Source organism: Lutra lutra, chromosome 5 (genome assembly GCF_902655055.1).
Source record: "Lutra lutra chromosome 5, mLutLut1.2, whole genome shotgun sequence".
Lineage (NCBI taxonomy): Eukaryota > Metazoa > Chordata > Mammalia > Carnivora > Mustelidae > Lutra > Lutra lutra.
In genome coordinates, this window is record NC_062282.1 from 64,807,573 (window position 1) to 64,878,680 (window position 71,108).

Here is a 71,108-nt window from a genome sequence, read left to right on the forward strand (position 1 = left end):
CAAAGACAGACCTTCCCTGAACACCCGCTCTGAGTTATCACCCCCATCCTCTCCTTGCTCCATCTGTGCTCCGTCCTCTTAACCAGCTTTCTTCACTCCACTTTTCACTTCCTGAAACCCCATATGTTTTGGTTCAATGTCATCTCCCCCATGGGAACGTTAGCTCCACAAAGGGAGGGACTCAAACTTGTTGGTGCCTGTCTACTGCGGGCACAGAGTAGGTGCTCAGTAAATGTGTGTGTGTGGGGGGGTGAATGAAAGGATTGGATCTAAAGAGCAAGCAGGAGATGGAATTCTTCTCAGAAGACGGAACAACGAGTACTTAATCAGAGCAAAAAGAAATGTGAAGTATTAATTTCTCCCTCGTTTCTGCCCTATTATGTTAAGATTAATTTGACTAATGAACCAGTTCCTTAAAACTCATAATGGAGTGAGTCAGCTCTCTCAGAATAATCCACATTGTGTTTAGCCTCCAGGACCTATTTAAAGACATAATTGGCTTCCAAGTGATATTTAGTGTTGTTTTATTTTTAAACAAAGAGCCAATTCATGATGTGTTTTTCAGATGCATTGTGTGTGAGACATGCTGGGCTTTCACTCCCAAACAGGAATGCTTTTAGGATTATGTCTGCATATTTGAGGAACGGAAGTCTAAGGCCTGTCCACCTGCTGACCTCAGTCCAGCCCCACCACCAGGCGGACAGCTGGTCAACTCTGCAGTTAGGGCTTCGATCCCGAGGCAAACCCCCTTGTGTCTCAAGAACGGACGGGCTCCTTGGAATCAACTGGAAGATGATTTTGTAGTTTCTTTGGTGTTTGGTCCACCCTGTTACAGTGGCAGTTTCCATCCCTGGCCGCACATTGAAGCTTTAAAAATCCAGATTTCATGTCCCACCTTTGAGGATTCTGATCTAACTTGTCTGGGGAATAGAGGGGGGAAAAATGGGAATTTTCAAAAGCTCCCAGGTGCTCTTAAGCCGATACTAGTGTTGAGTCATTGTTTTAAAAGATCCTTCATAGGACTTGAAATCTCGCTGCCGCCTGTCCTCTGCCTGGATAAGTACCCTTGTTTTCCCTTTTGTTCACTTGCTACTTGGGCCTCTCTGCTTTGCCGGCCCTTCCTGGTCCCTGACCTCTGATCCTGACCCCATTCTCTCCCTAACCTCTTCGGTGAAGGATCTCATGAGGATGCTCCCTCCAGCTTTGACATCAGCCCCCGGTCCCAGGCAGAATTCCTGCATGTCACCCAGCTACACAGCCGCCATGTGGGTGGGAGAGGGTTACCCCTGCCCATTCTTCACTCACCCCTGCCCATTCTTCACTCACCCCTGCCCTTTGCGATCTACCAGCAGGCCGATCCCACACACCACATTCCCCGCATGAGCCACAGCTCTCCCATCCACACCCAACTGGTTAGGCCTTTATCCTATGACACATACTATGTCTTCTGCAAAGAATGTCCTTTCAACCCTCTTCAGCTCCCTTTCTCTTACTTGTCCTTTGAGCCCTGGTTCATCTATCACCTTGGCCAGGAGCCATTTCCTGACACGCACGTAGAACGGACTTGTTGTTTCTCCCCCTGGACTCCGTGTCTGCTGCTTGGACCACCTGGCCCCAGCCTGTGTCATGCTTGCTGCCTCAATGGACCCTGAGCCTTGCCTCATCGGCAAGACCGTGTCTGACTCACCTCGGTGCCCAGAGTGCCCTCCTGAGCCCTAACCCAACACAGTAGCATCGGAGAGCCTGGGAGTGAGCCACTAAGTAAAAGGGGCATCAGGGAGCACGGGGAGGTCTGGCTTGGCTTACAGGTGAGTCTGTGTTGGAACCACAAGCAGTAATCTATCAGTTTAATTTTTAACCTTCTAAAGGTTAGAATTATCACGATGCAGACCTAATGCAATACAGCTTTGTGTGCAAGGAGCAAATTAGTGAACAGGGGCTTGATGCAGCCCACAGATGTCTTTGGATGATCTTACCTGGTGTTTAAAATCATAACTTAGTTGTCAACATTCAAAAATTAGGAAATTCTTCAGATTTTATAGATTGTGGGCGCCTCAGAAAAGGAGGCTCCACAGAGCCCCTATTCCCAGGGCAACAATCTGCTGGGCGGGGCGGACTCCGCCCCATCTGGTGGGTGTGCCCTGCTTGCTTGGCTCAGCTCTGTGCACCGGGCTGCTCTTCTGACCATGACCCAGCTAACCCTGGAGGGCCTTGGAGCTTGAGTCCCTGGTCTCCATCAGCCTGGTGTATGGCTATCAGCGTGCCTTCCACCATGCGCCTGAAATTAACAGCACCTAACCTAGAGTCACAGAAGCCGTGCAGCATAGGTAGATGAGTTCACAGCTCTGAGCCCCTTCTCTGCCTTCTGGCAGCTCACCGATGAGAAGAGGAGACAGACGATGATCACAAAAAGATACGCGATGAAATAAGCACTTTAACAATATTAACACCAAAGCATGATTTATTTCCATTCACACCAATGGAAAGTACAATAAAACACCTGGCAAACTGAAGGGCAGCTTCCTGGAGGAGATGTCTTTCGAGCTGGCCTTTGAAGGATGGGTATCGGTTTGTCCAAGAATCCAGACTCTCTGGGAGAAAGGCATTCCAGGCAAAGTGTGTGTGGAAACAGGAGGAAGAAAACAGCCTGGCACATTCTGGAAAGAGTGAACCGGTAGATGTATCTGCTGCAGGTGTAAGGCAGGAAGTGAAACTTATTCAAGTTTGAGGTCAGTATCAAAAAGCCTTGAATGCCATACCAAGGAGGTTGGCCTTTATCTGGAGGGCAAAAACAGGCTTCCAGTTGCAGAGTAACAAGAGCTTCATATCTTGGAAAAATCACTCTGGAGGCAGAGTTCATGGGTCAAAGCACATCCACCAAACATTGAGAACGAAATGCGGAAAAAAAAAAAAAATCAAAATCTGCCTTCATATATGCCTTTGTATATGAATGTTCTTGGCAGCTTTATTCATAACCCTAAACTAGAAACCTTGTAAATTCTAAAAACAGAGTTCTACACAGTGAGAAAAAACAAACTACAACTAAATCCAACAACACAGATAAATCTCTAAAACACACCCAGTGAGGGACGCCTGGGTGGCTCAGTCCCTTAAGCATCTGCCTTCAGCTCAGGTCATGATCCTGACGTCCTGGGATCGAGTCCCGCATGAGGGGAAAAAAAAAATCCCAGCTTCTCCCTCTGCCTGCCGCTCCCCCTGCTTGTGCTCTCTCCCTCTCTGTCAAATAAATAAATCAAATCTTTAAAAAAAAAAAAAATAGTGAGTAAAAGAAGCCAGACACACACACACACAAGCATATTCTGTACAGTTCCATTTAGATGACGTTTCAGAACAGACAACCCTAATTAGAAACAAGTGACAGAAATCAGAAGTTGAAAGATGAAAGAGGCAAAGTTCAGATGACATCATTTCAGGCCCTGGCTCAGCCAACCTGGGTTCCTGGGCCTCCAGTTATGGGAACCAACAAAGCCACCTGCATACACTCTTTTTTTTTTTTTTTTAATCACAAAGCTCTTTCCAGTTAGATTTCTATTCCTGATTGACTTGGGGTGGGGTTCATAGAATGGGTGACATCTGAGTCGTGTGCTACTAAATTTGAAAAAGCTGGAAAAGGAGACAGAGGGAAGAAGTGGAAAAGAATTGAGGTTGTGAGAATGAAAAGTAAGTGTCCACATGTGTTCCTACCATTGTTTCATTGTTCAAATAAACAGCCTTTGGAAACTCAGATAGTATGGAAGCTAAGATGGTGTTTTCCAGCTTTGTTGATGAGGGGACAGAGTGCTGGGGAATTCATGCTAGGCTTGCAAAGGCAAAGGTTGCAAAATGCTTGTGTTTTAATGTGGACTTTGAACCGTTTGGGGCACGGTGAAAAGAAAACAATGCTTAAGTCAGCAAAGAAGGGGATGCATTTCTGAGCATACTAAAAGTTCAGTGAGTTGAAGAAAGATCTTGAAATCAGAAGAGAGTGGGTAATAATATCAGGATAGTGTTACATTTGGAGTGGGAGTGTAGGGTTAAGGTTAGGTTTAGGGAAATAGGACAAAACAGAGAAGGAGGGGCCATAGGCCATGGGGACGAGTTTTATTGTCAGTAAAACACACAAAACAGATTTTCTTGTCAGCAAAATCGGGAGATAGTGAGGATTTAAAAATAAGAGACAGCACGATCTGATTCACTTTTTCAAAAGACCAGGAAATGGATTATTAGAGGCAAGAGTGGAAGTGGAGATGGAAAATGGGGCAAAGAGGACTGTGATGTTCAGTTTTCTGTGTCAACCAGGCTAGCCTACAGACCCAGCTGCTCGATAAAACACCAGCCTGGGTACCGCGGCGAGGATACTTTGTAGATGTGGCTCACACCTACGATCCACTGACTTTACAGAGAGAAAACTAGCCTTCCTAAGTGAGGGTCTGCCGCATCCAGTCAACCGGAAGGGCTTGCGAGCAAAACCTTATTTTCCCAGAGAAGTTCAACCTCTCAAGACCGTAGCATCAATTCCTGTCTGGGCTTCCAGCCTGCTGTCCTGTCCCACAAATGTCACACTTGCCAGCCCCACCCCACCCACATCACGTGAGCTAATTTCTTATCAGAAATTTCTCCATACAGGGCGTCTGGGTGGCTCAGTTGTTAAGTGTTTGCCTTTGTGGAGTAGCAGAAGGTCTGCCCCAACAGACAGCCCCTGATCTACATTCTCCAGCTCAGTAACCCCCATAGGGGCAGGGGAGGGGCACGAGACCACCTATAAATTCAGGACAGGGTTCTGTTTGGTCCAGCTTGGGTCTTGTACTCAGGACCATGGTGGGCGTGAGAAGATAAATGATTGACAATCTGACCAGGATCAAATGAAGTGAGATGAGGGAGCTCCACCAAAATAAGTGGGGGTGCTGGGAAGGCAAAGAAACGCACATGATGACAGAATTTGCATTACAGGATATCCTCCATTCTCCCTCTGCCTGTATATCTACACATATTTGCGATGTCACTTTACAGCTCCTCCCATCCAGAGATAAAATCTATTTTCCCCTGGATTGGGGCTGGGCTTGTAATTTGGTTTGACCAGTGTGGGATGAAGTGAAAGTGAAGGTGTTTCAGTCCCAAGGCTTGGCCCTAAGAAGCCTTGAGTTTCCTTCCTCTATCTCTCTCTCCCTCCTTCTCCCCCTCCTCTGCACTGTTGTTGTCGGCCCACTTGTCCCAGCTGAGGGTCCAGACACGTGAGAGAGCCCTGCTAAGACCCACAAAGCCACCGACAGCCCACAGCTGACCAGACACATGAGTAAGCCTTGCTGAGCCCAGCTCCCATCAATACAACTGCCAGTCAACATAGCCCCAGGAACAAAAATAAATGTTCCTTGTTGTGTGTACTCCTGAGGTTTTGTGGTTCTGCTATAACATTACTGTAGCAACAGATAACTGATACACTCTGTCTCTGTTCTCTGTCTCTTGCACAGCATTCTGTAGGCGGGCTAGGCAGTCCCCTTCCGAGCCCTCACAGCCCTTAGTCAAACAGCCCACATTATACTGTTGCAATTTTTATACTGAATTATAATCATTTCTTGTAATTATTTGTTTCCACGTCTATCTCTTTGCCAACAAACTCTGTGAAGGAAGGACTTTTTTTTTTTTTTAATCTTTTTGAACCAAACATTTGGCACAGGTTATGATAAAGAACAGAAACCGGTTTAACATTCATAGGAATTCTGAGGATAAGGAATGCCACCAAAAATCTATTTGTGAAACCTCTGCTGAGTGCCCAATCACTAGCCTGTTGGAGTATCTTTACTTATGTGTGGGGGCCATTTGTTTTTCCTTCTCTGTAAACTGTAAATTCATGATTTTGTCTTTCCATTGGGTTATTTCTTCTTACTAGTTTGCAAACGATTTTTGGTAATATTTTCTGGGTAGGTATTCTTTACCATATTCGCACATTGAAAATATTTCCTCCCGGTCCATGAACTTTTCACTTCTCTTGTGCTTTCATTGGCGAACTATCAAACTCAATTTCTGAGTTTTCCTGAGGTTTAACTTTTCAATCTTTTTTTTATATTTTGTACTTTTTGTGCTTATTTAAGAATGTCTCCTTGGGGCACCTCAGTGGCTCAGTGGGTTAAAGCCTCTGCCTTAGGCTCAGGTCATGATCCCAGTGTTCTGGGATGGAGCCAGGCATCAGGCTCTCTGCTCAGCAGGGAGCCTGCTTTCCCCCCCCCCACCCCGCCCCGCCTGCCTCTCTGCCTACTTGTGATCTCTGTCTGTCAAATAAATAAATAAAGTCTTAAAAAAAAAAAAAAAGAATGTCTCCTTATCCCAGGGTCATAAACATACCATCCTATATTGTCTGCTAAAAACTTGGGAGTTTTGTTTCTCATACTCTAGTCTTTAATGCATCTGGAGCTGAGTTTCGTGTATGGTATAAGGTAGAGATTCAATTGCCCCAGTATTATTGAGTGAGTATTTATCCTTGCCCCCTCACTTGGGATGCCAGCTCAGAGCACATTTCTGCAGGAGCAGGGTCTGTGTCAGGTACCTCTCTCTGGCTGTCCTAAGCTATTTGTTGATCCCTCACAAATGCACTACCTCCTCATATTTTTAGGATGAGTCACTCCACCTTACTTTTTCTTTTTTTTTTTAAGATTTTTATTTATTTATTTGACAGAGAGAGAGAGATCACAGGTAGGCAGAGAGGCAGGCGGGGGTGATGGGGGAGCAGGCTCCCTGGATGAGGCAGGGCGATCCCAGGACCCTGAGACCATGACCTAGCCCAAGGCAGAGGCTTAACTCACTGAGCCACCCAGGCACCCCTCCACCTTACTTTTTCTTCAAAATTGTTTTGGTTCTTTCTCGCTATTTTTCCATATACATTTTATAGTTATCAAGTTGTAGGGACACACTCTTACACACTGGATTTGTCAGAATTTTGTTTGGAATTGCATTGTATTTCTAGGTTATTTGAGGAAGAATTTACGACTTCAAAAAATAGAATCTTCTCCATGAACATGATGTGATTCACCATATTTTAGATTTCATCTGCCCCCAAGATATACCCAAGAACCCAATAATTCTCACCACCTCAGCTGTATCAGCCGGGTCCAAGACAACTGGGTAGCCTCTCTCCTGGCCTCTTTCTGCCTCATGACCTTTCCATACTGTACCCAGAGCCATTCTTTCCTTTCCTTTCCTTTTTTCTTTCTTTCTTCCTTCCTCTCTTTCTTCCTTTCTTTCTTATTTATTTTGTGATTTTATTTATTTGACGGGAAGAGAGACAGTGAGAGAGGGAACACAAGCAGGGGGAGTTCCCACTAAGCAGGGAGCCCAATGCGGGGCTTGATCCCAGAACCATAATCCCGCGATCATGACCGGAGCTGAAGGAGACACCCAGAGCCATTCTTTCAAAGACGTAAGTCAGTTCGTGGCCCTTTTCGCGCCTAAAATTGCCTTGTGGCACCAGGGGTGCCACACTCCACAATTTGGGAAACACGGGTTTAAATGAGCAAATGGGTGGCTGCGGACTTTCTGCAAGATCCTGGCAATAAAGAAATGATCGACTAGGGCGCAGTGCCCTCGGGGAAACCCAAACGGAAAGCAATGGCGCTGGCCTGAGCAGAGAGAGCCTCACAAGGCTGCGAGGAGAAGTTGGGAGCTGACCGCGGAGACAGAGAGCGGGGAGGAGCCAGCAGCGAAAGCGCGGGCACAGGGGAGAGCGCGGGGCTCCACGCGGCCGCGCTCCCTGCGCACGGGGACGCGCTCCGAGGGCGCGCACCAGGCGGCGGCGGCGCGCAGGGCCGCTCTGGCTGGAGAAGCGCTTCCGGTGGCGGCGCAGGCGGCGCTTTTCGGGTGCTGCAAGCAGCGGGGGCGGCGGGGAGCGGTGAGTACCTGGCGGCGGCTCAGGCAGGGCTGGGTGGCGAGTGCGCGAGGAGCCCCGCGGAGGGGCGAGGGCCGGGGAGGGGGCGCGCGATCGCGGGCCTGCAGCGCGGAGAGCACCCCCCTACTTCCCCGGGCGGGAGGTCGGGAGCCCCTGCGCCATGCAGGCGATTCCGGGGCCGGGGGGTGGGGGTGGTTCCTCCACCTTAGGGACCCCTGCCCTCCCGCTGCCTGGTACCTTCCCCGCCTGCAGCAGCATGACCTGCCCCTGAGGTCCCCCTGAGCGACGTGATGGAGTGCGTCTCGCCCCGGACGGGAAGGGGCTCACCCATCCACGCGGCACGCGCCCTGCCACTCTGTGCCCGGCGGACGCGTGACGAAACTCCCCGCGGTGAGGCCACCCAAAATGGCTGCCGCGGGGACAGGCCACCGCGCTACGGCTCGAGGGGTTGCCTGGTGACCGGGTGTTACCGACCCCCGTGCCCCCACATTCCTAGCCCTTGGCTTCTCCTCCTGGCGCACAGCTGGGCTCCGGGGTCAGAGAGGAGACCACCTGGCCTCTGCCCTGGAACCCGCAATCTTTCAGGAAAGAGGTGAGAGAGTGGTCCTGGACCGGCCTTGCATCTCTCCATGCTCTCTTGATCTTTCCCACGTGTCACAGGTCTCTAACCTTCCCAGAATGACAACCATGGCATCCACTAAGTGTATGTAGGTGACTTAGGTCCATTGACTTTTACATTCTTCCAATCCTGTGAGGTTGTGGGTTTTGCTTTTATAATCTCAATACAAAAGCTGGTGGTACTCAGAGAGGTTGAGTAACATGCACAAGGTCACACAGTTGGCTGCCTGTAACGCAAGGCCAAGTCTCAGCTTAAATGTTATTTGCTCAAAGATGCTTTTCCTTGACTGTGTTGTCTAAAACTGAGCCCTCAGGCAGGCGTTTTTTGTTAGGCTACCCCTGTGTTCTTTTCTTAAATAGCAACTGTCATCAGTTGAAATTAACTGTGTTTCCTTGCTGGTTTTTTTTCTCATCTTGTGACCAGGGCCTATTTTTGTCTTGCTCACCTATCCCTCCCTGTATCCAGTAGACCCTCAATGAATATTTGTTGAGTACCTGAATGAAAATGCCTACTTCTGAGTGACTTCAGAGCTCAGGCGCTAAACCACTTCATGGACAACTGCCTTCTGAACACCCACTGCATTTTGTTCGTACTTTTCTCAAACTCATAATCCCTTCTTTTGCCTTACCCTCTAGAGTTTGACTTGGGCACCTCTTGATTTTCTCTTCTATTGTCCATCCCCAGTTTCCAGGCATTGTAATAGGTGGGAACCGGGTATGTAAGTAAATAAGGAGGCTTTGCGGCTCTTATGGTGCTGGACCCAGACTTGACATGCAAGATGTATAAGAAGAGAAGGGGAGGATGAGTGGAGGCTCTACCAAGAAGTTCTGGGACCTAAGTAGGTCCTTTCTCCCTTTAGGACTGCAGGTATCTAGCTTGCAAAACAACAATTTGGAAGGAAAGATCTATCTGTTCCTCTCTAGTCTAGGCCTGTGTATCGTCGCTCCAGGTATGCATTTACGGTGTTTTAAGCCCATGGGCCTTCAGGACAAGAGGCCATATCTGTGGTTGTAGTTGTCAGAGAGGAACCCGTATAGCAAAGGCTGGCTGAACTTCAGGGTCAGTCAGATGTAGAATGCTCCTCTTAATACTCTGTAGAAGTTTTATGAATTCTCATGTGGATGGGTAGAGAGGGGTGCCACCTGGGAGGAAGCATCCATCCCCCACTCCTTCTTTACTTCCTGGGGAGAAAGCTTAGAGGCTATCCAGAGCAGCAGTGACCCTAAGAGCCTGTCCATCATCCAAACTTTTTGCTGTCCAGTACCTTAGAATAAAATATGGCATCTATACCCGTCCTACTGTGCAAGCAATGGTCAGATGTATTTAATTGGAGTATAGTCATGGGTGGAACCCACCTTTTATATGAGGTTAAAGGTAAGAAATCAGTATCAATAAGTCAGAGAAAGGCTGACTTAGCTACCATGTGAAAAGTTGTTAAGTTAGAATAAGTATCAGACCTATGCGTAAATATACAAAGTTCAAAGTTGCCAAGTTTTAGTTAGCTATTACTTTGTCCCATGTTTTCAGAGACATTATATGTAACCTGATTTGACTCTTTCAAGTGGGTAGTAAAATAAATACTCAACTGAATGCATCCAAAATATTACAGTTTAGTAGTATTTTAACATTTTTAGAGGCTGATGCCACCATCTCAAGTAAAAACCAATAGAATTTTTTTAAAAATGGTTGAGAACTTCACCCATCCTAACTAAGTGATTAAGAAACCCACGCCCAAAGTTGATCTTAAGGCCTGGAATACGGCTGATGATTGCACTGTCCCTGGGATGTTCTCAAGTTAATCCAAGAGTGGATCTGCATTGTGGGGTGGGAGACAGGGTGAGGAGGAAGCCGGCAGGGAGACAGGTAGAAGGCAATAATTCTCCATGTTTTCTTGATTCTAGAAAAGCCCTCGGGAGTAGAGGAGAGTGTGCAACAGAAAGCCACTGATGAATGGAAATTCACTTTGAAGGAGTCTTGTTCTTTACCCAGGATTCAGCCTTCTGGTCTATAATTTGATCTCCTGTGTGGCCACACCCATGAGAAAGGAATGGTGTGTGTGGACTACCAGCCCAAAGCCAAACAAATTAGTAAATGGGCTTTTTAGGCTCCTCTGGTTAGGGTGATTACCCTTGGCAGCCACATCACCCCTGGCCTCCCACGGGTCAGAAGCATGACAGAAAGACAGACAAGCAGCACTTCTGGGCTCTGCTATCTTGGGGGTGATGCTTGATTTTTCTGAGCAGCTCGACAAATAAGCCGCATTTTCTTAGAGGACTGAAATAAGGATTTCACATCTCATAATGCCTTAAAAGCCTGGTGTCTGGCACATAACGGGCGCTCAGTCCTGTCCCCCAGACAGTGACTTTGGCAGGCTGTTTTGCACCTGCCCAGCCCCAAGTAAGCAGACCAGGGTGACCCAGCTTTCTTACCTCTTTCAAGCCTTTTTTAGAGTTGTGTTAGTCACCAGCAAGTTTCCAGTTTAATAATGTAATTTCCATTGTTAATTTTTAGCCAGGTTTAAAGGTCTTTGTTAGTAAGTTCCTGATGAAAAACGCATTCTCTGCTAACTTGTTAACTGCAGAAATTTGGAAGAAAATTTTTTTGCCAATTTAAGTATTTTCTTGGCATGTAGCTGAAGGTCGGAAAATAAAGTTTATCTTAGAGAAAAGTGATTTTTGTTGGACATTTCTGATATCTTCTTCAGGCACCCAAGCTCCAGTCCTTTGCTCCCACAACCCCATCACCACCACCCCCACCAGCAGCGAATGCATGTATGGGCAGGACTTCAGCCAGTAAGGACAGAGCTCCCACTCCTGGGAGACTGGTTTGTTAGACATGTGCCCTGCCTTTGTTTAGCATTTGACAGTTAATAAAGGTTTAAAAGCCGTCTGGTACACCTCAGCTTACTAATCCTACCAACTCTGTGAGCCGACTCTTTCCTCCATCTTGTAGATAAAAATACTGAGGCTCAGAGATAGGAAATGACTCAGCCGGTGACATGGCTCGAAAGGAAGTGACAGATCAGGACTCCAGTCCACACTGCACTTGGTCCAGTCCAGTTCTGATTCCAAAGGTTGTCCGGGTAAGGTGCTCAGAGGACCAGGCCACAGGGCAGGGAGCTAGCCTCAGCAGGAACCTGCCAGAAAGAACAGGCCAAGCCACCAGCCAGGAAGTCATCTAAATGTCCTCACTAGTCCTGCAAGAGGCTCAGGGTCTTCCCTCAACCGGTAGGGCATTGGGTCATTTTTTGTGTATTATTTTTATGTTCTTTCCAGCATAATTTCCCCAAATTTACTTAATCAGAGGATACCGCCAGTGTACTTCTTAAAAATCTGACTCCTAAGCCTCACCACAGCTCTACTGAATCAGACTCTCCAGGGCAATACTTCCCTGGCCACAACTGCTTCCCCAGCGAGCCAGGTTCTGGAGCCAGACAACTTGGGTTCACACACTGGCACCCTTCTTCACTTGAGCAAGTTCGCTACCCACCCCTGGAAACTGAACTGTTGTGCGGGTTGGATGAGATGATAATACAAGGAAAGCTCTAGTATGGTTATTAAATTAGTGGGTTATTATGAAGTAGTATCCTGATTTTGTTGGTAAAGATCCAGGAACTTGGAGCAGTGGGCTCATGCGTGCGAGGCTACGGCTTCATCGCTGGAGCTAGGATGTGAGCTCAGGCTTGCTATCTCCACAGACACAGTCGCCTGACCAGTACACACTGCTTCCCGCCTTCCCTCCGCCCAGGGATCCCCAGTTACAGTCCAGCTTGGAGCCAGGAACGCAAGCTCAGCTCACGAGCTCGTTCAGTGAACTTATCTGGAAACGAAACTGATCACTATTGCCTTGCTGGTGCAGACTTCACCAGCCATGAGGCTTATGTGTGGTGGGAGTGGGGCCTGGGCCTAGGAGCGAGCGGGTGGTCCTCACCCTTGCAGAGCTGTGTGCTGTGTGCTGACGGTGTGACGTCTAACCGACCAGGGAGGCAGAAATGCCCTCCCAGAACTGTTCATGAAGATGGTGATGTAGTTTAAATAATGCCTTGGGGAAAGATGGAGTTCATTAACATTGCCAGCTGGCCTATAATAGGTCATGCCTTATAAGTGGAAAGTATTTGTCATGGCACTCATTTGGGCTTTAAAAGTTTATTAACTAGGGGCGCCTGGGTGGCTCAGTGGGTTAAAGCCTCTGCCTTCAGCTCTGGTCACGGTCTCAGGGTCCTGGGATCGAGCCCCACGTCGGGCTCTCTGCTGGGCGGGGAGCCTGCTTCCTCCTCTCTCTCTGCCTGCCTCTCTGCCTACTTGTGAGCTGTCTGTCAAATAAATAAAATCCTTTAAAAAAAAAAAAAAGTTTATTAACATGGAGTACATGGTGGTGCAGTTGGTTGAGAGGCCAACCGTGGTTTCAACTCAGGTCATGATCTCCGGCTTCTGATAACTAAGTGATGTCAGTCAACCACAGAAAACTTTTTAAAAGCTCACTGTTTTTTTTTTTTCTCCTACAAAGAATATTTTAATACCTTTAAAATACAATTTTTTCTTTAAAATTACTCATGGAAAAGATTCTTAAGTCCGGATTAACAGCTCAACTGGTGAAACTTCAGGAGGCTCCTTACAGCTATATAAGTATACAAGGAGGTCCCCTTCAACAGCCATCTCCCTGTCAGGTCTCTGTTCTGGACTCTTTTAACAGCCTCTGTCTCCCTCAGCTCCCTTATTCCACCCATTCAGGTCGTGAAAGCTGAATCTGTTGAACGTCAGACACGTGCCAAGATGATGCGGTGTAAACCATCACATTTGGCTGTTGACCGTCTGCAGTTATCAAACCCGCTGGTAACTGGCTCGTAAGTTCCTGCTGGGCAAGTTCTTCACTGAGTGCCCCCACCCCCGTGGCTGTGACGTTCTGCCCCTCCTGTCTCTCTCCATGGCCTCTCCGAATTCCTGAAGACCGTTCCGCATTTGCACACAACTGTCGAAGCCTCAGGTAGACACACAAAGGGAGCAGCCTCCCCACTGGTGTCTTCTGATTCTCGACGTGGCATCTTTCACTTGCTTCTGGTGTGATAAAGCCAGTCAACTCACACATTCTTGAGCACATTCCTTGGTGTCCTGTGCAGTCTGTCCCCTTAAGGTATGACATTTTCCCTTACCCATGCTACTGCTGCAATCCAAAGGGATCTATGTTCTTCTCTGAGACTTTTTGTTTGTTTGTTTGAAGGGGGGGTGGGGAAGAGACCATGAGCGACGGGAGGGGCAGAGGGAGTGGGAGAGAGAGAATCTTAAGCAGACTCCACGCCCAGCACGGAGCCCAACACAGGGGCTCCATCTCACCACCCTGAGATCATGACCTGAGCCGAAATTAACCGACTGAGCCACCCAGGCACCCCTCTCTGAAACCTTCTTTTGAGCCATACTAGTTCTTGCTCATTCCTGCTGTCCCCTATATCATCATAAAGTCATTATCAACATAATGACTTCATCCAGTGTTCTCTGCAGAAATTCCTAGTTGCTGAGTACCTGTTATAAAGCGCCAGAACCATGTGCTCAGCTGAGTTTGAGAACAGCTCCCCATGAAGGTGTCTGATCTTTGACCCGGTTCACCCTGGGTGGGGCGGGTGAAGGAGCAAAGCCCAGGAACCGTGAACCTCCAGATGGCGGTGCCCAGCTGAAGCAGACTGCAAGGAAACCAAACTGGTTCCTTTCTGTCCCACCCCTGGGGACTTGGCTTCCTCCCCACAGAGGTGCCCACGGTGGCTTTAGCATCCCCAACCCTCTGACCCAAACAGCTGCCCCCAGTATGCGGGGACAGTGCTGCCCACCAGCCAGTGGGTGCCCAGGACACGGTGGTTTGACCAAGCAGTGACGCCCTTGGCCCAGCCAGCGGATGGAAAGGGGGCATGTCCATGGGACCCCCTGCCACGTGGTGGCAGTCCCAATGCAGACACATTCCCCCTGGAGGTGGTTGTAGCATCAGAGGCCCAGGTACAAAATGCAGCACTTCTGGGGAGCTGATGAGGGGGTCCTCAGTGCCCCCTCCCCCAGCACCCTGACTCAATGCACCAAGAGCTATTGCTTGGCCCTCAGAGCGTCCAGGCCTGGGGCGGGGGGGCCAGGGGGTAGACGACTGCCCCAGGGCCATGGGGGGACCACTCCTGGCCCCACAGTTTAATGTGGAATAGAACATAGATTTTTTAAAAGGAAAAAAAAAATGAAAGTAGGACTCTTGATTACAGAAACTGATTGATTTATTTAGAGTTGAGAAAGTGAATTGTGCTTGGAGGTTCATGCATGAAAAGGTTTGTCTAATTGAAACATGGGAGTTGCAGTTAATAATTAAAATTTTACCTGGATTGAGATCAGCTGTCCTTATAAGAATGTTAATATGGAATCCCCTGATTACGCTTTTTTATGTTTTTTGCAGTTCGTAGGGGCAGAGACAGGTTATTAAGGCTAGCGAGCATTCTTATGCTAGTATTTAGTGCTATTTGAAATCTTTTCTAAGTAGGGAAAATAGTGCTGTATTAGTTTCCTATTGCTGCTATAACAAATAACCACAAAGTTAGTGGTTGTAAAATAGCATATCATCTTACAGTTCTGGAGGCCGGAAGTCGAAAATGAGTCTGTGTGACTTCTGAAGGCTCTTTGCCTTTTCCAGCTTCGAGAGTCTGCCCACATTCCTTGCCTTACCACCCCACATCACCCCAATTTCTGCTTGTCTCACTGCTGTTCCTCCGACTCTGCCTCTCCTGCCCTCCTCTTTCTCTGGCAGGGCTCTTGTGATCACATCAGGCCCATCTGAATAAGCCAGGCTAGTTTCCCAGTCTCAAGATCTGTAGCTTAATCACACCAGCAAAGTCCCTTTACCACAGAAGATAACATATTCACAGTGTGTGGGGCTAGGATGCGCACATCTTGGGGAAGGGGCATACAAGGCCCATCGCCATAAGCTTTCAGTGTCGGGGTTTGGGTGGGCATGGCCTGGAGTCCAAAGTTCAGCCTCCTTCCTCTCTTGCTGGGTAGGTAAGGGTTCCTTGGGAGCAAAATCTCAGATTCTGACCTACCTCTGCCATGAAATGTGGATAGTGTTCATAGGGCCCACTGTCGTTGAGAGCTGGGATGGAATGTTCTGCCACAGGCACGTAGTAAAGGCTTGCACTCTCAGACAAGCATGTAGCCCAGTTCCTCGCCTGTAACACAAACTCCAAACATTCCCCACTTCTCCCTTTTTCCTTTGCCTGTTAAAGACTTCGTGAGACCTTCACAGCCCTCTTGCTCACGTGCTCCCAAGTCGCCCCAGGCTCCCGGTCGTGCAGAACTTCACAGAGTCAGCACAGTGTCAGTAGGAACGTTTTCCTTTAGAGGAATAAGGAGGGCCTTAAAGAGACTGGTTCTGTGCAGGTATTGATTGGTACACTTGGAGGGGAACATAGCTAACCGAGAGTGGTAGAGGAGGAGGAGGGAGCTGGCACACCCGTGCCCAGGAGTGCAGCCCCGCTCTGGACCTGCGGCTCTTCTAATGCCACTGGCACCACTCACACAACCTGGGCAGGTTATCTCCCTCTCCCTGCACTCCTCCTCCCAGGCCTCTGTTTTCTCATCTATATGGTACAGATAAAAACCGTGGGTCTTTTTAAAGATCCTATCCAGCTCTTGTGCAATTAGGATGTTTGATTTTATAAAGTAACCAGGTTTTAAACCCAGGTCATATTTGTGGCAACTTGACCTAAATGTTGCTTTCTATTTCAGAAATTGGAGATGGTCTGTTATGGTTTGTTAGATGATGTATGTTAGGCATAAAGGACAAATAGTGATGGGGAGGGTTGTACTTGCAGGGGAGAAAGAGTACTGAGCCCTCGGTTTTATGAGAGCCGTCTGTATCAGATACCCACCAGGGAACGCAGCAATGGTTCGGGCCTGAGGGACGGCATAGGCAGCACAGAGAAAGGAAGGCAGCCGGGAAGGAAGCCGCCCCAGCTGCATGTACGGCCACAGCCTGGTGCCCAGACTGCTGGAGGGCCCGGCCAGAGCGCCGGCACAGTCCCACGCCCGGCCTCACGCTGGGCCTGCGGAATCCGCATCTCGAGGTGGGAGATAGTAATTGTCTTCGCAGGGATGAACAGTTCCCCAGGGAGGACGTTTGGTGTGTGTGTGCAGTCTCTCTCTGCTTGCTGCGCTCATGGCTCAGAATTCTTAGAACTTGCAAAGACGACCATCTCTGCAGTGTCCCCCTCCCGTAGACTGGCCCCTCGGGGTTGTATGCTCCTCTCCTCACCATCCCACCAGGGGGTGTCGCTCCCTACTGAGGTGTTCTTCTTTGGGCCAGTTGGATAGAGGAGACTATCTTGCAGGACACCGTGCTCTCCTTGCTTTTTCTCCTGCTGGTCACTCGTCGTCAGCCTCCTTTGCTGCTCTCCTGGATGTGAATTGGAGTTTTTGTTTTGCTTTATTGCATGTTTTATAAGTAACACATGTGATATAGTCTAATACAAAGTTTAGACATTTCTCATACGATGGCACAGCTCTCTCTAGTCCATTATATTTCTTGCATCCCTGGGCTTCCTGCCCATGATGGGGATGTGTCCTAATTTGAAATTTAGATGTTTCTGTCACCACAGCTCAGTCAGCCAGAGCCCAGCAGGGACAAACCTGTAGGCAGAGTCACGCTCACTGGCTTCCAGCTTCGAGGGAGACCACACACCAGAGGAACAGAGTGTGTCTCACCAACAAGGGAGGAGCTAGAGCTTTTGGAGTATCTTGGAGAGCGGTGGACTTTCAGCGATGCTTAGTGAAGTCCTATTCTGATTGGCTCAGACCAGGGCTGGGTGTTAAGGTCTAGGCTGACGTGGCCCCACCGCTCTATTTCCTTGGAAAGTACAAAGTTAAGAGAAACGTGGAATTCCGCGTCCAGAAACTCCCTCATCTGAGACTCCACACCTACTCAGGAAATCCAGACTCCTTTTCGTTGTCCAGAGTGGGATGTTTCATTCTTTCTGTTTCCATTTCAAGTAGCAAAGTTCCTCACAGTGTGGGATTATAGAAGAAACGATGTCTCAGTGAGATCAGAAAGCCTTAGTCATTCAAAGAAGGGCAGTGTTAGGACACTTCATCGCTGTGACCTTGGGAGAAGTACGGCTTCCCATTAACCTTGCACCTGACTTTGTGCTTATCGTTCCAGCCGGCTTTGCAAGTAGCAGGGCCGGTTTTTACTTTCTCCGTCTCACTGACCAGCTGTCTCATAGGCACTGCCTTCCTCCCACCCGTTGTCCTAACATGCTCGATTTTGACCCAGTGGGCTAGGATACGTGTTAGTTTGAGATTTTGATGAAGTATAAATGACCAAAGTGCTTAGCATCTGCACTTGGCATCGTAAGGTACCTAAGAACTTGAGAAGCGCTAAAAAATAACTTAGTGGAAAATGACCAGGGAAAGAAAGCTGCTGTTTGAACTGATATTAGAAACGTAGGGAAGGGAAGCAGGAATAACAAAAGAAAAGCAGTGGTTTGAAGCCTTCAGAGGGACTCGGTCCTTCAGTCTCCTTAATGTCACACCGAGAGATCTGGTCTAAGGAGATCACCAGCTTTGAGGGAAAAGATCATAGACAAGGATACATTATTTATCATGGTGAAAAACTGAAAATAATTTAGACATTAAAGGTATTGTTATATACCTAAAGTGAATATTTAGTGCCATGGGAAATGATCATGAACATGAAGTAAGTGCCAAAGGAAAAAAAAAAAGAAAAATCAGGAAATTAAAATACAAAATATGATATCAACTTTATTTTTTTATTTAGATGCTATGTATAAAAAATGTCTGCAAAGAATCACAAAACATAAAGGACGGTTATCTCAGTGTGGCTAACTTATCAAAGATTCTGTTTCTTTATTCTATATTTTCTACAATAAACTTATATTATTCAGAGCATTACCATAAGCATGCGTTACAATAATACAGTGCAGTTCTAAAAATAAGTGTATCACTCAGAGAAAGAAATTAGTTACTTTTGGGAAAATAGTGATGGTTCTTAGCTGTAAAATAGATATTATATGAGGGAGATGATAGGCTACAGTGTTACTCGTATTCATGGGCGTGTCGGAATGTGTTTTTCCCACCTTGTCCCTGTTAGATTGAGGGAAATAACTTTGCATTTTTGATGGGTGGTTTATATGCTGAACAGGCTGACTGAATCTGAGTCTTTTTCTAATTGTAGAATTTTTAGCATGTAACCCTTTTTTGCATAATTAGTCACTTCTACCAGTAGAAGTAACAAATTTAGGGACCAGAATGTAGTAGTAGCTTGGCATTGGTTGTTATGCCCAGAAAAGGGATTTCAAACTTTAAACCCTGTTACTACTGATGTTATTTTTAACTTTTTCTATTTCTGCTTTTTCTAGAGTATTTCTAGGCTCCCAAAAGTTAAAAAATGATTAAATACTATGTATCTATCAGGAGAAGTATGTGGGAAATTATTGAAATTTGGTTACGATCCATTGGGATATATGGACAAAGGAAGTTTTGGATTTAGATTGTCTTTCTGCCACTTATAGCAAAGTTATTTTTATAAAGAGGAATGTACATAAGTCTTTATCTGGAAATTAATGTGACTATAGAGTTTCTAAAATGTGTAGCAACACTGTTAAGTCTTCAGTAGACTTGTCTTTTTGACCCTCTAGAGTCTAGGACGATGTCTGGAGAACTTCCTCCGAACATTAACATCAAGGAACCTCGATGGGATCAAAGCACCTTTGTTGGACGAGCCAATCATTTCTTCACTGTGACAGATCCCAGGAATATCCTGTTAACCAACGAACAACTAGAGAATGCAAGAAAAATAGTGCATGATTACAGGTAACCTTCATGATTATGCTTTTTTGATTAATACGGTAATAGGTCATCATGTTAGCCTGTTGTCTTTTAAACCTTCACTTAGTGATTTTACAACTTTTCTTTTTTTGCAATAGAATCATCTTTACCCTCCCCCCCCGCAAAAAAGAGGAAATAGAAAGACATGTTTTATCCCTGGAGGCTGAGCCTTAGTGCAGATATCCAGGGTTCACAGTGACCTGAAAATAAGACAGCCATCCCTCCAACACCTAGGTACTGATCCGTGAGGTCCCCTTTCCCAGCACTCTGCCTCCTACTCTCTAGTTCATCCCTGTATCTATAGCCCACCCCCTGCGTGTGCATCTTTCTGTCCCCAGATGGAGAGAGCACCATACAAAAAGCAGGTGGTCAGGGGCGCCTGGGTGGCTCGGTGGGTTAAGCCTCTGCCTTTGGCCCAGGTCAGGATCCCAGGGTCCTGGGATCGAGCCCCGCGTCTGGCTCTCTATTCAGCGGGGAGCCTGCTTCCCTTCCTCTCTCTCTGCCTGCCTCTCTGCCTACTTGTGATTTCTGTCTGTCAAATAAATGAATAAAATCTTTAAAAAAAAAAAAAAAAGGTGGTCAAAATTAGAGTAGGTTGGTTTCTTCTGAAATTAAGCCTCAGTGAACGAACCTTGCCGGAAGGGACTCAGACGGAAAGATGCTGTAGCAGGTTTGTAGGTTTGGGCTGCGGTTCATGGATTCAAAGAGCCAGCCGTGATGTCAGAGAAGAGCGGTGCTCTAACAAGGCAGCGGTCACAACTGTCTCCATAAAAGACCACATGAGAAATATGTTAGGCTTTGTGGGCCACAGAGGGTTTCTGCCCCATAGTTTTCTCAGTTTTTTATTTTTGTTTGGGGCATTTTTTTAAATTTTATATTTTTAAAAATACAATCTTTTAAAAAATTAAAAGCCACTCTTAGCAGATGAGGCAGATAGGCCACAGACAGTAATTTACAGATTCCTGCTCTAGGGGGAGTCAGCCAGAAGCTGAGATCTGGAGCAGTGGGCACTACGCCACCCAAACATGCCGTGAGCGGCACCCACAGGCAGGTATTTGATGGTCACGTGGATGGTCAGGGAAGGAAGCAGGGCAGTCTGCAAAGTTCGTCATCAGACACTGAGGCTGGCCAGATCTTAGCCTGTACCAGCGCATCAAGAGAACAGAGCCGAGCTGCAGAACATCTTGGAACCTTATGCCAAAGTACCAAAGAACAGACAGAGGAAGAGCAGAAGCACACGTCAGGAATTCGGGAAGGGAGGTGTTCTGTGAATCTGGAACAAAAGCCATAAAGCAGAGAGGTGCAGAAGAAAAGACAGAGGAGTTGAAAAGAAGATGTAAAAGTGTTGCAAAGGAGCTAACACTGTGAGAGCAAAACAGGGGCAGTGGGAGGCACGAATTACAGTGCTGGCTCGCTGGGTGAAAAAGGAGCAACAAAGACGTGGAGAATAAACCCGAGACACTCCTCCAGTGGGGGAGAGCAGAGGTTGGCATGCTTTCCCCGCAGAGGGCCAGGGGGCGCTGTTCTCAGCTTTGCAGGCCATACATTGTCTCGTGCGTATCCTTGTTGTTTGTGCTGGTTTTTACAACCCCCTAAAGGTGTAAAAACCATTTTTAGCACACAAGCCATTCAGAAACAGTCCATGGGCTATATAGTTTGTCAGTTCCCGATAACAGATGGGAAGGTGGAAGCAGATTAGGGTTTCCAAGAAAGCGGGGAAAGCCTCCAAAGGAGCCTGCTTTTGGGGAGATGAAAATATTCCATACCATGACTCTGGAGGTGGCTGCACCACTCTACCTTTTCCAGAACTCACCAAGTCATGCACTTAAAATGGGTGACTTTTACTGCAATTAAATTATACCTCGGTGAAGCCGATTTAATTTTTTGAAAAAGGAGATGCTTCCCAATTAATTTGCAGCACTGATACTGTAAATGACAGAAGTACACTGAAAGAGTACAGTGACCCATCTTGCAAATTAATAATGTAAAAATCCAGAATAAAATACAAGCACATCAAATCCAGCCTTTCATGAAAGTATGAACAAGTAGGATTTATTCCAGGAATAAAAAGTTGTTTAATTTTAGGACATCTATCAGTGGAATTTCTCCCATTGAAGCAAGAAAGTCACATCTTGATAGATGCCTGAAAGAAGGTCAAATTATCCACGTGCAGCCGGCATCACACCAAATAATGAAAGAGTAGAGCTGAACGTCCCAGACAGTTCAGCAGAAAAGCAATCCTATGGAATATTTCACCCCAACACCAGAGAGGGAGAGAGAGAAAGAAAGAAAGGCAGAAAGACAGAGAAAGATAGAAAGGAAGGGAGGGAGGGAGGAAAGGAGGGGAGAAGGAAAGAGGAGAGAAAGTGGCTTCCATAGTCAAATTTGGAAAAGTTTACAGCCCATTTTCTTTTTTTTTTTCTTAAGATTTTATTTTTTGGGGCGCCTGGGTGGCTCAGTGGGTTAAAGCCTCTGCCTTCAGCTCAGGTCATGATCTCAGGGTCCTGGGATCGAGCCCCGCATCGGGCTCTGTGCTCAGCGGGGAGCCTGCTTCCTCTCTCTCTCTGCCTGCCTCTCTGCCTACTTGTGATCTGTCTGTCAAATAAATAAATAAAATCTTTTAAAAAAAAAAAAGATTTTATTTTTACATAATCTCCATAGCCAACATGGGGCTTGAACTTAAAACTCAGATCAAGAGTTGCGTGCCTCACTGACTGAACCAGCCAGGCACCCCGATAGCCCATTCTTAAGGATGTCACACCCCAATGACTGCAAAAAATTCCAAGAAGTATTAGAATAAATAAAGCCATTAGTCTGTTTTCCCAGACTTGAACATAACACCTTATAATACTCCCCTAAAAGTCTTGCTCTATGAGGCGTTCTCTTTAAAGTCAGGAGCAAGTCAGGGATACCTTTATCTTCACTATTGTATAACATTGTTCTGGAGCTCTAACCAATTCGAAAGACCTAAAAAGAAGTAAAAAGGGTGCCTGACTGATTTATCAGTGGTGCATGGGATCCTGAATTTGAGCCGCATGTTGAGTGTAGACATTGCTTAAATAAATAAACTTTTAAAAAACGAAGACAGGGACGCCTGGGTGGCTCAGTTGGTTGAACAGCTGCCTTTGGCTCAGGTCATGATCCCAACGTCCTGGGATTAAGTCCCACGTCGGGCTCCTTGCTTGGCGGGGAGCCTGCTTCTCCCTCTGCCTCTGCCTACCACTCTGTCCACCTGTGCTCGCTCTCTCTCCCTCTCTCTCTGACAAATAAATAAAAAAAAAAAATCTTTAAAAAAACGAAGACAGATGAAAGATGTACAAATCATAAAAACATGAGATAATTTCTTTTGTCTTTTTTTTTTTTTTTTTTGCAAATGATGATTTTCTCACCAATCAACTAAAAAAACCCAATGGAACAAATAAGAGAATACAACAAGTAGGCTGCACAAAAAGTCATCAGTTTCCTATACATCAGCAATAATTTATTAGATAATATTATGTTAATAGCATCCATAAGGCCAAAAATGTACATATACCTATATATAAAATATCTGGGATTACATTTGCCCAGAAGTGTGGAGCAGTTCCAGGCCCACTTGGGGGTGGTCATTAAAAGAAGCTTTTGAGGGGCGCCTGGGTGGCTCAGTGGGTTAAGCCGCTGCCTTCGGCTCAGGTCATGATCCCAGGTCCTGGGATCGAGCCCCGCATCGGGCTCTCTGCTCAGCGGGGAGCCTGCTTCCTCCTCTCTCTCTCTGCCTGCCTCTCTGCTTACTTGTGATTTCTCTCTGTCAAATAAATAAATAAAATCTTTAAAAAAAAAAAAAAGAAGCTTTTGATAACTGGAGAAACATGTAGTAAGTCTGGATGAAAAGTCTTAATACAGTACAGGTGTCACTTCTCTCCAAATCAGTACAGTTTCAGTCCAAATGCAACTGTGCTCACCTATAAAACTGACAGAATAATTCTAAGCATTGTCTGAAAAAAGAATGAGCATAACTTAGGTTAGTTTTTGTTTGTTTTTGTTTTATGACAGAGAGAGACCGAGCACTAGCAGGCAGAGGGAGAGGGAGAAGCAGGCTCCCTGCTGAGTAAGGAGCCTGACAATGGCTCATTCCCAGGACCTGAGATCATGACCGGAACCAAAGGCACTTGCTTAACCAACTGAGCCGCCCAGACGTCCCAAGAATGAACGTGACTTAGGCACTTTTGAAAGAGGAGAGACTGCTGTTCTACCAGGCATAGAATAGATTGTCACTGGGAGGGTGGGCATGGGCCCCACAGAGTAAAGATAGTGGGAACTCTATAGAAAGTCCCAACACCTTGGGGCGCCTGGGTGGCTCAGTGGGTTAAAGCCTCTGCCTTCGGCTCAGGTCATGATCCCAGGGTCCTGGGATCGAGCCCCGCATCGGGCTCTCTGCTCAGCAGAGAGCCTGCTTCCTCCTCTCTCTCTGCCTGCCTCTCAGCCTTCTTGTGATCTCTGTCTGTCAAATAAATAAATAAAATCTTTAAAAAAAAAAAAAAGTCCCAACACCAACCAAGCCCAGCATTCACAGGATCTCAACTGATGATGACTATAGCATTTCAATCTGGGTGTTAGGGTGGCAGAGCAGCCAATGGTAAAGTCAAGTTAAGCAAGTTCAACATTTTCCTATCTTAAGATAAATTCCAAATAAATTAAAAACCTCAGTGACAATTAAAAAAACAAACAAACAAACAAAAAAAGAAACAAAAAATAACCCTGTTACGAAAGTGCAAGACGTAGAGGTGAATATTTGTATAACCCTGAAGCAGGTCAGCCCTTTCTAGGCAAAGACTGCGTTTATTCCTGCCTGACTACATCAAGATAAAAATGTTCAGGGGAGCAGATAACACAGCTAACAAGATTGGCCTACAGCGGGTCAAGTTGGGTCAAGTTTACCCGAGAGCCGCTTTGGCAGTGAGGGTGCTGCCCCCCACCCCAGGATCAACAGACATACTCAAGTAGAAAAGAATGACAAAAAACATATTCACCGCCTCAAAATTTTACATAACTTTGGGCTCAGCATTTGTTTCTGATTAATCTTAGATGCAGGGGAGAGATTTATTAAGGAGATTGACTTCCTCATCCTTTACAAATAGAAAAGATTAGAAACAAAGTGCCCCGAAGTAGGGATTGGGATAATCCACTATTAGAATCCTGCAGCGGAAGACTGGAGCATTTAAAAGGATGATGTGTTAGTTTCCTAAGGCGGCTGTAACCAATTACCACCGACCGAGTGGCTTCAGACAGCGGAAATTTGTTCTGTTGCAGTTCTGGAGGCTAAAGTCGGAGACCACTGTGTCGGGAGAGTCAATGCCCTCTGAAGGCTCTGCGGGAGAATCTTTCCTCTCCTCTTCCAGCTTCCGGTGGCCCGAGGGGTGCCTTGATGTTCCTTGATTTGGAGCCACATTATTCCAGTCTCTGCCTCTGAAATCACAGGACCTTCTTTGTCTGCACGTGGCTGGCATTCAAGGGCACTGGTCATCGGATTTACGGCTCTCCCTTATCAGCATGACCTCATTTTAACTATTACATCCACAAAGACCCTGGTTCCAAATAAGGTCACATTCTGAGGTTCTGGGTGGATATGAATTTGGGGGGACACTATTCAACCCAGTACAGCTGATAAAGAAGCTCTAAAGATATAGAAAAGCGTTTACAAAATACTATTCATTTTTAAAAGGTCGTTCTAAAGCAACAGGTATGGTGTTCATAGAGATCCTGAGGGGGCATAGACAGATCTGCAAGACCGTGGCTGTGTCTTCACAAAACAGTATCAGTGGACATGAGTAATCAAGGGCTTCAGTGGTTTTAATTGGACTAATGATTGTATTTTCTAAGTTTTTAGCAATGAACATGTGTTTCTTTGATAACAGGATAAAACAATGAGCCCTTCTAATCTGGGGTTTCAGACTGTAGGTATAAAAATTAATTGATGTTCTTGATTGCCACAGCTTTTGTCTAATTGGTTGAAAATATTATAGAATTTGCAAAGTTCAAAATACATTTTTAAATATGTCATTTAAAACAAGGGTATTTCAGAGTTGAATACTTTAAGATACAAAATAAGTTTTTGTTTTTCAAAATTGCAGATGGTTTGAGATACATGGGTTTGAAATGTTCATTGTGTTTACTTTCTTTTGTGTTACTAGAATTTCACCGCAGGCACAGTTGTTTTAGGTAAGGGTAAACTTAAAAACTTTCTAGCGACATGTCTCTAGAGCACTGGTGAGCTATTGGAAATGAACAGGTTTTTTTATTCTTCTTATTATTTTCTGTCCTTCTTGTTACTTCTTGTTTCCCTAGGCAAGGAATTATTCCTCCAGGTCTTACAGAAAATGAATTATGGAGAGCAAAGTACATCTATGATTCAGCTTTTCATCCTGACACGGGTGAAAAGATGATTTTGATAGGAAGAATGTCAGCTCAGGTTCCAATGAACATGACCATCACAGGTTGTATGATGACATTTTATAGGTAAGTTATGGAAATGTAACAACCGTTCACTTTATACTCAGAAGCTTAAAGTACATTTTTGTATGTAAATAGTTTTATTGAAATAAATGTCATTCCACGCTGACTTCCATTTTGTATAAATGTCATAGCTTGGGGGGGTGGCCTTAACTTTTCCCTGTGCTAAAAGATAGTATTCGCTGTCGTTCAAAAGGAGACTGAATTTTTCCCTAATTCTTAACACCCGAAAGAAAATGAGATGGATGGCTGTAGCCTTAGACGCAGACATTCAGGCTCTCACGTGCTGTGAGGAGGGAGCAGGGCTCCTTCACCTACACACAGCTGGCTTTTCTCCCCAAGAGAAGGGGCGTTGAGTGTCTGCTGTATGCCAGGCTGTCTGCAGATTTAAGATCAGGTTTAAGGAGGATGACTTGATCCTTACTGTAGCCCTTTGAGCTTGGGGTTACCCAGAGCCAAAGAAGGAGGCTGAGAATCAGGGGGCGCCCTTCTGCCCCGCCACTCAGGTCCGAAGCCTTCGACGCAGGACGCACGGTCTCTGACCTAACATTCTCCTTCCGCAGTCCATCTCCTCTGTGGTTACTGGTGTTCACATTTTTTGTTCCGCCCAGCGGCTAGGTTACAGGCGATGGCCGGTGTGTGATGGATCGCTCTGTTTTAGGACCACACCGGCGGTGCTGTTCTGGCAATGGATCAACCAGTCCTTCAACGCCGTGGTCAATTACACCAACAGAAGCGGAGACGCTCCCCTCACTGTAAAGTAAGACCCTGAGACTTAATCGTTCTCCGTACTGCCCCACTGTGCGTTGGGGTCAGTGGTGTGTAGACTGTTGGTGTTGTTCAGAATATCATGGGGCATATTTTCCAGTAGCCCTTCTCCTCCTGCCTTCCCATCAAGATGACCATCTTGTCCAGCCTGCCTTCTCAGAGATCATTCGTGCTGTTAGGGATGCTGGTGGGCACACCCTCAAGCAGGACACAGGGCAGGCAGTCAAGGGCCAGCCTGTGGCAGATGACAGGCTGTACCCCCGTCTACCCCGAGCCTGTGGCCAGTTAACACCATCAAAATTAGCGGCGTCCAGAGTGTGATCTCTGCAGAAACCAAGGGGACTTTTATTTAGGATTTGTCTTTAAATAAGCCATCTATAGAGCCAAACAGAAGATAATAGGTTTAAAATATTGCCTCCTATTAAAAAAAGAAAAGTGTTCAAGCAGGCTTAAGAGATTAGCGAACCAAAACTTTTAGCTCAACTTGGAGAACACTTAAGAGTGTTTTCTTTTGGGGCGCCTGCGTGGCTCAGTGGGTTAAGCCGCTGCCTTCGGCTCAGGTCATGATCTCAGAGTCCTGGGATCGAGTCCCGCATCGGGCTCTCTGCTCAGCAGGGAGCCTGCTTCCTCCTGTCTCTCTGCCTGCCTCTCTGCCTGCTTGTGATCTCTCTCTGTCAAATAAATAAATAAAATCTTTAAAAAAAAAAAAAGTGTTTTCTTTTTTGTCACTTTAGATGGCTTCTGACAGTCCATATCCTTCTCTTGTCACCATATGGAACAAAGGCTGTGGAAATCTGTCACCAACAGTGTTTAACACACCTTCATTTCTTCCAACCCTTTGAATTAACACTTATTTTATTTATTTGTATTTATTTATTTATTTATTTATCTTTTGAGAGAGAGCACACCGGGGCTGGGGGCGGGGGAGAGAGGGAGAGGGATACAGAGCCTTAAGCAGACTCCACACCCAGCACAAACCCAGTGTGGGCCTCGATCTCACGACCCTGAGATCATGACCTGAGCCGAAACCCAGAGCCAGATGCTTAACTGACTGAGCCACCCAGGTGCCCCTAAAATTGTATTTAAAATAAGAGAAAACAGCTGTGCTTAACTGCCTGTTGCAGATGGGATTTTCAGGATTTTGATACAGCGAGTTAGTTTTAAGAACAGCAGCATGGAAGTTTTATCCCAGTATGTGTATTTATATTTTGAGAAGTACTTTTAATTTAGGCAGATATGCTGCCGCACCTCGGCCAAGGTGCCGTTCCCTACACGCTCGCAGCGCCTCCGTGCCCCCCAGTGTCTACTCCCTGTGGCCGCTGCTGAAGGTGCTGGTCGGCTTGTCTGCATGAACGGCCACTCTTCCAGGGGCTGCTTGCTTCCAGTCTGCGTTTGTCCATTTGTAGAGTGATAATGAGGCGTGTTTTGTGGGCTCTTCCTTCTTAATCATGCCCTTTCACATTGTCCCCTCGTTTTCTCAGAAAGTGTTGAACCCGAGTTTCCTGATGTGCACTCGTTTTTCACGCTCTATCCTTTCTTTGCAGTGAGTTGGGAGCAGCTTACGTTTCCGCAACAACTGGTGCCGTGGCAACAGCTCTAGGACTTAACGCGTTAACCAAGGTACTCAGATTTTTATTACCCCAGTAAGGCTTCTTCCTTTCTTCTTACCCGACTGCCCCCAGGTCTCTCCATTATTTCTCAAAATAGCTCAGGTCCTGGGACTTTCTTGTTACCATCATTATCTTTGCCTGCCTATCTCAGTGGGGTCTCAGAAGTCACCAGCCACCTCTGCCAAGCCCCTGCTCCGTCCCTGGCACTGCGTCTTATGTGGCCAGTGCTCCCCAACCCTAACTGCCCACTAGAGGCTGTGTGCCGAGGACTGTGCCCGCACCCACACCTCTGGAAAGGTGGAGACACCAGCTCCTGAACTCAAGACCCCGTGACTCCAAAGCCTACCCTGGTCCATCAGCCAGGCCAATCTGGTAAATGTCTTGGAAGCCCGCCTTGTCCCAGCGCACCCATGCTGGAAATCCACAAGTACTCCCAGGAAACAAGTTTTGAAAGTACTCCTGGCCTGAGTTGCCACACAAATAAGACTGTGTTTTTAGCGAGCTTTCAAGGAGAAGTAAGTATTTGCATTCAGTCACACGGGCAAAGTAAGATAATGCGTTTGGGAATTTTCTTTCCGCAGCATGTCTCACCACTCATAGGACGTTTTGTTCCCTTTGCTGCCGTGGCTGCTGCTAATTGCATTAATATCCCATTAATGAGGCAAAGGTAAGATTCATATGCACTCTTCGAAAGGACTGGTGCTTGACAGTACGGTCTGGTAATAATTCATTTTGTTGAAACTTTTAATAATTCATTTTAATATTTATGGATGGAATTACATGGGACCTCAGGTTTGTTTCCAAGTGATCTGTTGTGGGCACAAGGATAGCTCCGTTAATGAAACAAGCTTAGCCATGAGTTGCTAATTATTGAAGTAGGCTAATGAGTATGTGGGGGGGTTAGAATACTCTCTCGACTTCTGTGTAGTAAAAAGTTTAAAACAAATTTCCAACTAACATTTGGTTGTTTTAGAGCTAGGCAAAGAAGGCCCATGCACAGAACGTCTGTTCTCTAAAATAGGCTGCCCCCCTACCCCAGAACTGTCTTAATGGATTTAAAATAATATTAATCTATATTTTTGGAAGTATTTTATAGAACTGGTAGAAATTAAAAGGGAAGAAAGAACAAGAAAAAGCATTTTGGAATGGATAATGAAGAACAGGGTAAAATAGGAGCTATAATTTTAGTGCTAGTGGCCAGAGTTAACTATCCAGCGGTGCCATAGACTAGTGATTCCCATGTCAGTGTGGTGAGTTTACTCACTAATGCCGTGTTTTATAATTGTCTCTCATTTGGAAAGCTGCTGAGATTTGCATGTGAGCATAGAAATTAGCCTTACCTTTAAGTTAGCATGTTCACCCTTTGAATTACATTGTTATTAAAAATGCAACACTTTTTTCCCATGGAGTTTACTAGTGTTATTTTACTTTTCTTTTTTTAAGATTTTATTTACTAATTTATTTATTTGAGACAGAGAGAATGACAGTGAGCAGGGGGAGGGGCAGAGGGAGAGGGTCCTGGGATCAAGTCCCGCGTTCAGCGCCCTGCTCAGCAGGGAATCTGCTTCTCTCTCCTCCCTCTGCCCTTCCCCACTGCTCGTTCTCTCTTTCTGTCAAAGAAATAAAATCTTTAAAAAATAAAAATAGACCTGTTAGTGCCAAAAATAACACTCGAGTGGGCATTTGGATTCAGTATGGACTTGACATTCCGTAGCACAGTGCCATTTCCAGCCGTCTCACAAGGGCCTCTGTGAACTTCTTTGCCTGCGTTTTGCTCGGCAGGGAGCTCAAAGTTGGCATTCCCGTCACAGATGAGAATGGGAACCGCTTGGGTGAGTCAGCCAACGCTGCAAAACAAGCCATCACGCAAGTCGTCGTCTCCAGGATTCTAATGGCAGCCCCGGGCATGGGTTAGTAGCTCTTTGTCCACGGGCCCTGGCTCGTGGGAAGCAGCGTGGGCACGGGAGTGGTGTGATCCTGAGGCGTTAGGGGCGTGACATCCATGCTGTGTGCAGCGTGAAAAGGGCCAGCAGCGATGGTCGGAGCCTGGCGAGAAGGCTGGCCCACTACAGCAGGCCAGTGATGGGGCTGATTTGGACCAGGGTGGGGACAGTACGGGTGATGAGAACTTGAAGGCAAAGATTTTGATTTTCGTATACCTTGAGAAGAAACTTCTAAAAGTTCTTGAATCAGAATAATAATTTCTACTGAAGATTTACTTGTATCGATGAGAAACCCTTGGAATGCAAACCAAGTTGGGTCAGTTAGAGCAGCTATAAAGATGTATGCCAAGCTTCTGCCCAGTTTTGTCCATAGGGCTGGGAGTTGACATGACCCACAGCCAAAATCTACATTGTTTGTGGCTCCTCTGAGACCCTTTCACTCACTCCTACAACTTCCTGGAGCCACCCTCAGACCAAGGCCGAGAGAAGATTCTCAGACTCACTCAGGAAACAGAGGGCCTGGGAAGTCTAGTGCTCTTTACAAAAAAAAAAAAAAAAGAAAGAAAAAAAGAAATTAGTGGGATTAATTTCATCATCTCAGCTGGATGCAAAAAGCATTTGGCTATTAACCAAGCTGTCACAAGAAGCACACTTAATCACTTGTTGTCAGCTTGTCCTGCTAGTATCTTCTGTTGTCTTTAAGTGCCTTTTGTCATTGTGAGTCTCATCAGCCCACGAGTAAAAAGAGGTAACCAAAGTTGAAGAAAAGGGCCTGAAGGAAAATTTTGCGGAACATTATAGTGGCATCAGTTATAATCCCAGATCATTCAGGTTATCTGATGTAGCCACTGTTAAATGATTGAATGAAGGAATCCCTTGGCGTCCTCAGGAGACAGCAGTGCTCACTGCGGGAGGTGGGTGTGCTGTGGGAACCGCAGTCATGAAACAGACCAGGGTCCCCAGAGTCTGGGACCAGCGCACGGTCACTAACCCACGAGGGGCTGCGGCGCCTGTCCCAACACGCTAGCAGTATCCGGATTTCCACATCTGCCGCCATCAGGCTTACAACTCCAACCTCTCTGTCCTGCATTTGCTTTTGGTTTGCGTTTTGTTCTTGCTCATTTTGAAAAACGAGGTTCGCCTTTGGAGCTCAGCCAGCCCAACAGACCTATTTCTAGTGGCTTGGTTATTTTAAACATTAATGAGTCCCCAGAGAAGAAACACAACCTTTCTGTCCCAGTGGAAGCTATAGAGGTAATTGCCATATGGAAGTGGTTGATGTGACAGTTTAGTCTGATAGAAATTGTACTATAATTTATAATAATAAATGTCAATAATAAGTAATAATGTACTACCGCTACTCAAGGTGTTACATGCTTTATTGTCTCCAACGATCACAGCCAGTTTGATAGAATTCTCCCCATGTTATTGATGAGGAAAACAGAACGCTGAGGCCGAGAGAAGTTAGGTGACTTTTCTTCCTCAAGGCAGGAATCTTTTTCTTAAGGCAGAATCTTTTTACTGGACTCCACGTGGGAGGGATGCCTGGGGGAGGTTGCATTTGTTTAATTAGCACAGAAGGGGAAAATTCCTGAGGTTTGTACTGTTTCAAGGTAAATGTAAAGTTCTCTTCAAGATTATAAAATTTTCTGGCTGGTAAAGAGAATTATTACATTGTTTTAAATTTTTTTAAATGCTAAAGCATTCTAAAGAATTACTGCAAATAATTTCACTCTGCCAGTGTGAAAATAGCCTAAAAGTGACATAAACCTTTTTGTGAAATAGTTGAAAAGGCGTGAGCTGAAAATAAATATTAAAGAAAGATTGAAATGGATCTGTCTTTCCTTGCAGCCATCCCTCCATTTATCATGAACACTTTGGAGAAGAAAGCCTTCCTAAAGGTAAGCCCCAGTTCTAGTCTCTGTCTCATTCCTTTCAATTCCTTTTCAGACTTTAAACAATACAGAATATTTCCTACCCAGTGCGTAAAGAATTTGAAGGCCACTGGCACTTGGGCACTTGTGTAAATAAAAAGATGTTTCCAGGAACATTTCACTTCTGATCTCAGATCTTTGAAAAAACTTTCATAACTGAAGGTGGCTACCCATTCCTCCTGAGAGGCTGTACTCAGTTACGGCTTATCTTGGTCATCCTTTGGATGCCCATCCAGGTGATCATGAAGAGACACTGTGAATTTGGGATGACGTGTGTGTAAGTCACTACACATACTACCAGAAATGAAAAAAGAGTTTGGAGTAGTAGCTTTATAGGACCCTGAATATAGTACCCAGTGTATTTTCCTTTGGTGATCATATCTACTAAGTAATTCATTAATCTGTCAGCCATCTCCCTTCAGGGTCTGAAAATATTACAGGATGACACTGTGAACAAGGACTCTTGATGGTTCCCCGCTGCTTTTTCTAGCTTCCCGGTTTAAAGCAGTAGTGTTCGTGCTTCACCCTCATTTTCCCTTTCTTTCACAAGCGGGATACGGTAGAACAGGGTGACTCACTTGGCTCATGCAGTTTGGAAAGTGGCCCCGGTAGATCTGCCAAGAAAAGGAGCCCGGTTCCTCACTGGAGGAGCAGGTGTGTTGTGGGGAAGACCACAGCTCTCCTGGGGTGAATTGTTTTGGCTCTGGGAAACAGAACCATAACATTGGGGGGATGATATATAAAGCTTTAAACAAGGACATAGTTCACAAGCCAAATACTTCCTGAATGACGTCATTGATTAGGAGTATGTTCACTGACCCATATACCTCCCATGTGCCCCAGAAGGAAAGCTATGGTCAACACTAAGTGAGCATTTCATAAACACTTTCAGTATAGGGGCATTCTTAGAGAAGTAAGCCAGAAAGTCTGCTGTGGGGGCGCCTGGGTGGCTCAGTGGGTTAAGCCTCTGCCTTCGGCTCAGGTCATGGTCTCAGGGTCCTGGGATCGAGCCCCACATCGGGCTCTGTGCTCAGCAGGGAGCCTGCTTCCCTTCCTCTCTCTCTCTCTGCCTGCCTCTCTGCCTACTTGTGATCTCTGTCTGTCAAATAACTAAATAAAATCTTTAAAAAAAAAAAAAGAAAGAAAGTCTGCTGTGAGGAAGCAGTAATGTTGAGTGCCTCCTTTGACCCACGTAGCCAGGTTGTCACCTGTCAGTACCCCAACCCCATGTTAGGGAAAGGGGACCCTCTCCAGCACCTTTTCTCCTATTCTTGTTTGCGTGCTTTGGGCACATGGAAGAAGTTTCTGTTCCATGAGTGTCCTCCACTAGCAAGTTACACGTTGGTATGAATTGTGCAGTGTGTTGTCGTGGCTCTGTAGTGACAGGACTGTCCCAAAGAACAAAACAGTTACATACATGGAAGCAGGAAAGCTGTTGGTACGGACCAAAATGTCTTTGTGGACTCATCTGGCATTTTACCTACCTGATGTAGCCACTGAGCTCTTCTTCTGTGAATTAATGATGAAGTTTTGCCCAAATCTCTTTCTGGTGCAAAGCTCAGAAAAGGATGAACCCTTAAAAGCTGCTAATGGATTAGTTTAGGTACTAGAACAGCGACTATATCCTCAAACTACCAAATTACATACACATTTGGAATTCATCAGCTTTGACATCTCCATGATTTTCAAATAATCTGAAAAAAATTAGTGCTCCTTTCTCTATCCGTCCCTGCTTTACTTATGGGAAGTGATCTGGGCTTTGAAAGAAGAAACCTATCAAACTAATTGAAGTGGAGTTTGCAGCATCCCTCCAGGACACTGGCAGTGAGTGGCCCCTCCAGGACACCCATTACTGTGCAGACATCGACTTGATGCCCTGCGTTCTTCTCTCCTGGCTCTCGATCGGGAAAGGCTTTAGGATTAGGATTATAGTGGTTCAGCCAAGGCATGTGTGGACCCAGGCAACCTTTCAGACTTACCTGGTTGTTAGCGCCTGAGGTAGTGACATGCCAACTTGAGAAGCAATGGAGCATCGAAATAACCCTAACCCCCGCCCCCGACCAAATGCGATCCAGGTCTGACTTAAAGCCAGGCCAGATGTCTAGGTCAGTTACAAGTCTTGGAAATTGTCCTCCGGTGTGAGTTTGACATAAAAATCACAGCTCTTGCAAGAGAGGAGTAATAAGTGTGGCTCGTTGTCCAGTAGCGCAGGAGGTTAAGATTGTCCTGAATCTACAGGCAGCCGTGAAAGCAGGTGGGAGGCTGCTCTCGGTGGCAGCATCTGCACTGCTGAGGCTGACCTGATCTGCCTGACCTGCCTGACCTGCCTCTCACACGCCGCCCACCACCTCTAGCAGAAGGGTCTGCGCAGCCTGCCTCTAGAGTAGAGGCTCCGAGCCTCGCCACCTGCCCCTGCGGGCGGTGCTTTCTTCTGCAGTCTGGCTCCCACCTGCGGGCGTTGGGCACACTCTGCCACGAACCTGTGTCCGGATCGTGGCTGGGGATTCCAGAAATGCTGGGAGAAAGTCTGCATTTGAAGCTCCAGCAATGCTGAGAAGTTAGGGCACTGGGGAAAACAGGAAACGAGGTTGGTACATTCTTCTCCAAGTGCAGGCGTGCCTTGGCGCTCCTGGGGTCTCACCATTGTTGGAAAAGTTGCCAGAGTGTCTCTGATCTCTGAGTGACAGACATTGGACAGAGACCCAGTTGGGCATTTCACATCATTATCTTGCTCTGATGGATGGAAATTGCTGCCGATACAGCCTAATGGCATTTTCTGTGTGAAGGAGCCAGCAAATGCACAAGAAGTTAGCTCCCCATTGCCACTGTGCTATGGGCTTTCTCACATTAATAAATGAGTGTATATTTTGTTTTCCTCCCTCTCCTCAGTGTGCACCTTTTAGCTTTGCTTGATACTATATTTCACCCATAATAACTTGGAGATGTGCCACCTCACCTGTCCTTCACCAAGCAGCCCTCTGTCTGCCCCACTCTCCAGCGCTGAAGGGCCCCACCGGGAGCTGGGGGAGGCCACCGGCCTCAGAACCACGGTGGCAAGGTCTGGAGCGGTGGTCAGAGTAGCCGACGCTCAGTCCTAACGTCCCGCTGGCTACAGGGAGTCCGGTTGTGGCTGTCCTGCCCCAGACCTCCGAGGAGGACGTTGCTTTGGGAAGGGAATGGCGGAATGTTGTTGAGCTGTTCATACACACGTACCACTCCCCAAGTGCAGCGTGGCCTTACCCTGAAATACTGCATTTTGCCATGTAAAGAGCTCCAGAGGACTTAACTGAGAGTCTAGCTCTTGCTAAAACATAGGCCAGGGTGGCTTGTCTTACTGTCCCTACATTTCCACCTCCAGAGCACTTGCCCATGCCTCGGGAGGGGCCGGCTTCACCGTGCCCCTTCTACAGAGGGTGCAGAGGCCACTTGTCCCACGGCTCATTACGTCCACATGGGGGGTGTCTGCCTCCCTCTGTGCCCTGACTGTTCCCAGAGCCCCGGTGGCTGCGTGTGCCCCTCTGCAGGGAGGTGCTTAACCGGGCTTCTCCCTCGGCCGTGACCAAACCTACCTGCAAACATGAAACAATTGGCACATTCTTGGCGTTTTTAGCAGTGAGCTTGGGGAGCAGTCAGTGTGACTCATCCCTCCCCCTACACTGTACCTTTTCCCCAGTGGAACGCTGGAAAAAAGCATCCGCAGTGGACAGGAGACTCACAGAAATCTTTGTGATAAACCAGAAAGCTCACTGCTGACACCCTGGCCCTTCGAAGAACGGAAAGAATAACTCCTGTGGTCCCTTTCCCTTGAGGCGCATTCACTGGGAGTTAAGTCCAGTTAATGTGGTTTGGGTCAGATTGTGGTTCCTCATTCCTTAAGTTCTACTCCTTCCATATCTCCTTTAATAAAAGGTGGCTGCTCTGTCTACTCTGGAGATTTTCAGGACTTTCTGTTAGTTAAATGTGGATGTAGCATTTATTTACCCACTCACTGATTTATTTACTCGGTTACGCTTTGCTGAGTGCCCATTACATGCCACACAACATGCGACGAGCTGAGTCATAGAAACAGCTAGAGTCCTGATCGTGGGGACCGTACAGCTCAGGGACGGAAAGAGGTGCATGGCAGGGGTTCTGATCCTTGCTGATTACAGCACAGGGAGTAGAGGAGTTGACTCCCTTAACGACAGGCGGTGGCAGAGACTAGAAGAGGATGGCTCAAGGCTCCATGCTTTGCAGCAGCTCACAGAGAGGACACAGCATGGCTTCTTGGGAGACTTGTGGATGCCGGGGTCCCTGGCATTGGGGCCCTATATAGGGGGTTGACCGTACCATATATAAAAATTAATAATATATAAAAATTAACTCCCCGTGATTCATATACTCCAGACGTAAAAACCAACAACTGTAAAACTCCTAGCAAAAAATATAATAGACCACCTTTGAGATCGAGGGTTTGGCCAGGTTTTCTTAGACAAAACAGCAAAGGCAGTTCATAAGAGAAAAAGTGATAAATTGGGCTTCATCAGAAGGGTAACATTCTGTTGTTTGAAAACTTTAAGAGATGAAAAGAGAAATAGGCTGGGAGAAAATCTATACAAAGATTGTATTTGGTCAAGGATTTCTATCCAGAAGTTTTAAGTCGTTCAGTACTTGTTTAAGAAAACAACCCAGTTTTTAAAATGGGCAGCAGGTCTGAATGGATGTTTCACCAAATACATATCCTGTATCAAATAAGCACATGAAAAACACTCAGTATCTTTATTTACTGGGGAAATCCACATTCAAACTACATGAGCTATGACCAAACACCTACAGGAATGGCTAAAATCAAAAGGACTGACCACAGCATGTGTTGGTGAGGATGTGGAGGAACTAGAACTCCCATATCCTGCTGGTGAGAATGAAGAATGATACAGCCACTTTGGACAATAGTTTGGTAGTTTCTTAAAAAGTGAAATAGATGCTTCAGCCATTTCACTCCTAGCTGTTTACCTAGGAGAAATGAAAGCCTGTGTCTATAAAAGATGAATGCTTCACAACAGCTTTATTTGCAATAGCCCCCAAACCAGCAACAACCCAGATGTTCATCAGCAGGAGAATAGATGATCAAATTGTGCCTTTTCCATACAATGGAACCCCTCACTCAGCGAGGAAGGGTGACGAACTAGTGATCCATGCAGCCACCCGAATGAATCCCAAAATGATTTCCTAAAAGAATAGATATACTTAAAATGCTAGAGAATATAAACATATGTAGTGGCAAAAAGGAGATCAGAGGTTGCCAGGGAATGGGGTGCAGGGATTAGGAAAGAGAAAGGAACTGCCAAGGGCACAAGGAACAGGGAAAACATTAGGGGTGACGGATACATTCATGACCTTGATCATAGCGGTGGCTTCACAGCTGAGTACATGTATAAAAATTTAGGTTGTACACAGCAAATACGTGTGGTTTACTGTATGTCAGCAAAGCTATGAGAAAAAAGACGCTGGCAGAGAGCCATACTAACTTTTTGTTAGTATGTAACTTTTTGTTAGTAGTAACTTTTTAGTTAGTTAATAGTAACTAGTAGTTAGTTAGTAGTAACATTTTGTTAGAGCTATACTCACTTTTTGAGCTTTTTACTCATTGAATATATGTCTTTTACACTTATGATTACTCTTTAATTCACTGTAAATTTTTGTTTACAGTATCCTCTGTTTGCACGATTCTAAGTGTGTGAATATGTAGGGGAAGACCAGACCTCCACAGCTCACTCATGGAGTCTCAGGCTAAGTGCTATTTAAGAGGTAGGGGTGAGTCAAGTGGTTAGGGTGCTGGAGAGGAGTTGGGAGACTCAGGGATGACATCCAGGTTGGGTTAAGTCAGAATTGTCCAGGCCCATTGTCATTGCTCAGAGCCTTTCCATCGAAACCTTTAGCACGAGCCATAGTCCACCTTCCACTCATATACACCTTGTTTGAGACTGCTCACAGCCGGCCCCTGGGATAACACATTAGCCCCGTTGGCTTCAGACAGGAGCCCACTTGAAATCAGAAGGCCACTCTCGACTATGGACTCTGAAAAACGATCTGAGAATTTTGAAGGGGTGGGGGGTGGGAGGTTGGGGGCACCAGGTGGTGGGTATTGTAGAGGGCACGGATTGCATGGAGCACTGGGTGTGGTGCAAAAATAATGAATACTGTTATGCTGAAAAAAAAAAAAAACTATAGCATGAAACATAAAAAAAAAAAAAATCACTGCAGCATCCTCTTGCGAAGATAATAGTTCAAATTCAACAAGAACCACAGACTGTACCGTAGAAAGTAACTTGCAGGAGAGCAGGGATTTTGCTCACTTTAGTTATATAATGTTTTCTTAGCACCTAGAAAGTATGGCACATTATACTTCTTACAGCTTTTAAATATTTGTTGAGTGAATACATGAATAAATGAATGAACGAATATTGAAAAAAAAAAAAAAAGAAGGCCACTCTCGGGTTCAAGTTCATCCTCCACACAATCTCCTTCAGCACTTAGTCTGCCTTCCCTCACCCAGCACGGATGTCACATCTGGCAAGTGCCTGGGCGAGGACGTACGTCTCCTTATGAAGATCCATCATCGTCACACAGAGCTAGTTACCCAAGATACAATATGTCCTTTTCTTGCTGTCCTTTGAGGGGTGGGTCTGTCCCCTCTTGATGACATCTCTCCCTTCCTCTCTAGTACATGCCTCTCTCCCCTCATGTTAACCTGCGTGACGTACTTTTGTGCCAGAGGAGTCTTCTCGGGGACCAGGGTACGCCTCTCATGCAAGCCTCTTGGGGATCATGATCTTTTAACAATTTGTGTTGACTCTGCGCTAAGTTGGCTGATTTCATAACAACCAGTGCACGACTCAGCTGCCGCTGTTTCAGGGGCCTTGTTTCTAGAACCATCTATCCCATTGTTCTCTATCTTGCATGTTTTGGTACCACTCCTTTTTGAAAACTAAAAGTCTAACAGTGCCTCTTCTCCAAAAGACCAACCAATTCGTTCATTTCCATTAAAAAAAAAAAAAAAAAAAGCTACAGGCAAAAATTTTCTGTGGCAGCAGTAGTTTTAACCATATTGACAGCAACTAAAAGCAAGACAGGGAAGCTGTGGGGGAGGAGGGAAGTGTCTGCTGGGTTCCTGCTACGCTCCGGGCTCCGTCCTGGGTACTTGACGAATGTCAACCTGGCACAGCTCCCACGCACTTGGGAGGCAACTGTTGCCATCCTCATTCTGCCGATAAGGAAACCAAAGCTTGGAGAGGGCGGGCTCTGGCTGCCCCGTCCCCACAGTCGGGAACCAGGCAGCAGGGCAGACGGTTGCATGTAGGTCTGTCTGTCTGCCAGCCTGGGCACCGGGCTGCACCGCCTCCCCAGTAGGAGGTGACAATTCCTCTACCTGTTCAGAGCCGAGCATCTCTCAGATGACATGTGCAAGAGAAAAACTGAGAGTCCACTTGATCTTCGCATGTCGGTCAAGGAGGCCGCAGGAAGTCAGGACTAACATGCTTGTTACGGTGTACCCCCCCCCCCCCCCCCGATTCCACTAACCCAGGCCTTGGAACGTGGAGCATTTCCTCCCTCTTAATCAGTGGAAGAAATTGTCTCTGTATGAAAAGTCTCCAAAATAATCTCTCTTTCCATACAGAGGTTCCCGTGGATGAGCGCACCTATTCAAGTTGGATTAGTTGGCTTTTGGTGAGTGGAATTAATTTCTTTTTTAAAGGTAGACACACAACATGTGAAAGGTGAAGGAACAGGTTCATAAAGTGGGATGCAAGTTTTGAAAGTGAGGCCATCCCAGAACATCTGGAACTTACGGTCCCAAAAATTAGACGGAAGTAGAGAGAAACCTACAATGTTTGGGACTATTTGCATGATACTCTTTTAAACTTCTGCTAGTTCTCTTGATGTTTTTTAAAATTATCTTGATAGTCCTTGTAATAAAATTAGACAAACAAGACATATTTTTTGTAAGGAAATACGGTGCTCAGAAGAAAGGGGATTGTTTGGGGCGCCTGGGTGGCTCAGCGGGTTAAAGCCTCTGCCTTCGGCTCAGGTCATGATCCCAGGGTCCTGGGATCGAGCCCCACATCGGGCTCTCTGCTCAGCAGGGAGCCTGCTTCCCTTCCTCTCTCTGCCTGCCTCTCTGCCTACCTGTGATCTCTGTCTGTCAATAAATAAATAAAATCTTTAAAAAAAAAAAAAAAAGAAAGGGGATTGTTATAAAAGTAAAAGAGAGGAAGAATCTGGAAGTCATCCGCTTGAAAATGCTTTCATTTGTCTTTTTCTTGTTTCTTTTTTAAGTTTGGTATTTGCTACACCTCTGTGCTGTGCTCTGTTTCCTCAGAAAAGGTATGTAAAAAAAAAAAAAAAAAAGGCATGTATTTGCTATTCCTCAGAACCATCATTAGTTTTAATCCGGAAACCAGTTGAAGACGCAGTTGCTGTTACCCTATTTCACTTGAAGGGAAGTTGAGATTCAAAAAGATGGATGAAGCCGGGTCTCTGAGGGGAAGAGATAGAGGCAGAAGTCCAAGACACACCTGTTGAATCTTCAAACTCTCTTTATCCAGCTCCACCATTACATTTGGGAATGCTTTATTCTTTCATAAGAGTCAGGTTAACTCTGGTACAAATTGGCATTTATAAAAAATTTTAAATATGGCTTCTCATCATCCAGTCCATTGGCCAGGGCAGCCACAACACAGGCATGTTCAAACTTAAAGACCGCCCCAGGGACAGCGGTTATATGCACGTAGCCTCAGTGGTTGGTTTATTTGCTGCCCTTCTTCCTGCTTAGTTTCTTGCCTTAAAATCTTTACTGTATACTTTCATCACAAGCTACCCTTAAATCCCGCTTTTGATGGAAGAACTGGGTGGATGGGCATTAAATCAGCAGCAGTTTGTTGTTTTGCTTTTGTCTGAGGGTTCCCAAGTTCCTGCCTTGGTAATACCCCCAGTGGGCCCTGCACCTGGTATAGCCTTTCATGCCCGAGGCTTTCCAAGGCCGACGAGGTGTGCTGGAACTAACTTTCTCAGGTCCGCTCCACCTGATAAAGAACTCCGCCTTTTATCTGCTCTCTCACTTCTGTCTTCAACTCCTACTGGTCTTAAATAGGGCATTAAATGTCAAGGAGAGGGAGCCTCGAAATCACCTTGATGCCTAGAGCCATACCCCGTGGGAGGGGGCCCCACCTTCAGAATTTATCCTCTGAGCCCATTACAGATGCATTTCCTCAAATCCAAAGAGGGGTAATTACACCTATTGACTTTCCAAACCCCAAAAGCTCAGGACTTAACATAAGAAAAGTTTATTTCTCTAATATATACCAGCGTCGGACAGTTGACCTTGTACTCAGTGACGTAGAGATAGAACATGTGAAATGCTGAGAACACAAGGTAAGCCCTTGATATATAAAGCTGTTACAGTTTAGAGATTGAAGGATTTGAAAATCCATTAAGGAGTTTCCTACATAAGCCTTGGTCTAAATGAAGTTTATTCCCAGTTTTTGCTTCTGCGTTTGTTTCTTTTTCTTTTGGTTTCTTACTCCCCAGTTGGATAGCACAGGGTTACTCCTATGCCTTGGTTCGTTACGCACTATCCTCGTTGGTCCAAACGTGACCCTGTTTTGCTTGATGATATCATGAATATCCACGAGTCCGTTGCTCACTCATGAATACAATATATATGAATACAAATATGACCAAGAAGTTACTTGTTTTTGTAGGTTCTTCCCATCCCATACTCCTCCCTCCTGCAGAGTGAACCATTATGCTGCATTTCATATTTATCAGACTGTTGCATTTAAAAATTTTTATTATATATATTTTCCTAATGTTTCATTTTGTCTCTTTGGGAACTTTTTAGGGAAGGGTGTCATGCTACATAGAGTCCTCTGCTGCTCGTTCTTTTTTATTTAATACCATGTAGCTAAGATCCATCCACATTCCTGCATGTAGCGAAGTTCATTCACAATTTACGGCAGTGAAATAGTCCATTGTATAAATATGCTGCAGGGGCGCCTGGGTGGCTTAGTGGGTTAGAGCCTCTGCCTTCGGCTCGGGTCATGATCTCAGGGTCCACATCGGGCTCTCTGCTCCGCAGGGAGCCTGCTTCCTCCTCTCTCTTTCTCTGCCTGCCTCTCTGCCTACTTGTGAACTCTGTCAAATAAATAAATAAAATCTATATGCTGCAGTCCTCCATTCTCCTGCACACGTGAGAAATAATCCTTGCCAGCACTTGTGGGAAGCAGCGAGAAAGTGTTGCTTTGAGAGGAAATCATAGTTTTAAATGTATTTATTAGAAAGGAAGAATGGCTGAAAATCCAGCACTAAATGTCCAACTTAGGGTCAAAAAGGAACAGAAAGAATATACGGCGGGGAAAGGAAAAGGAAGGAGATAAGAAATAGGAGGATCCAGGACGTCAAAAGTTGGTTCTTTGAAAATAGTAACAAAATGGTAACAAATAGTAGCAAAATCATCTTGTGATGTCAGTTACGATGAAAGGAACAGATGATACGAATGAAGAAAACTACAGATATTAAAGCGGGAGTCTCCCCACCACCCAGGAGGGTTTGAATAACTTTAATTCCAAAATCAGGGTTTGCCTTTATAATATAGTAATAGTAATTACGAGTACTTCTAGATCGATGGGAAAACAACCAAGAGGCTGTAGAGCGTGCTGGTTGGGAGCACAGCTTTGGTTCAAGAAAGACCTGGCTTTGAATCTCAGGTGTCACTCCAGTTTCCTTATCTGTAAAACTAGGATAATATCAGACTTTCAGGGTTTTTATAAGGATTAAAATGCACAATATCTGGTCCAACAAATGGACAGATCATCAGCAGCGTCATTTTAAGACTGTCCCACATCCACTGTGTAGAGCATAACCATGATGGTACTTTTCCCCACTATGTTCACAGTATTTCTCTTATTTTTTTTTACATTTGTTTATATATCTATATTCTGTCTTTTTTAACTTCATATTTTTCCATATCTCAACTATATTATAGACCAAATCTTTTTAAAAAACAAATTACATATCAAAAAAAAAGATTAATTACATATCAAAATATTACCAGGTTTTCTGGTAATAAGCACTCTGGACAATTTTTCTTCATACTTTTATATAATAAGTATGCATTTATAACCCAAAAAAAACAAGCTTTAAGACATATATAATGCATTCAGTACTTTTAAATGCATAAAGCAAAGACTGACAGAGGTCATCGCTCAGTGGTGTGTGACAATGAGTGATTTTTTTTCTTGTACAGCTTAGTATTTTCTAAAAGGTTTGCAATAAGCATGTATTATTATACAGTGAAGAAAAGAATATTCGTGCAAGTGAATTTTTAGTGTTAAAAATTCCACTAAGTACATTTGACTTTTCTACTAATGGTGAACATTATTTTGTTTCCTTGGGGAAGCGGCATCACCACGCACTGCCTTCCCAGTGCCAGCGGGAGCTGAGAGTGTCCTTCCGTGCTTGCCTTCCTCCTAGCCATGAACAGTTTTTAAGCTTTTAATAATTGCTGGGCTCTTAAGCTGCATTTCTTTGATTATTAGCAACAATTAATTTTCCAGAAGGAACCAGGCATTCATGGTCAAGGCACGGGAAGCATTTTTCAAACAGGACAGTCTTAAAATGCCAGTTGTGATTCGGGGAGCGGCATGGCGGGGGAGGTCCCTTCTCCACCATGTCGAGAGTCTCATTCCCTGCTCTGCCCCTGTAATAATCCTGTCATTTCTCCCTTACCCAGTTCCATGTCTGTGACAAGCTTGGAGCCTGATTTGCAAGCCAAGATCCAAGAGACCTATCCTGAATTACGACGTGTATACTTTAATAAGGGGTTGTAAAGTATCGGAAGAAACTCTACAGCTTATACCGCCTACTGCAAACCTGGTGAGGAAAAGCCTGTTCGACCTGGGTTCTCCCAGTTACAGAAACCTTTTAAAGACCCACATTAGCCTTTTAGAGTCAAGCTGCTACTTTCAGCACAGCACCTGGTACGGGCCAGGCGCCCAACAACCTGTTGGCTCCCTTACATTTGAATCACGATGTAATTTACAGAAATACCCTTCCTCTAGCTTTTATAGTAATTGTTTTCCAAAGACGATATACCAGCCCTCACCCAGAGTTTTAAAAAGCACTGCTAGGCATAGAGTAGATGTTCAGCATACGCTCAATAAATATGTATTGACTGTCAGTGAGTGGAAAGGAAATCTGTTTGAAATACTGAATTTTTTACCCCATTCTTGTTTCAAATCACTCAGCAGTGATTGGAGAAAACACAAAAGCTCTGAGCCTAAGCTATAAAAAGCGACTCGTAAATATTAAGGACATTTGCTTCCACTTTGGGCAGTGCGTAACCCAAAGTAGATGTGGAGCCTTTTGGATTTATAGGGTAAAAGCTCTTCCATCTACTTCCCGAAAGTCACAGTAATAGACAAATGTGATGAGCCATCCCAGCTGTCAGCAGCTATGTGTGTTCATATCGCTGGTAGATTTCTTTGGTTGACTCTGAAATTTATTCTGTTTTACATTCCTGTGAAGTTAATCTTACTTTGCACTTGTTGACTTTATATTCAATTATTTATGTCAAATCAAATAACTGAAATGTACAAATGTCTAATTTTGGAAGTATGTTCAATACTGTATGACTGGGTTGGATCTGCTTTATTTGATCTTTTTAGCAGTGAGAGCACAGGTCCAGCTAGCTACATATCTTTTCTTCTCATGGACCCCTTCGGCTCTCAGAAAGATACGGAAATAATGTGTGTGTGAATCAGTGACGAATGAATTGTACTTGAATATCGTGTGTTACATTCCACACTGTTTGACAACAAGGAGTCCATGGACCACTGTTTACATCATCTGTAGTAGCTTCACATATGTTTAATGTAACATTATGTTTCAGGTCTGAAGATGTTCAAGGCCTGTGCTGGGTGGTGGCTGTGTGGAGTGAGGCCACTCAGTTCTATTGTAATTCAGAGACTTGTAAGTGGGGGGAAAAAAATGTAGAAACTAGTTTTGACAGATTTTTCCAGACAATGTGACCAGACTGAATTTCCTCATAAAGAAAAAATGGTGTGCCTTGTGTCTGTGTTTCTCTTTTCTCTGAAAGGATTAAAGGATCTGAAGCTTGGGGCCACTCTGAGCCTTCCTTTGTCCCACCAGAATTTTCTCATTTAGATTTTCTGTCTGAAACCATTTGAGGCAAACTAGCTCCCCCATGCCATGCTGGCCTTGAATGTGTTTTGCTGCCATAGATGCTTCTCTTTAAAAAGTAGGAAGAGCCTGAAATTCAAGGCAGATCTTCATGAGGTGCTGAAAAGGTGCTTTCTAAGGAGAAACCGAAGCCCCCCCTCCCCCAAACAACCTGCCCTGGTTAATCTCAGAATTCTTACTCCCCAACCCCCTTAACTGTTGGCTCCATCTCAGTATCTTAACCTTCCCTGAGAAATTCATCAGCAGCTGGCTCAAAGGTTGATGAACTGTAACTGAAACTGTATACACACCAGGAAGGGATCATGAACACAGAGACGTGTCTTTTTAAACATTATTAACCGAAGCTTCCAACTCTTGATGCTTTTATATAGAAATATGAACTGTATTGTTTAATCGTGGTTTATAAAAAGGAACAAATGAACCAAGATTGGCAATTTTGCTGATCTCTTAGACATACCTTTTCTGGAGAAAAATCCTACATGAAGTGCAATGAGCTTATAAAGGTAAATAGATACCCGTATTTCTATCAACGTCATGAGGAATTACGATCGTGCGTATTTACTGACTGCTATTTTTTATTTCAGTATTAGCACAGCGTCTCGCCAGTGTTGGAATCAATGTATTATTTCAGTTCAACTGGATGAAATGTTAAATAAACTCAGAACGAAAATAAATTCTCTCTTTTATTTGTATGTAAAGGGTAATACAGTTTTATGGTGCAGCTGATGGTCCCTTTCGTTCAGACCTAACATCTGGGTACCGGCAGTAACTCCTGACGAATGAGATTTTGTATTATGTGTTCAGCAGGAAATACTTTCCTGTCTTTGGCTCCCAGCCTTCCACCTTCGGGAACACCGGAACGCCAAGCACAAGCCCCCTCCCAGCCCCACACAGCGTAATTCGAAGAATGTTTGTTATTATGAGCACAGGGGGGGCATGTGATTCTGCTGTAGGTCTGGATAACGAACACCACTGCACCCAGTGGGGAGGTAAATTCGCTCTTGGGTTGTCAGATTCTAATATGGAAATAGCCTAGGACATAGTTCACAAAGAAAAATCTCAATGAGTCCAACTGGGGAATGCATGCTTTATGACCGGGTTAATAAAGGATTGAGCGTTTTAACCTTGTTCCAGTCTCTGCATCTGTTTTGCTACCGTAACTCTGTTCATCACTTCAGTGAGTTAGCTATATACAAGAGCTTGGGTCTAGAGGTCAGAGCTGGTGTAATCTTGGTTGTACCCACTCTTAAAATACATGTGGTTGGGTGACTGACATTCTCCGTGACCTTCAGTTTTGTTCATTTGCTCTGGTTTTGGAGAAAATCACTGAATGCACCTGAGAGAGTCGTTGTGAATGAACAAGAGCGCCCCTTTACAGCAGTTAGCATGTTGCCTGGCACATAGTGAACTCAACGAATGCTTGCCTGGAGCAAATTTATTTGTTCTAGAGACACTGCTTGTCCATTCAGCATACCAGCTTATCGGTGTTCTTGGTAAGATTTCAGAACCCCAGCAACTTCCCCAGAGTTAACCCACAACCTCACTAGAAGTATACCAGGTTAAAATGGTGAAATGGAGACACTTGAATCCATCCCGTTAAAAGGTCCAACAACTAAGGTTTTGCCCAGACGCAACAAAGGTAGGAAAAGTCTCTGCTCACAAATGAGCAAACTGGGGCTTCCAGTGGTAAAGTGCAAGCTCAAGACCACTCCCGGGCGCTTGAAAACTACAGCTGGAGCCGACATCTGACCCCCAGACCTTCGGCCCTCTCCAAAAATGTAAGCGACTGGAATATTCGAATAAAATTAATTTTTCCTTCATGTATGCAGAATTTCACGGAAAGCTGGAGAATAAGCTTATGTTTGGTAGTGATAACTATACGGTGTCCCTTCAAACATAGATACTCCAAGTGTGGTCCATAGACCAGAATAGCCAAGTCTGTTAGAATGTGAGTTCTGGGGCCTCACCCCCAGACCTCTACTGAACCAGAACCCGCAGGAGCCCCAGGAGCCCTGTTGCCGTCAAGTTCTGACTGTAGCCACATCTCGGGTGTTCCCAGAGATCTGAGCGTCATTGGGCTCATCTCAAGATCCACTTAACAATTTTCTAGGAATTTGCATATTTTGCCCCTCACAGGATTCTAAGAAAGTATCAAGGCTCAATGTTGACACACTTAGGGACACAGTATCAATAAGCTTACGAGGACAGGGACGTCTGTTTTGTCCACTGACCTATCTCCAGCACCTAGAGCAGTTGGTGCCAGCCGTGGGTCCGCGTGAGAGGGGTTCACACTAGACCCTTTCCAGGAGTCTGAAAAAGCGTCCTCTTGTTTCCTTGCAGAAAAGAATCCATTTTGTGTCACGAAGAGGAGGTCATCACCAGGATGGGGAAAGAACAGGGAAGGTGAGCTTTTCTGGGAACAGAGCCCAAAACAAACACTGTCCCTGGAAAGTGAGAAGGGAAATGGCAGCAAGCCAGCTGCAACCATCGTTATGGGGGTGCCCCTCCCTCCCCGGGGGCGCCCCTGCCCCTAAAGCCTCTGGAGCAGAAAGGGCACTTGGGATGACACATGTTTAATCCTCAAGAAACCTGTTGTATCCCCATCTGTGAAGAGAAGGAATTTGAGGCTCAGGGAAGTACACTAATTTGTCTTGTGCTGCACAGCGGCCCCACCACCATCTCAGTCCTGGCCTGTCAGACTCAACTATTTCCCACTGCGTTTCATGGATCCAAAGTGGCCTTCTTCTCCTCTTCCTCCTTTCTTCCTCCTTCCTTCCTCCTCCTTCTTCCTCCTTCTTCTTCTTCCATATGTCACTCCTTATAATTCCCCCAAGGATTTTCTCTCCATTCAAAAGTCAGGAAACAGACTTGAAGACGTGGAATCACTTGCCACAAACCTAACTTGGTTCATTCAAAGGACTACGGGAGACGACACACATTCCCACATACACACCCACACATACACAAGGTGTGTGGAACCTATAGGTCAGCAAGATCATTTCCAGGTAGAGCCCCAAATTAAGTAAGAGTGGGGAGACGTGGTTCTCAAAATGTGGTCCCTGGACCAGCAGCAGCATGAAAACTAGAAATGCATGTTCTCAGGCCCTTCCCATAAGTACTGAATCCGAAGCTCTGAAGTTGGTGGCGGGGGAAGGGGACCGGTCAACATTTAGCAAGCCCTCTCTGAGTGATTCTGATCCATCCAAGGTTGGGCCACTAGGTGGATGCTTGGATGCTCGCTGTAGCTGAATTTCGCTCAGCTCCATGCACTGAGGCAGCAATCTCAACTTCCCCATCTGCAGAATGGAAATAACCCTCCTTCCCTCACTGGGTACTTGCGAGGATTTGGCGAGTATTAATAAGTAGGCAGCAGCCAGGCTGGTGCCTGGCACAGTGCACACTCACCCAGCACATTGTAACTAAAATTCAAATGTGTGATCCCTGGGGCTGAAAGTTTGGCAACACTCTGGTGGTGATCTTGCTGGGAAACAGGCACTCTCATGACTGCGGGGTGGGTGTGTGAGTTGCTAGGATTTCTCTGCAAGACAGTTTGGCAGTGTCTATCAAAACTTACAAAGGCACATGCCCTCTTTTAAGCAATTCCACTGCTAAGAATTAATCCCACAGATAAACACAGTCGGGTTCATGGAAGGCCTGGCTACTCGCATAGGAGCCATATGGATGCAATGTGTCAGGCAGAAGTTGGAGGAAGAGGGAGGTTGGAGGGTGTTCCCAGAGAAATTGCTAGGCAAAAAAAAAAGGATGCTCGACTGTGGGGTAATCGAAAATACAAGAACACATTTTCCCTTGGGAACTTTTAAAAATGTTTCTGATTTGGATTCTTCCAGGATGGATAGATAAATGGATTAGTGAGAGCTGATTGTCACAAATAGAAACAAACTAAGTCGAGAAGAAAGACTATCTTACTATTTTCTGGGTGGTGGAATTATAAGTGATTTTTGAATTCTTTTAGGTTTTACTGATTTTTTGGACTTTCTTCTGCTTCAGAATTCAGGACATAATAAAAGTATTTTTAAAGCTTCTGTGTATGACAATCCCAATTGTCTAATAAATGCACAGATATGTATAAAAGACAGAAGGGTATAGACCAAAATGGTTAACCGTTGTCTCTGGGTTTACAGGTAATCTGTATTTTCTTTACGGTTTCCTGTGTTTCAGATTTTCTGGAATGCATCTGTATTCATTTTATCATCAGATAAACGTCAAGTTCAGGCTGAAGAGTAATGCCATGGCTTGACACCTCCTGGGATCCTCTCCAGCTCCAAGCAGGCTCCCTGGTTTCCCAGCTCGCATTGGGGAGGGAGCTGCAGCTCTGGAGGGATGCCGCTAGGGTGCAGCATTGCCCGCAACGTAGCGCGGCAGAGCCCCGTGCCACCCCCCAACCCCCAGCTGGCCACAGGTGTCCCGAGGCAACCGACCACAACCGGAGTGGATCTCTGAATTTCCGAGGCCACCCTCAGGCAGAGGGTAGAGGAAGCTAGGGGAAAGACGAAGCGATGGCCGAGTTTGGCATGCGACATGCAGTAAAGGATTTAGCCAGGGAAGCCCCTGATCCAGGCCGGCGGGGGTGGAGCGGGACATGGAACAAGGGGAGGCCGAAGCAGTGCGCACCCTCAGGCTCCTGAGTGCTGTGATCCAGGACAGTGACACCAGGGAGATGAACCCCGAACCCGGCTCGGAGAGGGGAGCTGGGAATCAGGGAGGGCTTTGGGAGTGGCATATCAGCAAGATGAGTACGAATGACTGAAAGGGAGGAGAGAGGGGGCCCGAAGATCGCCAGGGCTTCTGATTAGAAAAACAGTCCATGGGAAGATCTGGAGACCAGAGAAAGTGTGGCTAAGTATTGAGTGTGCAAGGGAAGGACCTTTCAGGAAGATGTCGCCAGCTCCCAGAGAGGGTGGGGGGTGCAGGTAGGGAGAGCCTTTCAGTGCTCAGAGAAGAAGCAAGAGTTTTGTGCAAGGAAGAAGGGCAGTCAAATCCTAGCTCTGCCACTTACTATTTTCAGGATCTGTGAAAAGCCAGTTCCTCTCTCTGAGCCTCAGTTTTCTCCTCTGTAAAATGGAGACAGTAATGCTCATTTTGGGGTCTTGTGAAGCTTAAAAGGGGTAAGCACAGAAGCCTAAGTCACGACTTTCCTTCCATTGTCTTTTTATTTGACTGCTATTTCTGCAGTAGCGTCCAAATGGAAAAGCCAGGCCAGCAGGCCGTTTGTAGATTGCTCACGGTGTCAGCTTTGCAAACATTAGTAGTCCGGAGGAGTCATCCCTGCTAGCTTCCAGGGGCAGGAAATCATTTCATCATGTGTGATTGCAATCAAGAACCCGTTCTGCCCTCTTATTCCCGTTTATAATGAGAATGTATTTTAATCATCTGCAATCTCCAGGAAAGAGGGTAACACAGGGAAGAGTTGTTTTTTTTTTTAACATAATAAAAAGCTAAAAATAGAGATAAAACCATCCACTCTATTGAAATGCTAAAGGCCGCCACCTCCTGGCACAGACTGAATAATAATGCCGGTTCAAAATGCAGGGGCAGGATGGGGGTGCCCACCCCCCCACCCCCTCCCTGCAGAGCTAGAGGCTGTCAGGTGAACTTTCCAGGGCAGATGCGGGCTTGGACAGGTGCAGGAAACACAGGAGCCCAGCGGACCACATCTTCTTCTAGCCAGGGCTCCTCACCAGAAGAATGAATCCCATCGGAAAGTCCAGTGATGATGCCCCGAAAAGGAGAAAGAGAAGCTGGAACCGGGTCCCACATCCCCCCGGGGAATTTTCAGCTTTACGAGAGCAAAATCTGGACAGTGGAGGAAAAAAAAACAAAAGTGTCACAAGCTGCTAGGTAGAGCCTGGCAATAAAAAGTGGTGGGAGGAAGAGGAGGCAGAGGACAGAAAAATATGGATGGCCCCTCTAAGTCCGAGAGTGGAGAGTAGGGGAGAGAGGGTTTGGGGCACAGGGCACAGAGAGGGGTCGCTAGGCGGAAATGCATCCTTACAAGTCCACTGGGTATTAAGAGGGCGTCCCACTTGAGCTGGGTTTCTCACGCTGGGTTTCACTCCAGAATCAGCTGAGGAGCATTTCCCAATTCTTATCGCTCGGGCATCATCCAAATCAATTACATCAGTACCTTGGGGTGGCCTGGGGACTGGCATTTTAAGCTCCCCCTGTCATTGCGAGGTGCAGCCAGGATTGAAAACTACTGTTCTGAAGATCAATGAGTACTTTCATATAACTCAGTGACTCTGGGGGTGCTGGGTGGGGTTCTCAGTGCACTACAGGGTATGAATGCCCCACACTGAGCTCACACTAGGGACATGTGCTGTCATCGGCATCCAATTAACTGCAAGCCAGCTCCCATTTTCGGAGATGGCTACCATTCATTGAGCAGGTATTTTGCCTTTCACTTCAATCTTACAACACCCGGTGAAGTAACCACTTCCCGGATGAAACTAACATTTCAGGCACCGGCCAGAAGGAGCAGCCGACCAAGACGCAAGGCAGGGGCAGACTGAGCTCCAGCATCTGGCTCTAGCCCCTCCTGGCTGGTACACCAGCTGCCCTTCATGTCCTGCCCAGTCCCACCCTCCCCTCAGCCTCTGTCCCCCCACCCCACCCCCAACACCACGACCAAGACTCCCTGCAGGCAGCCTTGGCGCAGGAATCTGGGACAGCGCTGAACCTGGACAGCGCTGAACCTGAATGCCAACAGTAGATGGCCCCAAGACCGCAACTTACTGGTTCTAGAGAGCAAGGCTCTGCATAGACTCCAGCAGAAATGGAAGCTTAACTGAAACTAAAGGGAGATAAATATCCATGGTTGATTTTTTTGAGGGGAAAGAATGAGGTTACAGACAAAGCCAAGCCATATCCATTTACAGGGAACATGGGGGTTCGCATAAACACTTAGAAGGTCTGGATAGATGCAGACCAAATTATTCCGCAGTTGTCCCCAGCGGGGCACTGGTGTTGGGCACCTCCCAGTTCTGGGCATGGACCTGTTTCTCTGTTCATTCACCTCCCAGCAGCTGCCCTGCCTCCAACTTGCTCTCCCCTCTTCACCCTGCTTTCTTTCAAGCCTCAGCCTCTCTGGCTTAACAAGCTCTTTACTTCTACTAAAAAAAATTCTACATGCTTAGAAGAAGAAACCAAGAGAACAGAGAAGCCAGTAAAGTGATAGCTCCCTTCTTCTTGTTTCCTAATCCCAGCCCCAACACCAGCACTTCCCGGGGACAACTGCGGAATAATTTGGTCTGCATTTATCCAGACCTTCTAAGTGTTTATGTGAACCCCCATGTCCCCCTGTAAATGGATATGGCTTGGCTTTGTCTGTAACCTCATTCTTTCCCCTCAAAAAATCGACTATGGATATTTATCTCCCTTTAGTTTCAGTTAGTATTTATTTAAGTAATCTCTACACCCAATGTGGGTTTCGAACTCACAACCCCGAGATCAAGAGTCACAGGCTTTCCCGACTGAGCCAGGCAGGTACCCCTACTGTGGATATTTTCCAAGGCAACATAGATCTTCCTCATTCTTGTTGAGAGCTGTACAGAATTCCAAAACATTAATTCCCATCATTCCCCTATCAGTGGACATTTCCATTATTTCCACGGTTTTGCTATTACCAAAAAAAAAAAAAAAAAAAAAAGCTGCTGGGAATAAAAGAAGTTCCTAGAAATGAGATTAGCTAGATTGTCAGATGTGACCTTTTCAAATTTTGATAACGATGGTGATGATGGTGATAATGAAAGCTGACTATATTTAACATTGATTATAAGGTATTATAAACACATTTTACTATTTCATTTAAGCCTTTCATCAATTCTATAAGATAAATTCTATCTTATCCTTTTTCATGCAATGACTTTGCAGCCCACAGAGATTGACTCCCTTGCCCCAAATTATACAGCTAGTAACCAGACTGTCCTCCAAAAAGGGAGTGCCAGTTTCCACTGTAGCAACGGTGCCCATTTCCTTGACTCTTCCCCAACAGAGGATATAATGGTCTTTATAAGAACTAACGATCGATCGATTGAGAGATCCTTCTCTGGGCTTGCTTCTCAGACCTTCACCGGTACCACCCTGTTTCAGGCCATTGTGTCCTCTACTTCACTGGCTCCTGACACCAAGCTTCCCCCTTCCAGTTCATTCTTCACACTATTGGAACAGGCATATCTTCTCCCGGAGCCCCCTGATGAAGTTCTGATTCCACAATCGGACAGTTGACACCCCCATCAGCCTGTTCACATCGATATTCCTTCTCTGGCCCTCCTGTTCCTATCCCATCAGCTTTCACAAACCGTGTCCACGTACTGCCACATCTCTGGGCATGTGTATGAGCCATTCCCTCTTTCTGGAAGGCTTTTTCCATCTTTGATATGCCTGGAAAACTCCTTTCATCCTTCAAAGCCCAATAAAAAATGGCCCCCTCTTAAAACCAGGTGAAACCAAGAAAAAGAATACCAAAAAGTTAATAATGACGGTGGAGATGGCAAGTGATATTTCTTTCTGTCTTTTACTCTGTTTTCTAAATGCTTTGCAGTGAGTAACTACTACTTTCAAAATTAGAAAAAACAATTTTAATTTTTGAATATTTCACAGCTGAAATGTCTTTAGTCTGTGCTTTATAAAGTAGTGTTTGGGGGCCCAGATCCAAATCATTCTAAATTATTCCCTGAGATAAAGAGAAGAATTTTGGCCTTGACTCTCATTATATTTGGGTCAAAGTCAGTGTCCTTTTCCTCTGAGAAAACTTCCAGCGTGGCTATCATATAGTTGAACCCCAGGAAGTGGTTACTCAGTGCATTAATGAAGCAACAAAGTCAGGCACATACACCTTGGCTGACTTCTAAAGTGTCAGCTTCTCAGGCATCCAGAACTCCTCCCTCATCTCCCCTCCCACAGAGAGCAGGGGTGCACCTGACCTGCAGCCAGCCCTGACATGTGATCCTTTCAGGGCTCCTCAGAGGCTCAGCTGAGAGCAGATGTCACACATGTGGCTCAGCAATGGGCCGGTGTCCCGCTCCCAAGTACGGGAGGCACAGTTCTAGAGCAAAGAGACAGAAGAGAGGCATCAACTCCATTCTGCGCTGTGGATCTGGCCCTCCTTGGGAGGAATGTTAAGGTTCCAGAGAATTCGCTTTTCTCCTTGGGAGGTGTTTGTACGGGTCAGTGGGTATCAACTTTTTATCCTGCATAGTAAACCACTCTGAGCAGGGTCTTTAAACAATGAGGATTCGTGACTTTGCCTGATTCTGTGGCTGGGCGGTGATTTTTCTGCGGGTTCACCTGGCCTCACTCCCGTAGCCGCGTTGGTTGCCGGAAGGTCCGAGATGGCCTCTGTCGCTGCCTGGTAGTTCATGCTGGCCGTTGACTGGGACACCTTATGGCCTCTCGTCTTCCAGCAGGCTAGACTGGCTTCCTTGCACGGCCTCCAAATGGTGTTCCCAGAGAGAAAAGCCCCAGGGCATAAGCACTCATGAAGCTTCAGTTTACACCGTGTCTGCTTGGTGTGCCATTGGCCAAAGCAAGTCACCTGGCCAAGACCAGCATCAGCTGCGAGAAGGCTTAGCACCTGTCCCTCGACGGGAGCGGGGCAGAACTAGACCCTCGCTTGGCAGCTGGACCCGTGAGGTGAGAGAACTCACATAGCTGGGGGATGTCCAACAGCGCGGATCTGGATGATACCCGCGCCTGCTCCAGAAGCTGGAGAGAGACCAGGAGAATGACCAACCACCTCCCTCAGGAAGCTGCAGACCAGAGCGCCGTGAAGGCCCGGGTGTTCTTGGGAGGAGATCGCCAGTGGCAGCCACAGACATGCGAGCTCCTGGTGTTCCCTCCAAAAACTTGCCCTTCAGTCACAAGGAGTGCGTCCTGCTGCTGGTGTCTTGCCGCGACAGCCCTAGGGACCCAGCTCTATCTGAGGCCGCACTCTTCCTGGGAAGTCCCTGCCAGGCACGGCACATGGCAGGGCACTCGGGCCGTTTCTGTCCAGCGCGAATCTTCTAAAAACTCTTTCGGCTCTACAACTCCCCACTGCTCTGGCCGCATGTCAGGTCCGTACCAGCGGCTGAGGGTTTCCTGACTCCTCCCCTATCTCCATTTTTCATGGGTGCTATACCCCAGGGGCCATTGGCTCTGCTACAATTATTGGAGCATTTCCCACGCCCCAGACACTGTGCTAAGTGATCTGTGTGCGTTGCCATTCACGAGGCTGGAGCAGAGAGCTTCTATGGCTGGCCTGGAGGCTATCCGCCAGCAAGAGGCAGAGCCTGGATGGGACTCGGACTTTGGGCCTGGGTCTCTGGAGGGCAGGTTCATGAAGCAGTGAATCTTCATTCTCCCTTCTCTGGCCTCTCACTGGGAGGTTTTCCAGACTTTAATTCCTTCCATATTAAAAAAACAAAACAAAAAACAAACAAACAAGAAAACCCTACACTTTTCTTTTTGGAATTTGTCTAATTTTGGAATGAAGTTTCCTGGTAATCTAGTCACATGTTTGTTAGCAAGAGCTAAAATTAAAGGCTTCTCCCCAGTCCCCTTGCCTCAGAAGTGCCACAGCGGAGACTTGGGTCTGATCAGAAGGTAAGCACTCCGGGCGCAGGGAGCACAGAGAGCATGGGAAGGGCTCCGCTTCCCCAAGCTCAGCAGGTCCTCAGAGACCAAAGACCTGAGTTTGGTGGATGCTATAGCAGTGAGGAAGAGGAGGGTTTGGCACCCCTCGCCCTAGAAATGTGTCCCCGACCCACGAATGACCATTTCCCCCGCATCGTACCTGCCTCACCGCAGAGACACGAGGTGACCTGCCCCTCTCGCCTGGGGGAGGGCCCCTGTTGCCATGAGAATGGCTCTGTTAGAGACTGGAGCCTTTATGTCTCCAGGAATAACATCACAGCACACTGGCCTCCTCTCCCTGTGGCCCCTCTAGACTCTTCTATGCGTCAGAACCCTAATTTCCTCTGTAACTCCTTTCCCATCCATCTCTCTGATCTAGAGAGCCGCCAACCCCCTACCACCTCCAAGGAGTCAGTCTTCAAAATCCCCCAGAGATTTCCCACATCAAATGAATGAAATAGACGTATCAGAACAGGATTAAAAGGGAGCAGACTGTGCCATCCCTCCAAGGTGCCACTTGGACATGTGGGTGACTTTTGAGCTGAAGGCAATCAAGACCCAGCAGACTTGGAGAAACCTTCACTTCTCCCTTAAATGCCTGCAAGAATGTAGATAGGGGTCCTATGCCAGAAAGAAAGCAGGTGCCAGAGGAACATTCAGCTGAAAGACTTCTCTGTGTGGAGGGCGAACATCTGATCTCACACACCCGCTCTTCTCACCTGCCTGTGAATTGCTTTTGTCCCCTCTGAAGCCCCAGTCCCCTAACTCACCTGAGTGCCCTCGGCCTGTGCCACCTCCACTTGCCAGCCCACCCAGCCCTCAACCTGTGTCCCGCCATGAGACCCTGCACCCACAGCCAACACGGATATCAAGCTGTAGATGCCAGACCTTACTGTGGAAGTGAAGCCCTGGCCAAAGGCGTGGATTCTAAGGCCCCACCCAGAGCTAGGACACTTCTCCCCGAAGGAAGTGCCTGCACTGGGGCGGTCCGAGTGAGATCCCCGCCACTCCCTGCCCTGTGCCCATTGGGGCCCCCCTCCATGCCCTCTGCCCATAGAACCAGCATGTGCTGTGGACACCACTGACCCTCGACCCTCACGACTGCCCGCCCTGGACAGACAAATATCTAGATCTGTGGCCCCACATCTGCTGCCTGCTGGCCTTTCCACTGGAGGCCACCACGGCTTTCGTGGACCACCAGAAGTTGGACTGCCAGCTTTCCAGAAGTCCCAGCTCCTGCCTGGGCGCAGAATGCAAAAACCCAAGGCCTTGATCTGCCTCCCTGGAGGGAGACAGTCTGCAGGGGCCTGGAAACCAATGTGCCATGCCCCGTGGGACCGTGAACTGTCCATCTCCCTGACAGAACCTGAGGCCCTGGCGGACCCGCTGGCAGAGGTGGCTGCCGCTGTGTCGGCAGTGGTGGGGTTGGAAGCTGAGGCCAAGGGCCCCTGGGTGAGCATCGGCAGGAAGCAGAGGGCCCCGTGCCCAGTCCATAGAAAACCCTTGGTTCCTTCAGTAATCTCGAAGTGCATATGGGCCGGCTTCCAGGACGGCAGCCCTCTGCCAGCGACCAGCGTCCCTATACCTGGACCCGGAGCAGCAAGGAGGGCCGCAGGAAGACCCACCAGCAGATGCACCCTCGGAGCCCCCGCAGGGCCAAAGCCAGCAAAGTTCCTGCCACCGACTCTGACTCTCTGGAACCAGCTGCCCAGGCCACTGCCCCATCAGCAGCCTCCCTCCCATGCAGCCGTGGGCGGGTGCTGGAGCTGCCACCACAGAGAGTGCAGGGCTCCGGCAACAGAGAAATGAACCTGCAAAGAGCCAGATGTCCACCAAGAAGATGCCAGAGCTGTGGTGGCATCTGGATGCCACCATCTGGATGCAAGAGCCGTGGGCCTGGGGGCATCTGTGAGTTCTGTGGGAAGCATTTCACCAGCAGCAGCGACCAGATGGCAGGCCAGCGGCCTTACACCTTCGAGTTCCGCTCCTGTACCTGTGCCCAGAGCAGCAAGCTCAACCCCCACCACGACCTGCATGGTCTGGAGCCCGTCAGCGCCTGCTTCGAAGGACCCCATTGCTGTTTGTCCTTCCGCCCGCGGCCCGCCCAGGACAAACACCCACAGCAGAAACACCCCGAGGTGGGCAGGGACACCTGAGCTGCAGGAATGCCCTCTCTTCTGCCCTTGGTACCACTGTTTCCACTTCTATCTACCTCCTTGTCCTCCCTCTGCTGTGAGTAAATCGGTCATGGCCTGGTTACAAAACAAAACAAAACATAAAAACCAACAACAAAAAAAGTGGCCTATAAGCCTCAGTTGCCTGATTGCCTTTGGGTCTCCTATTTCTATGAGGCGGGCTCCCATATGTACAAATTAAATTTGTTTTTCTCCTGTTAATCTGTCTATGTCAATTTAATTATTAGATCAGCCAAAGAACCTAGAAGGGAAGAGGGGAAAAATTTTCCACCCCTATAAATCAACCAGTGCTGACTTGGCTTCTGGCCCAGGTACTGTGTGTGTCTTGGAAAATTCCTAAGCCACTGTGTGAACCTGGGGAAATCACTTACCTCTTTGAGCCTCGGTTTTCTCATCTGTAGAAGGAGCATAATAATAATACCCATCTCCTAACATTTTAATGAGGATTTATTTTGCACAAACAGGTGTTTGTACAGTGCTCGGCACAGCACCGGGCACACAGCCAACACTTACATGTCAGTTACTGACTTAGTCTGTTGGGGCCGCTCTAACGATACTATAGACTGCTCAGCTCGTAAACAACAGAAATTGATTTCTTATAGCTCTGGAGGCTAGGATCAAGGTACCCATAGCTTTGGTGTCTGGAGAGAGTGTGCTTCAGCACTGGTGGCCATCCTCACAGGGGCTTTCAAAAGTCTTCTTTATAACAGAGATTACCCCAATCAAGAGGGCTAAGCCCTCAGGACAGGATCCGCATCCCAAAGGTCTTCCCTCCTACCACCATCACCTTGGGAGTTAGGGTTTCAGCATATGAATCTGGAGGGCACACAAACACACAGACTAACAGTCACCAGTTACCCTCTTACTTTTGGTTCTTCAAAGAATAAGACTTGGGTTCATGGTTTATTTATACGTGACCCCAGGAAGTACAGTGGGGAACTGGGAGAATGAAGGGAGAAAGGCCAGTACAAGGTATTGGCCGAGTGGGCTCCTGCTGTTAGCACCTGGAGATGAGGCCCTCAGGAAACAGTGTAGAAACATCAGGATCTTTCCCCAAGAGGCTAGGAGGCTGGACCTTTATCCAGACTCTCCTCCCTGACCCTCTAGGGGTTGCCCTGGGAGGCAATGACCAGCCTCCTGTACATCTGAGCACATGTGCCTGAGGAGAAAATCCTCAGCAGAGAAGAGAGAGGTGGGTGCTTGAGGAGAAAGAGGTGAGCCCAAGGGCCGACTCTGGAGGGCCACAGGGCTGCGGAGCAGACCATGTCTCATGTCTGCTCTGGTTATGTGTTTTCACAGGACCTTACAATCTAATTTCACTGTTCTCTATGCTGCTCAAATTTCAGTACTCAAACTGGCCCCATGGTTCACTCAAAGGGAAGAACGCAAACTCCAGCTATCAAGGGCTTCTGTGTGCTAGGGACTGAGCTCAGCACCCAATCCTCGAAGGACTCAAAAGCTTGGAGATTAATGTCCCCATTTTGTAGGGAACAAAACTGAGGCAAAGAGAGATTTGGTAACTTATCCAAGATCATAGAGCCTGTAAGAGGCAGAAATGGGGCTCTGATACACAAAATAAGATCTAGCATCAATCATCTAGACTTCTGCCGAATTAAATTGAAACAGCATAAAAAACAAAAACAAAACCTAAGAACCTGAAACAGCACGATTCTATGAAGTGGCCCTGAATCTGGTGAGTGGCTAGGACAGAGCCAGGTACTCAAAGTCAGGTGCCAAAAAGGCTAAGTTAATGACCTCACCGAACACTTCCCAAATCTCCTCCTCCCGAGACATTGCTCTTCTTAGGGAAGCCCAAGTCACAATTTGCACATTTAGAAGGAGAATGGCTCTGGATTCATATGGACTAGATGTCATTTTTCATAACACCCTCTCTGGTTCCCAGAATCCCAGGTGTTTTGTTCAAAACATGCTCAGAGACTGAAATTGTCTTTGCCAATATTTTATTTAACATGGGTTCATTGTGGGAATTATAGTTTATCATAATAACATTTCACAACCAGTAGCACGTGGGATAACATCTCGTAATAAGCCAGGGGGAAATAATACACCTCCACGGTAGATTAATTACACTATTGTTCCAGGCAAAGGGGAGATGAAAGAAATAAAGTCCAAGTTGAGCTAGTTATAGCTTTTTAAGAGGTAGTTCTTGGAAGAGCAGGCTGAACCAGCCAAGAGCTGATGTCCAGATACCAACTGGGAGCCCCTTGTGGCTAGAGCACAATGCTTTCGTGAAACCAAGGCTCAGGTGTTGGCAGTCATGGTGATCTCCTTCGTGGGGCCACTGAGCGGTCTTCACCACTGCCAGGAGAGTATCCTTGCTGTGGCGGGATCTAACATCCCAAGGTCTTCGGAGAGCTATTTAGATCAGCAGACTGAACACTCTCGGCACATTCTCGGCACATGCTCACATACCGAATTGTCGGTATTTAAGGTTTAAATGTCTGTGATGTCCTAGTAGTTTCTCCATACTTTCATATGGTCAAGCACTCAGTAGCACAACGGTTTTGGTGATGTCGTCCTGCCACAGCTTCCCCAGTGTAACATACAAGTCCCACCTTCAGAACCAAACAGCTCCAATGAAGCCGTAAACAAGTAGATCTGAAATCACAGCCAATACAGAACACCTGGTTTGAATATTAAATTGTACGTCTCCTTCTACAAACTGCTATTAGTAACACGGCACTTCCCTGCGGATTTTTAAATTTGATCCTCCCCATAACCTCAAGATAGAGCTGTTTCTGGCCCCAGGGAGACTAGATAACTGTACAAAATCCCAGTGCAAGCCTCTGGCATGGCTGGGACTCACACCCATAGGCGGGGCTCCAAAGCCCCCGGTTCTTCCGCCCGCCTGCTCTGCACCTGTGCGGTTCTCAGATGGGTTCCCATTCCTGTGCTCATTCATCCACTCCTTCATTCTTCCCCTTCCTTTTGACCACATGATGCCAGTCCTCCTGTTTAGTTCTGTTTCTGCCAACTCAGGGTCCAGAATTACACCAAAACCCAAGCTGGGGCTCCCGTCCCTGTGCCTGTTGTGTAGTGATGCCAAGTCTCTCAACTTCAATCCCAGGGTGACTCTGATGAGGGAGCAGGAGGCTGGCTGAGGACAAAGCAAAAGCTGGCACCTTGCACCCCCTCTCCACCCGCTCCCCTCGGTAATAATGTGTGACATCCCTCAGGCACCCCTGGCTGCCCTAAAGGAAAAACAAATAGTTAACTCGCAGAGCTCACAATCCCGCAAGACGGGAGTCTCCCTTCGTTTGCAAATGCCCTAGAGATTTACAACAAAGAAGCTATCTTCTCAATAGCCCAATTCCCAGAAATGAACAACTCAGTTCCTCAAGCCCTAATGTCGCCCTCCCCTCCATAAACAAAACTGAAGGAGGCTGGGGTAGAAGGAAATGTAAATAAAGTTAAGTTTCTCCTACACCTAAATCTCACTAACAAAGACACTTGATAGCAGGAATGTGACATCCCACCAGGAAACTCCCAATTGTCTTTATGTTAGTGCCTCATTAGAGGAAAAATGGGCTTGGCTTGATAGTAACCAGGCCTTCAATATCCGGACAGTCTTCCTTACCCTGATAGCACTTCTAAACTCCCCTTTTGTTCTCACCTACCCAACTCCTGTGTATATAATCAGCCACCCCTCGCAACCCGGGGCAGCAGCTCTTTCTGCCCACAAGTCCTGTCCCCGTGATTTAATAAACCACCATTTTGCACCAAAGATGTCTCAAGAATTCTTTCTTGGTCATCGGCTCCGGACCTCGGCCCACTGAACCTCACCTAGCTTCTAGAACTTCATCAACTCCACCTGATAAGTCTTGGGCTGTCTGTGTGTGCACAACACGAACTCATCAGGGGACGTGCCCACCTCACGCAGCTGTAGGGCGTGAACGGAGACAGGGGTTGGAGAAAGTGCTTGGCACCATGCCTGGCGCTCAGAAAGCGCTCAGTAGAAATGTAAGCCCTGATGTCCTCTGTCAGGCAGGAAGCACCACCCAGATCTGCACCTGGATGGTAGAGTCAGCTCTGGGCCACGGGAGGATGGGGGTTGGGGGCTTGTGGTTAGCTCTGAGCCAGGAACAATAATGCAACATTTATGTCCCCACCGGGAACAGGAACCCCGGCTGGGACTGTGGGAGGAGACTCCTTCTTGAGAGGGGACTTGAGAAATGGGGAACCTTCATTTCTGCATCTGGGCCCCATTATCCTGAGAGTCTCCACTGAATCCCACACGGAAGGCAGAATCAAAGGGGGCCGTATTTGCATCATAAAAGAGGTGATTGAATTCAAATGCAGAGTCTTTACCTTTCAGAGTCCCCAGTCCTTTTGTTCTCCTTTCTAATCATTTCTGGCAGTTTGTTAAAAGGCTAAAAAAAATTGTGGCATGGGGAGATATCAATTCAGAAGGAAAAAAATATGGTCAGAAGAAGGGTTAATTTGAATTGTGGGCAGAAAGCCTTTTTCTTTTTCTTTTCCTGTGAGCAGCCCTGATGGGGCGGGGCGCGGGGGGCGGGGCGCAGGCGGAGGGAAAGCAGCAACTGACTGACAGGGCAGAAGAAAAAGGATCTGAATTCCTGGTTCCCTGTTTCCCTTCTTTTTCTTTTCTTTTTTTTTTCTTCCCAGCGGGGATCTTTCTTCAAAGAGGAATTTTAAAACATTCTGTATACACATCTGTTTTTAAAAACAAAACAAACTGTACAACTATTTGATACATGCAAGCAGGACACTTGGCAATGCACTTGACTGGCTGCATTCTGTCCTGAGACACAGACGAACACCGCCGACAAGGACCCACGTAACACATGGGCTTACCCTCCTCAAGATCTCTGATGGGCATATATTGCTTCCATTTCACAGATGAGGAAGCAGATTCTGGAGATCAAGAAAGTACCTGGAAAGTGCCTGAGAGAGAGACTGAATCTCATCCTTTTTAATACAAAGCAAACAGTGTAGAAAAAGACACAAAGAGACGAAGGAAAGAAAAAAAAAAGGAAGAAAGAAGAAAAAAAGACAGAGAAAAGAACGACTCCTTCGATATTATAAAGAAAAAAATGTAAAATATTTTAAAAATGTATAAGCAGCTAGCTTTTGGGACAATGCACTGAGCCAGATGCTTGGTATGGGACGTAGGCCCAGAGCAGATACAGACTCTGTGGAAACAGACCTCTGGGGCCACGCGGAGGCTGTATATCCTGAGTAAGAAAGTGAAGCCACCTGCTGGGGACCCTCCCTGGGGCTGGGTACAGTACCTGTCCTGTCTAGAAGGTGCGACCACAGCCGGTGGTCGAGACAGTGACGGTGTCATTTCTTAGCATCCCCATGTCCTCCTACAGCCATGGACAGAATCATTAGGGGAGCAAAAGGAAAGAAACTGCAGAGAACACTTTCATACACCCTGGTGACCACATACCCCAGGAGATGGGAGGCTGGAGCCAAGCCACTGATGGTGACAGAGGAGCCTGGGTCCCAGCTGTGTGGGAGCGGACGGAGGAAGACGGGACTTCTAGAAGTCCCAAGAGCTGGGACTGCAGCGATTGTCTATAGTCAGTCACCTGGAGAAGGTGGTCTGGAGGACCCGGGAGTAAACACGAATGCAGGACTGGTGGGGGCCTAGACGGGCTGTGATTGGAGCGTGAGTGCAAGGGGATAAAGGGGGCCTGGGCCCTTGGGGTTTTCCAGAACAGGGGTGTGTTGGGGGGATGGGGAATAGACAGAGCTGCAGTGGGGAAACCTGCTGAGAACAGCATGTAGAACGACCTAGCCACCGCACAGGAAGGCTGTGGGCAAAGGTGGGAAAAGGTCTAGCTGCTTGTGGGGGAGGGACCCGAGGAGCTAGGGCTTTACGGGATGCTGGCCGCACTGAGAGATTACCATTTTCAGTGCTTTGTGGGGACAGCAGAAGAGCGCCCTGGAACAGCACTGGACCCATGTTGGAGGCAGTGAGACAGAGTTTACTGAGACCAGGGCGGTCTCTTGGGCAGAAATGGAGCCCAGCTTTGATGGGGAACCAAGGTGACTTAGGATCCTAAAGGGAGAACAAAGGGGGAATTAAAAGGGGCCAGGAGGAAATGGGAGGAAGGTGGTAAAGAGAGAATGACAATGGTTTGGCAGTGTGGGCCTGGTGGGTGGGGCAATGGACATTTTGTGGTTTGGCCATATTGTGTTTTCTTGAGCCAAGACTCAGTCCAGAGCCTGGGGTCACGTTCAGAGACATGGCCTAATGTAGGTGGACGCCTGGCGACAGCTGGGTCAAGTCTCTTAGCACAGTGAGGGCAAGTCCTCTGTGCCAGGCTAGAGTCCACCGTTCAGTGCAGCAGCTTGGAGCACTACCCCCCCACCCCCCAACCTTCTGCCCAGAGAAGCTATAAGGGCCTATTCAGCCAGAGCAGCCCCACCCCCGTTGAACTGCCATTTTGTTGTAAAACTTAAATTGACTCTGCCCCCCTCCTCCAGGGGAACTTACTTAAAAACAAGCCCCAGGTAACAAAGTCCAAATACAAGGGTGGGTCAGGCCAGGTGGAAGTATTCAATCAGTTGGGGGGGGGGCGCATACTGTCTCTCTAGTTACCAAGGAGTATGGGTCCCACCCTTTGGGCACCTTTTGGGTGCCAATTCTGACCAAGGTGATAGGCTGGTTCAAATGTCTACTAGGGTAAATTGTAATTCAATTGGGAACCTAGCATCACTGTGCAGCTTTCTCTGTGTGTTGCAATCTCATTGGCCACCTGTGAGTGGCCAGGCCCAACCACATGGCCTTTGCTCTATAAAAGTTAGTCTGTGAAACAGAGAGAGGTCGCCCTCTCTTGTAAGAGGTGTATCCCCGAACGTTCGGTCTGATTCTTGATGCTTGGCGCAGAATAAAGCTTTGCTTGACCTTAGCTTTCTATCAGTCTCGCTCCTTTAATCATGGACATTTTTGGGGGGACCTAACAAAGCCACCATCCTGTACTTCCCTGGAAAACTGCATTATCTGTAGCTCATCCTAGGCCTTTTTAGACTCTGAGTCTGTGGGGGCTCTTTTCCAGCTCTTTTCCAACTAGCATGTAACTGGCAGATATGCAGGTTGTAACTAGTATATAACTGACAGACATGTAACTTGTAACTAGCATGTAACTAACAGACCGTAAGTCTGTCTTGCCCCCTCCCTGCCCACACAGTTTGCCTTCATTCACAATTATTTGGACACTCCTTTACTCCATATAAATGTGTGCTTTTCTGGCTTTTTCTCGGAGCTAGTTATAACATCTGCCGGGTTCCCCTGTTGATTAACAACCAGAATACAGTTTTTAACATGTGTTCGTATTTGTATCTGTATGAGACCTGTGATCTTACCTATTTCCGAAAATTATCTCTTACCCACAGGTATTTCCTCCAGAAAGTTCGGGGAAACCCACTGAGCTTAAATATAACTAAACACAGAAAGATAGTGATCAAAGAATTTTTTTTTTAAGATTTTATTTGTTTATTTGACAGACAGAGATCACAAGTAGGCAGAGAGGCAGGCAGAGAGAGAGCGGGAAGCAGACTCCCTGCTGAGCAGAGAGCCAGATGCAAGGTTTGATCCCAGGACCCTGAGATCATGACCTGAGCCGAAGGCAGATGCCCAACCCACTGAGCTACCCAGGCGCCCCAATCAAATAATTTTTTAAAAAACAGGATAATTATCATAGTAATAGATCTGTGAAGGATAAAAAGACATTAAAAACCTATCACTCCAAGCAAAAGAAAACTATAACCCATTATTTCAAAATAAGCTAGAAGAAAAAAGGGATAAAAAGATTGCGGCTAGCGGTTAAGAAAGAATAACATAAAACAGAATCAGAAAAGCTCGGGAACGAATTAGAGATAAAATTAATAAACACCGGGGCGCCTGGGTGGCTCAGTGGGTTAAAGCCTCTGCCTTTGGCTCAGATCATGATCCCAGAGTCCTGGGATCAAGCCCCGCATCGGGCTCTCTGCTCGGTAGGGAGCCTGCTTCCTCCTCTCTCTCTGCCTGCCTCTGCCTACTTGTGATCTCTCTCTCTGTCAAATAAATAAATAAAATGTTAAAAAAAATTAATAAACACCATAGAAAAATCACTGTGAGAGAATGACAGGGCCAAAAAGGGAAAAGAAGTGCCACAGAAATGAAGACGCCCTTAAGGAAAGATTTTGCAGAGAATGATAGACACAAAAGATAGAGTAAACTATCCAGTGTGTATATAATAGCTCCCAAGGAGGGGAAAATGCAACATAAGGAAGTAAATAGCAAAATCTATAACCTGAGAAATTTTCTAGAAAAAAGAATCACTTGAATTATACAATCTGAGAAAAGCAACCCCAAATGGCCAACCCCAAGACCTATTTTAGTAGAAATTTGAACCTTAAAAGAAAACAGTACTTTGGAGATTTACTTAAAATGAACAAGTTATTTGAGCGGGAAGGAGAATCAGTTTCGTCAGATATCAAACTAGCCATCAGACACACTTTATGTCAGAACTCTAAAGAGTGACATATTTAAGAAGTTCAAGGAAAGGAAATAAGAGTCAAGGGTTTCATCTCCAGTCAGAGAGATCAAGTTAAAAAGGCACGGCACAAACTGCTGCAAGCTTCAAAGAACGCGGAGAATATTGTTCCCCTGATCATTTTCTGAGAAACTTACTAACGAGCAAGCTTCAGATGGAAAACAAAAAAGACCCAGCACAAGGGCTTGGAGGAGCCCTGAGTATGTATAACAAGAGAAGAAGCCCCGAGTGATGGGGACAGGAGTGACAGACTAGTAGGTAACCGTTCTGTGTTCTGACAACTACATCTGAGCCAAGTTTCAACACTTGGGGAGAGAAGAGAGTGTATGAAGTGTCCAGTAACCTCACTGATGGCCTTGTTGGTATTCACTGGAAGTAAAAAGATGTTACTTTAAAATAGGTGCTGAGGGGGCACCTGGGTGGCTCAGTGGGTTAAAGCCTCTGCCTTCGGCTCAGGTCATGATTTCAGGGTCCTGGGATCGAGCCCCGCATGGGGCTCTCTGCTCAGCAGGGAGCCTGTTTCCCCCCTCTCTCTCTGCCTGCCTCTCTGCCTACTTGTGATCTCTCTCTCTCTCTCTCTGTAAAAAAAAAAAAAAAAAAAAAAAAAAAAAAAAAAGGTGCTGAGAAAGGAGGGGAGGATACGAAAAGGTCTTTGTTAATTTCAGTATTTCTCATGGTCAGAAACCAATAGACAAACTGATGAAGAAAGGGCTACAAATATCACACAGAGCTATTACTATAAAGGTAGCCATTAGAACGAAAGTAAAAATGTCATACTACAGTCCCTTTCCTGCACCCCCATTCCCACAGTTTTGCCTTGGTGGTTTCAGTTGCCTGTGGTCAACCATGACCCAAAGGCAGATGACCCTCCTTCTGCTTTATCGTCCGATCATCAGTAGTAACCCAACATCCTGTCACAACACCTGTGTCATCCACTTCACTTTCTTTCATCCCTTACGCATTGTATCATCTCATAGGCTCACAAGAAGGCTGAGTATAGGGCAATAAGATATTTTGAGAGAGAGAGAGAGAGACCGCATTCAGATAACTTTCGTGCCTTACAGCATTATAATTGTTCTGTTTTATTATCAGTGTTGTTGCTCTCTTATGTGCCTAATTTATAAATTAAGCTTTATCATAGGTATGCATGTACAGGGAAAAGCGGTATATATGGTGTCCAGTTCTAATTGTGATTGTAGACACCCACCGGGGGTCTTGGAACATGTTCCCTGCAGATGAGGGGAGCTATTGCACCAAAAGAAAGGCAGGGACCGAAGTTTGGCCTCTCAGAATGTACATGTGTTATAGCTTTTATTTCCGAAGGACATGTATGTTTTACATAATTTTTAAAAATCAAGCAAAAAGAGGATGTGAGGTCGATCTGGCTGTAATATCTGTCACCCCACTGATCACCTGGGTTGCATAGGCAGATCTGGCTGGCTAGGCAGGTGGCCCTTTCCTCCCTCACGGCGCAGTGGGCTTCCCTCCTGAGGCTGCGTGCTCAGTTAAGAGGACAGATTGGTAGTCAAGCTTCCAAGAGCCAGACATATTAAAAAAAAAAAAAAATCAAAGCAATAAAGAAAAAACAAAACCCAGCTGCATAGGAAGATAGTGGCACAGCTACTCACAGAAGAATTATTTCAAGTTACTTTTTAAAAGTCACACACACAAAAAAAGATATTTTAAACTGCTTTCAGCTGTCAAATATTTAGTAAACAATTAGTGCTGTTATGTTAAGCCTGTGTATGTATTTTTATATATAGAAACACATATATTTATATCTTATATATGTATATACAGTCAGATAAAGCAAATAATTAACTTCATTAGAAACCAGGATAATGAACATAATTTAAGGAATAAAAATATATCAAAACAATTCAGTACAAACGCTGATCTTTCATTTGAAGATTTTTTTTTTTTTTATTTGACAGATAGAGATCACAAGTAGGCAGCGAGGCAGGCAGAGAGAGAGAGGAGGAAGCGGGCTCCCTGCCGAGCAGAGAGCCCGATGCAGGGCTCGATCCCAGGACCCCGGAATCATGACCTGAGCTGAAGGCAGAGGCTTTAACCCACTGAGCCACCCAGGCGCCCCTGATCTTTCATTTGAATTGGAAATAGTTCTATGAACTTACTATTTTTCCCCTTCCTAAAAATACTTACTACTTCTGTCTACTCTAGCTAGAAACACCCTTAGCACTCACACTGCGCTCTCTGCATACCATTCCCTTCCCCTCTGAAAGGAACCAGTGCTCCTTAGAGAAACGGGTATTTGAAGATCCAGAGAAGACATGTCCAAGATCAATCCAGGATATCTTGTCATGACTGAAAGCAAGAATACAGACTTGGGAACACATTGATGGACACAGGCACCTATCTGAAGGGGTTCTATTGGTCGGAGCAAGATTAATTTGAGCATCGAGAAAAGTATTCACTAAAATGGATTGAAAAATCACACCCAACATATGAAATCTGTAAGTTCAAAATGATACCAAGAAATCTCATTGGTTCCTTTGCAAGTTGCTAGGCACCAACTCATTATGCTGAAAACTGATAAGCAAAAGATAAGCATTTATCTTGCCTTTCCTGTATGAATTAGATTTCAGGAAAAAAACCCAGATCGTTGATAAGGAGAAGTTCTTCTTTATAAAAGAATCATAACCAAGGACTGATAGCATTGGGAAATTACCAATTTGCAATTCCTAATGAAATAATACATCCATCCAGTATTCCTCAGCCTCCTTTTCATTATCATTCCCCTAAGGAGCCCTTTGAGACATTTTTTCTTCCTAATCACACCCCCTCCCATGAAATTTTAATGCCACAGATACACTGTCTTTCCATTTATGTGCTGTATGTACATCTTTGCTTTCTACGTTAGAAGAATAAGATTTTTTCCTGCCCGCCCCGCAAAAAAACTAACTTTGGTCTCTTTGGAGGCATTATCACCCAGGTTGGGAATGTGCGAACCAGAACAATGGTCACCCATGCTCTGAGGGTGAATGTTATCATGGCGAGAACTGCTCATCATTCTTAAAAATGTGGAACGAGGGCGCCTGGGTGGCTCAGTGGGTTGGGCCGCTGCCTTCGGCTCAGGTCATGGTCCCAGAGTCCTGGGATCGAGTCCCGCATCGGGCTCGCTGCTCAGCAGGAAGCCTGCTTCCCTTCCTCTCTCTCTGCCTGCCTCTCTGCCTACTTGTGATCTCTCTCTGTCAAATAAATAAATAAAATCTTTAAAAAAAAAAAATGTGGAACGAGATGGGCACCTGGGTGGCTCAGTCAGTTAAGATTCTGATTCTTGGCTTTGGCTCAGGTCATGCTCTCAGGGTCCTGAAATCAGGCCCCATCTCAGGCTCTGCACTCAGCACAAGTCTGCTTAAGACTCCCTCTCCCAATGTGCCTGGGTGACTCAGTCATTAAGAGTCTGCCCTCAGCTCAGGTCATGATCCCAGGGTCCTGGGACCGATTCTCCCTGCTCGGCAGAAAGCCTGCTTCTCCCTCTCCCATTTCTCCTGCTTGTGTTCCCTCTCTCGCTGTGCCTCTCTCTATCAAATAAATAAATAAAATCTTAAAGAAAAATAAGTCTCCCTCTCCCTCTACACCTCCCTGCCATGCTCACTCTCTGTCTCTTTCTCTAAAATAAAAAAATAAATCTTTAAAAATTTTTTAAAAATAAAAAAATTATAAGCCTTTAGCAGCACCGAGTAATACTTAAAAAAAAAAAAAAAAGGCGATGATTTGGATCTTATCTCCCATGGGTTTAGAAGGAGAGACAAGCATGTAAAATACAATCCAGCAGGAGGAAATGAGCAGTTAAACCCAGAATATGTGAAGTTCTACAAAGTAAATGACCCACTTTCCTCAACAGAGAAAGGGGGAAAAGAGAAGCAGGGAAGGAACTAATTATAGATTAAAACAAATTTAAGAGACCTGGCAACCAAATGGAGTGTGAAGGTTCCTATTGAACAGAGTTTGGATATTAGATGATATTAAGGAATTATCAGTAATTGTGTTGAATAGGATAATATTATTGCAGTTATGATTTTTTTAAAAAGTCTTTGTCTCTCTCCTTATCTCTACTTCTCAGTCTGTTTGAAATTTCTCATGTCCAAAAGGTTTCCTAACACTCTTTGCTTATCCAAAATATCCTAAACTAAACCTAAAATAAAGAAAGCGGCTCTTTGGAATTAGGGGCTAGCATGCCCAAATATTCCAATTGTTCAAAGAAGCTTGAAATTAGGTTTTTATGCAAAATCTCCCAGTTTTTCAATGTGAGTAGCAAGTTCTGTATTTTTTAAAGATCTGCTTGGCCCCACGGTGGACTCAATGGAACTAGTGAGCTCCCAGTCTGGGACCTTAGGAGAAAATGCCAAACTCCATTGCTTTGATTAAAAACAGTCCTTTCTGTACTGG

At 46.3% G+C, this 71,108-nt stretch overlaps 2 protein-coding genes across 6 annotated transcripts; both read left to right on the forward strand.

Moving 5' to 3' along the window:
* Positions 1–7,730: 7,730 nt before the first annotated feature.
* SFXN1 (sideroflexin 1) lies at positions 7,731–46,014 on the forward strand. 5 transcript variants are annotated; one of them, XM_047729617.1, is made up of 12 exons: positions 7,731–7,879; positions 19,168–19,342; positions 25,682–25,852; positions 26,508–26,606; positions 28,159–28,234; positions 28,806–28,891; positions 30,007–30,134; positions 32,019–32,068; positions 38,805–38,877; positions 39,759–39,808; positions 40,418–40,465; positions 43,872–46,014. In XM_047729617.1, the coding sequence occupies exons 2-12, from the start codon at positions 19,179–19,181 to the stop codon at positions 43,899–43,901; spliced, it is 975 nt and encodes a 324-aa protein (XP_047585573.1). In that variant the 5' UTR covers positions 7,731–7,879; positions 19,168–19,178; the 3' UTR covers positions 43,902–46,014. The 5 variants fall into 5 exon arrangements, with proteins under 5 accessions (XP_047585573.1, XP_047585574.1, XP_047585571.1 ...); XM_047729615.1 differs by lacking the exon at positions 7,731–7,879 and adding an exon at positions 7,946–8,468; XM_047729614.1 differs by lacking the exon at positions 7,731–7,879 and adding an exon at positions 13,488–13,625.
* Positions 46,015–49,857: 3,843 nt separating this feature from the next.
* LOC125101152 (zinc finger protein 296-like) lies at positions 49,858–58,128 on the forward strand. The gene is given in 4 exon segments (XM_047731782.1): positions 49,858–49,884; positions 57,030–57,222; positions 57,225–57,464; positions 57,467–58,128. Coding segments are annotated over 4 exon segments (1,122 nt in total).
* Positions 58,129–71,108: the final 12,980 nt, after the last annotated feature.

Bases quoted from the DNA above. Each gene is read 5' to 3' on its own strand.
- SFXN1 (XM_047729617.1), top strand. From the start codon at position 19,179: ATGTCTGGAGAACTTCCTCCGAACATTAACATCAAGGAACCTCGATGG. The intron at 38,878-39,758 runs GTACGCCTCTCA...CTTTCCATACAG, and splicing joins GAGTCTTCTCGGGGACCAGG to AGGTTCCCGTGGATGAGCGC. The intron at 40,466-43,871 runs GTATGTAAAAAA...TCCCTTACCCAG, and splicing joins GCTCTGTTTCCTCAGAAAAG to TTCCATGTCTGTGACAAGCT.